Source organism: Actinia tenebrosa, unplaced genomic scaffold (genome assembly GCF_029948245.1).
Source record: "Actinia tenebrosa isolate PJP-AT-01 unplaced genomic scaffold, QUT_ActTen_1.0 PGA_scaffold5__44_contigs__length_20552954, whole genome shotgun sequence".
Lineage (NCBI taxonomy): Eukaryota > Metazoa > Cnidaria > Anthozoa > Actiniaria > Actiniidae > Actinia > Actinia tenebrosa.
The window spans coordinates 17,982,132-18,052,568 of record NW_028292582.1 but is presented as its reverse complement, the minus strand read 5'-3'; the positions used below and the strand labels follow the sequence as shown (position 1 = coordinate 18,052,568).

At 39.1% G+C, this 70,437-nt stretch overlaps 7 protein-coding genes across 9 annotated transcripts; 5 read left to right on the top strand and 2 right to left on the bottom strand.

Annotated features, from left to right (window-relative positions):
• Positions 1-2,095: 2,095 nt before the first annotated feature.
• Positions 2,096-7,461, top strand: LOC116287431 (uncharacterized). The gene is made up of 13 exons (XM_031694112.2): positions 2,096-3,377; positions 3,474-3,586; positions 3,674-4,125; positions 4,195-4,236; positions 4,369-4,471; positions 4,566-4,729; positions 4,806-4,885; positions 4,999-5,209; positions 5,289-5,381; positions 5,520-5,660; positions 5,809-5,883; positions 6,052-6,199; positions 6,419-7,461. The coding sequence occupies exons 1-13, from the start codon at positions 2,749-2,751 to the stop codon at positions 6,832-6,834; spliced, it is 2,667 nt and encodes an 888-aa protein (XP_031549972.2). The 5' UTR covers positions 2,096-2,748; the 3' UTR covers positions 6,835-7,461.
• On the bottom strand, positions 5,494-8,071 carry LOC116287432 (uncharacterized). The gene is made up of 3 exons (XM_031694113.2): positions 7,777-8,071; positions 7,453-7,550; positions 5,494-7,311 (listed from the first exon to the last, which is right to left on the bottom strand). Exons 1-3 carry the CDS (start codon positions 7,939-7,941, stop codon positions 6,918-6,920), a joined length of 657 nt encoding a protein of 218 aa, XP_031549973.1. The 5' UTR covers positions 7,942-8,071; the 3' UTR covers positions 5,494-6,917.
• Positions 8,072-10,471: 2,400 nt separating this feature from the next.
• On the top strand, positions 10,472-25,789 carry LOC116303924 (utrophin). Of its 3 annotated transcripts, none has more exons than XM_031713548.2 (16): positions 10,472-10,588; positions 13,468-13,529; positions 14,129-14,224; positions 14,800-14,877; positions 15,319-15,411; positions 16,656-16,756; positions 17,335-17,412; positions 17,687-17,900; positions 18,504-18,598; positions 18,845-19,001; positions 20,157-20,338; positions 21,307-21,451; positions 22,315-22,626; positions 23,131-23,313; positions 24,043-24,189; positions 24,262-25,789. In XM_031713548.2, exons 1-16 carry the CDS (start codon positions 10,498-10,500, stop codon positions 24,511-24,513), a joined length of 2,286 nt encoding a protein of 761 aa, XP_031569408.2. In that variant the 5' UTR covers positions 10,472-10,497; the 3' UTR covers positions 24,514-25,789. The 3 variants fall into 3 exon arrangements, with proteins under 3 accessions (XP_031569408.2, XP_088893695.1, XP_031569409.2); XM_089037569.1 differs by lacking the exon at positions 10,472-10,588 and adding an exon at positions 11,716-11,827; XM_031713549.2 differs by lacking the exon at positions 10,472-10,588 and adding an exon at positions 11,716-11,827 and having other exon boundaries at positions 18,501-18,598.
• Positions 25,790-27,317: 1,528 nt separating this feature from the next.
• On the bottom strand, positions 27,318-31,764 carry LOC148906777 (uncharacterized). The gene is made up of 5 exons (XM_089037582.1): positions 31,671-31,764; positions 30,698-30,868; positions 29,892-29,990; positions 28,042-28,146; positions 27,318-27,526 (listed from the first exon to the last, which is right to left on the bottom strand). Exons 2-5 carry the CDS (start codon positions 30,839-30,841, stop codon positions 27,425-27,427), a joined length of 450 nt encoding a protein of 149 aa, XP_088893708.1. The 5' UTR covers positions 30,842-30,868; positions 31,671-31,764; the 3' UTR covers positions 27,318-27,424.
• A 1,444-nt stretch (positions 31,765-33,208) lies between these two features.
• LOC148906776 (uncharacterized) lies at positions 33,209-35,013 on the top strand. Its single transcript, XM_089037583.1, has 3 exons — positions 33,209-33,498; positions 34,184-34,282; positions 34,776-35,013. Exons 1-3 carry the CDS (start codon positions 33,286-33,288, stop codon positions 34,890-34,892), a joined length of 429 nt encoding a protein of 142 aa, XP_088893709.1. The 5' UTR covers positions 33,209-33,285; the 3' UTR covers positions 34,893-35,013.
• A 6,009-nt stretch (positions 35,014-41,022) lies between these two features.
• Positions 41,023-47,937, top strand: LOC148906775 (uncharacterized). The gene is made up of 3 exons (XM_089038123.1): positions 41,023-41,338; positions 42,243-42,347; positions 47,842-47,937. Exons 1-3 carry the CDS (start codon positions 41,072-41,074, stop codon positions 47,935-47,937), a joined length of 468 nt encoding a protein of 155 aa, XP_088894249.1. The 5' UTR covers positions 41,023-41,071.
• A 4,491-nt stretch (positions 47,938-52,428) lies between these two features.
• LOC148906774 (uncharacterized) lies at positions 52,429-56,220 on the top strand. The gene is made up of 7 exons (XM_089037571.1): positions 52,429-52,605; positions 53,168-53,284; positions 53,653-53,817; positions 54,226-54,342; positions 54,863-55,051; positions 55,673-55,789; positions 56,012-56,220. The coding sequence occupies exons 1-7, from the start codon at positions 52,483-52,485 to the stop codon at positions 56,123-56,125; spliced, it is 942 nt and encodes a 313-aa protein (XP_088893697.1). The 5' UTR covers positions 52,429-52,482; the 3' UTR covers positions 56,126-56,220.
• The last annotated feature ends 14,217 nt before the right edge of the window (positions 56,221-70,437 follow it).

The window sequence follows — 70,437 nt, the reverse complement described above, 5'->3', positions numbered from 1 at the left end:
CGGTAACGTTTTAACGATGGAGTCTATATGCTATTTATATATCGACCAGCTACAAAGCTGGCCGCAGACTACTTTATTCGCTGTAATCCCTTTAGAAGGCACTCCATCAGTGAATATCATACCCTGTTCCAGAGTAAGATCGCTGAAAATCAAATCCTGTTCCGGTATTGCGAAAATGGATACCCTGTTCCAGAGAGGAGAGAGCGTGATTTCACATACCCTGTCCTAGAGCGAACGCGATTTTATATACCCTGTTCGAGAGTATAATCGCTGAAAACCATATCCTCTTTGGCGGCACGCACCCGTATAGCGAATTTGTTTGTCACAATATAAACACATACCTTTTATAAAACTTGAGACATACAAATTTTGTGTCTGGCGAAGAAAACAGAACTTTCGTCCCAATTGATATTCCCTCTCCATACAATTTACATACAGTACAAACATGATTAACATTAAAATTGACGAGGAAAAAATATTAATAAAAAGAAAAACTTAAAAATTTATCAAAATTCAAATTCAAAAGATTTTAAGGTTGTAAGTAATGGTCACAAGTTGATTTCGTGCGATTAGTAGCGGGCTCGCAGATTATTTTATTCATCTCTGTTTCGATGAAAGTCAAATCTCAAACTGCGCAGTGGCTGTACGTAGTGGTGTCGTACACATACTGGGCACACTTGGTTGTTGACGGTAAGAGATATCGCTTATGTAGGCCGGAGACATATAAGGTAAAAAGCAGTGGTCCCAGTATAGAGCCATGCAGGAGGATGACTTGTGGTCTATTTGCACAATAGCTAAGTAGCCACTTTAGAAAGGATCGTTTTAAAGCACATTTAGTGTTAAAAGCTATGCTGAAGCTCGCAATTTCCGTTTCGTAAAGCGGTCGTTGCCATGAAAAACGGTCGTTGCCTTTGTTAAGAACAGTCGATGCCATCAAGAACAGTCTTTGCCAATAAACCTTCTCAATGAACCGTGGGTAATAATGCGTTTACGCGAAAGGTCGTTAATTATTTGTATGGTTTTGCTGACGGGTTTCCTGTGGATCGTTTGTGCCTAGGTCCTAACGTGAATGAAAATGGCCGACGAAGGTATTGCAAGTCTGATGAGGAAATCAATCCATGAAATATCGAATCGTTTTGACAACTTTATAGATAATTCATAAAATTTAGAATCGTTTGAAATTAATAAACTTCCCGAAGATGTCAATTGTAAATTTAAAATGCTATTTGGCAATGAAAAAAATGGAAGGCTGCGTTTGATGTCGATCATGATGGCCTGAATTATGAAAATTGGCTGCGAGAGTTTGAGGAGATAAATGATATTGCTCTCAGAATGAAGACCAAAAAAAACCAACAAGAGGATGCAAGATTCAGAATTATTTCAGGTGCCAACAGCACAGCACAAGAAACTGGAGTCCTACAAAATATTTGACAGTTATAAACGGCACTACCTTGAAAAAAACTGCCTCAATTACCAACTACTTTGGAAATTATGCCACATACTTTGATTTCTGTTAACCCTGTATTGAGGGAGCTTATTGCAGTTCTTTGGTTTATCTACAAATATTGGAACAAATTTAGAAATGATAAATTTATGGCAAGAATTTTTTAACATTTTAATTAAGAAACTGTAGTAACAATGTACATATTGCAAAATTAAAGAGACTCGGTAAGGTTCATCTGCTGCAGCATCTCGTCCGCTATGTTGATGAATTTTCCCGCAAAACGATCCAAAGAAAACCCGTCAACAAAACCATACAAATAACGACCTTTCGCGTAAACGCGTTATTATCCACGATTCATTGAGAAGGTTTATTGGCAACGACTGTTCCTGATGGCATCGACCGTTTTTCATGGCAACGACCGTTTACGAAACGGAAATTTGCCTCGCCGCATCGCGTACAATTCGGGGTCACTTCCGGCGACTTTTACTCATTTGCATATTTTTGTCGGAGCGGCTATCACATTTCATGCGTATTTACATCGAGGGATTACAGAGAACAATGTTAAATTCGTACTTTCAACTCTCGTTGGCAATAAGGAAGAAGCATCAATAAAAAATGTAACATCGAAAAATAAAAGTAATACAACGATAGTTTGCTTTGCTTTATTCTTACCTCTTAGCTACTGATCGATCTAACGATTTTCTTTGAGTGAATTCAGTCCCGAAATGGCGTCCTCTTGTATGGAAAGTAGGACATTGAATGAAGAAACGTAATGCTGTGTCTTAGTAGTGCCTTTCATAACAAATGTAACATCGGAAATTTGATGTACATTCACTGCCTTAAATAAATTCTGCATTTGTTCCTTTCTCCTTTTAATGTGATATACGATTTCTTGAAGTATTTGTTTAGTCATCTGGGAGGCTAGTTCTACGTTGAGAGTCCAGAATCGCTCGAGAATCGCGTTAAATTTACAATCGTTTTTCTCCTTCTTCGTCCGCCATATTGAAAAAATTGACTAGCCAGGTCCCTCGTTGCTTTGGAAACAATGTTCTTAGTCACCAGTTTCTATTCAAGACTCATCTTTTTTTTACCGAGAGAACAGAGATTTCGAGGTTTGGAGTCAAGGAATCAAACCGCGCAAAGCCTGGGTCCAAAATTGTTCGCGGGAAATCTTGAAATTTATTGTCAGCGCGGGTAATCATGGCATATTCAATAAGGGGACAAAGAATGATGAAAACGTTTGTAAAAGCTTACAGAGTAACGATTCCGGACTTGTAAAAAGACGAACAAAAGGTTAACAAGGTATGGCAGAAAAAGCCTGTTTCAATTTGAGTGATGGCGAGGATAGCGTGCCACCGTGGGCAGTCATAGCGCCACAATACATCAATGTAATAAGACCATGTGTTAACACAACAAGCCGTCATTATATTTTGGAGTACAACGGAGAAGCACCTTGGCAATGGAGAAAATTACAGCCGTCTTATCCAGCTATATACCTAAATGCCATGAATGAAAGCCTGAGACCCCTGGGATATACAATTTCTTCTAAGGCACACAGAGTGGGGACTCAATTAAAAACCACAACACATCGATTCAACAAAAGAGTTGGAAAAATGAATTCAAAGTCAAGAAAAATGACAATATCATCATCTTGGTTCCAAATGGTTATTCAAGAGGATGAGATCAAAACTGTACCTGAAAATGTTATCAAAGAAAAAGAGGAGGAAATGAAAAAATTACAAGAGGAGCTAGTGGAGGTGAATAGGCATTTGACACATCAAAGTGCAAAAGTGCTAGAACTGTTGAAGGAATCTTTGAGTTTCAACGAAGGAAATGACAGTTTAAAGAAATATAAGAAAGAATTAATAAACAAAGGGAAACAAATACAAGACGTGCAGTGTCGTCAGAAGAATAGGAAGATCAAACAAATTAGGTGAGTTGCAAATCATACACACAGATGTAAATTATTTACTGCTACAGTGTTAATTTACTATTCATTGCACTTATTTATTTCTTTATTTTATTATAGGGACCAAGCAAGTTCAGTGTTGTGGTTTGCAGAAACATTTGGGTTGACACCTAAGAGTTTGACTGTTAAGGAGCAATGTACTGGCACAGAACATAAAATTACTCTTTGTAGTGGTAGGTTGTCAGGCTTTGTAAAATTGAACTCAAAGTGAAAAAGATATATTTATTTAAACTCATACATGCTCCAATATATTTATTTAGGAACAACACCTTTGCCAAATAATCAACCAGAGCAACCCTCTGTGGTAACAGATCAAGGTGCTCCACCTCAGACTCCACCTCAAACTCCACCTCAGACTCCAACTCAGACTCCAACTCAGACTCCAACTCAGATCCCACCTCAACAAACACAACCAACAGACAACATCTCACCAACAAGAAAGTACAGGATAGAGAAATTTCTTGCTCTAGAAGAAGAGGAGAGAGAAAAAGTGATGGAGCTTACCTCCATTCTCAATAAATTTGGGGTGTCCTTCGAGGCATATCATGAAATCACCCAAATACCAGGAAACAGTTCCATGACAAGATCTTACCTTCTTGAGGGATGCCAGGGCCAACTTGACTCCAAATGGAACATTACTAAGACACCAGGAAATACTGCAGGGGCTGAGCTCAACTTCCATGAGCTATTGCAAGAGCAACTTAGACAGCATGTAAGTCTTGAAATGTAAATCTAACCATGCCCATGCACGTGATTAATTGCTTACAAATTTGAATTTCAGCTTGAAGGAAAACCAAATGATAAAGAAGAAATGACTTTCAAGGTATTGTCTAAAATTTTTCATTCCATTTTTAAATAGGGGTATTATGTTAAAAAGATGACTTCACTGCATGTGATGTAGACTAATTTGTAGATCAATATATATTGCCAATGAAGTACATTTTTGTCCTCCAAGGTAAAGATAAGTGGAGATGGTGCCGCACTTACTAGGAAAAGTAACCTCATGGTGTGTTCATTTTCCATCATTGATGACAATAAAAACATGATGTCAAGCTCAGGTAATATTTGACTTCTGTTTTTTTTGTCTATAATCAGTGCACTAGCTGTTAATATCAATATGAATCCTTATGTGCAAATGTTTCTCATTTGTAGGGAATCACACTATTGCAGTGGTTCAAACTGCTGAGAGCTATGACAACCTTCAAGTTTCCCTGTCAAATGTCATTAGAGATGTGAATAAGACACAGGAACAAGGGTATATAGAGGTTGATAACCATAAAGTCAAAATAGAATTATTTCTTGGAGGTGACTACAAGGTAAATGTAATTACATTATCATATTCACATTGACTGTATAATCTAAATATACAAAACCTTCTCTTTAACTCCATAGTTTCTCTTATTGTGTCTTGGAATGAAGGCGGCCAATTCCTCACATGCCTGTATTTATTGCAAAGTCAGTACAGAAGAAAGGTAGTACAGCTGCTTCTAGTACTTAGAACATACTACATGTATAAAAGTATTGATATTGTAGATATGCATGCATCTAAAAACTAAAATCAAGATTACTAATATATGATTGACAGGCAGGACATGTCAAAGCCAGAGAATTATTACCATTCCATGAATGTCAAAAGAAAACTTCATGACAAATGGCACAAAGACCCTGGTTGCCAGAAATCACCTTTGTTTAATATCCCTCTGGACCACTGCATGGTTGACGAGCTACATGCCTTATTGCGAATAACCGACAGACTGGAGCATGCATTAATACATGATGCAGTTGACTGGGATGAGGTTAGATCCAAACAAACTGTAACTAGGATTTATATTAAGTAAGTTTAAAGATTTCACATTTTACCTCTCAAATTCACAGGAAGACAACTTTGGGGTACCCAAAAAAGACCAAAAAAAATCACACCTCAACAACCTATTGCATGCTATACATACCTGTGGAGTAGGATTTCAGGTAGGTATTCTTTTTAAGCTTTCAATGATATTAATCTCCATTAATATTAAACTCCGAAATGATTTAATAAGCTAACTACCACAATTCCCCCCAAAAAACACATAACACAATGTAAAATGTATTGCTACTTTACTTTAGATATGGTATGACAAAGACAATAAGCTGGATTGGACTTCGCTAATGGGTGATGACAAAAAGAAATTGTTGAGGAATCTGCCCTCAAAGTTTTCTTCATTTGTGCACCCAAAAATATTAACATCAGTCACAAAGCTTTGGAAGGTACTTATCATTTAGTTGTAATAGGTCTTTCTTTTAAGAAAAAATAAGGTAAAGCATGTATATTAAAAAACACGAGTGTGAAGTATGTGGATACATTAAATAGCCATATTAATGATTTTGAGCTTAAATCTACCACATTTTGTTACAGGATTTTGCCGCACTTTATGATGTGATGACTAACCTATCTCCCACTACAGAAGACATCAATACCTTTCACACAAAGGTAAAAGAATATTTAGTTATATTATTCTCATTTTTTAAAATGGCCACAATACTTTAAAGTACTGTCAACCACTGTATATCAGTTTTCTCAATGGTTGTATCTCTATTAGACCTACATGTATTGCTACAAGCAATCTTACAGTATATTATATAAAATTTTCATTGTCAGGCAAATGAATGGGCCAAGCTTCTCCTTAGCATGAAAAGTGAAGGCTATAACTGGATGAACCCCATCACACCTTATATACATATCATGGTGTACCACATGCCGAAACTACTTGAGGAGTATTGTAGTCTTAAAATTTTTACAGGGCAAGGTATGGTAAACAAATGAATAATTAATTATTTAAAATTATTTAATTACAATTATTCATATTGGATTTCTACATTTTATATACTGTAAATTTGTGTGAAATAACAAAAAGTAATGTGTGCAAAAGATGTACACATTTTATTTTATTACTCCTGCTTCCATAGAAACAACAATGCAGCCCACACTAGTTTAACCCAAGTTATCATCTCTTTATAAATTTAAGGTGTAGAGAAAAAAAATGATGTAATGAGGAAAGCATTCCATAGGTCTATCAACAGATGGGATGCTTGCAAGTCCCTTTTGCTTATTGATAAGAGACAAGAAAGTCTGCAAACAAGCACAAGACAAAAGAGGCCTTACCAAAAGCTCGATAACAAGTTTTGGGATCAAGGTGGCAAACTGTTAGTAGCAGGAAAATACAAAAGAATTTCTCAACCAGTGCTGGCAGAAGTTGAAACAGAGAATATAACTCCAACCATTTCCACAACTGCAGAAGTACATACTGAAGATTCTTTTAAAAAAATGCTAAACTCACAGCTTAGAGATGTAGTGTGTCAGCTAACTGGGGAGAGACTGAACAAGAGAACACGCAGAAATATTCTTATTGACACAATTTTAACAAAACAATCCCAACAGTAACTGAACATTTTATAAACAAATTATGTTGAAATTGAGTACAAACACTACATATTTATTACTCTGTCCTGCAGAGTTTATAACATCTACATGTTATGTTTTCTAAAACTTATTGTTATCTTCTGTATCCATCTTCTTTCTTTTTTTGAACCATCCTTGTTGTACATTTGGCGTGATCGTGAAAGGAAAGGATGAAGTTGAATAGGATAAGTAATTTTTCGAACTGTCCCACGTCTTCTATAAGTCATATCCCATCCTAGGGGAAAGTATCTCCTTGGAAAGTCTTGAGCACTTAGTGCATATGTCTCTTTTGAACAGACTTTCCCCCTTCCACCAAAAATGTGCCTGAAAACAGCATGGTTGAAAATGATGGTGGTATCGGACTGAAGAGAGTCTGTCAAGCCACCATCAATTGCATTTCTTATCAACTCGACATGGGCTAGCACAGTTTTAGGTTCAGGGTTTGGTTTTTCAAATGTTCTGCAATTAAGAAACATTATCTTAGCATATTTATAGGTACTCTTTGTTCATCATGTATACAACCAGTAATTACATGACATTTGTACAAAATCGTTAGGAATATAAGAATATAAGCCAATGAAGATGTTAGTCAGAACTTACTCAATGACAGACTTGTCTAATATGTGTGATTCTATTTCCCACGAATTGTACTCGGAACCCCACGAGTCCCATTTAATTAGAAATTCTCTCTCGCTATCCTGCATCAAAGAACATACGCGCATTATTAAACGGCTCATAGCTAGGAGGAAACGTGGAAAATCCCGATAGAGGAAACGACTTACAGCTTACTAAATTAGCTCATAAATTATATATATAAGGAAGTAAAAAAATTGTTTATTTTGTTATAGTCTAGAAATGATGGGCCTTCCCTTTGCTGGACAAAATAAATGTAGATGTAGAAAATGTAATCGCTGTAAAACTCACCTTTTTCTGCCTGACGGCCAATATTTCCTCCACCTTATAAACCCCCTGCGTTTTAAGCTTTTTTCTAGCCTTTAACTGTTTTTCGCTCCATTCGTCCGCCGTTGAAAACGAATGGAGTCGTTTATAAAATCCTTCTTCACGTTTAGCCAACTTAGCCGCCATCATGAATTTTGAGACACACTAGATATAACCGGAAGTTTTGGGATTTCAACCAATCATGTCGCGATTAAAACAATTACATTGTTTGGAGCTCGTACTCATTCTTCCACACGGTCATGACCTATTTTTGAGGGCAATTGTACGCGATGGAATATACTCTCTTATACCCAACAGAGCAGTGGTGGTTGAGTGTCCTTTGCGAAAACTGCAAACGTGGTTATGATGAAGTAGTGAAGCTTTCTTGGCAAGATCAGAGATCTGAGTAACCGCAAGCTTTTTGGTGAAAACTTTCGAAAGCTCGGGAATTATTGATAAAAGGCGAAACTGGTCGCTTGCGACTTGGATGTCCACCTTAGGAATGGGTGAAGTCTTGCGGTTTTCCACAATCTCGAATAATATGAGTTCCTAATGTAGTTGATAATACTAGTAATGCCCGTGAATGGATGGCCATGGATTATAGCGAGGTACTCAGCGACCAACTTGACGAATCTAGCTAGTATGCTGTCGGGGCCTGTTGAGCAAACTGAACTGGTCTCAGGCTGAAAGGACCGGCGTCAGACGTGCTTAATATAAGGCAGACTGTTGATGATACACTTGAGATCATCTAAGAGCCTATCGATTGGAAATGAGATTTATTTTGATCACTCGGTGTATTTAACAATTATTCGCAGAAGGCGAAGTGAATATCGGGGATTATTACATGGCAAGGTAATTTCACGCGCTTTGATTGGTCAATTTGCGGTCCATAACTTACGGTACGGACCGAAAAATGAAATGGTTCACTGAGTGTACGTACTTATGATCTTTTGAAACATTCAAATCTTTATCAAGAAAATATATTTCTGGATGAAAATCGTCGGAAAACCTTCAATAAATAATTAAAGATAACTGAAAGTCACTGGCATTTAATGTAAAACTTATCAAACAAGCGACAACTCTTTCATACAAGCGAAACTCTTTCGATCAAGGCTCTACACGGCACTAGTTGAGCGATTTTGTACGACTAGAAAAAACTAGAAAAACTAACTATGCTAAAGCTAAAACTATGTCAAACTACGAACTAAAGGGTGGTGAACAGCGGCTAATTCAGTATATGAAATAAAGATAGGTTTACCGTAGAATTAACGTAAATTTGTTATTTCAGTGAGCTAACAACGTCCAGTTTGAACTTATCTGAATCCATCGGGTGAAGAAGCCAGTAGTTTCTTTCGTAAACGTTTTAAGCAGTTTTCTAGGCTCATCCGCTCTTGAAGTTTGTCCATATTTCAATAATATTTTACCCCCACTTGAATTTGAATGTATTTTTAGACAGGAGAGTTGGCAGTACCTTTTTTAATTGAGTCGAAAGTGTGCCTTCTTCCTGACTTCAGCCATTGTACATATGGCGGCCTGCTTCAAACAGTCAAAACGTTGAAAATTGACGAAAACTATCCATGTTCAGCCAGCCGTAATTTTTCAAAGCTTCTCATCCATTTCTGGAGACAGTTTTTGAGTTTTTTTCTCAATAAAAGGCAGGAAAACAAGCGGAAGGCTGTAGTATTTTTCATCTTGGTTGTGAATATCCTGAAGTTTGAAGTACGACAGTTTTCTTCTCAATCTCATGTTGAGTTCTTGAGGTCTTCTTTTGATGCCTTTTTTGCTTTACATTTATATGTTTTGCAAAATAAAGCCTCACTTTTGTTAACTAGTATTTCAGAAAACTTTGAACTTTAGCTAAATTCTTTCAAAGTAAACTAAAACTTCGCCTTTTGAACGCCTCAAACACTACCTGACTTTTGGCACGCACAGGAAGCCCTTCCAATGCAGATCTCGCTTGACATGCGCTGTCAACTTTACTTTTTGTTGCTTCGCCTCTTTTTGATCTCAATGCCTTGCCATATAATAAATATCTTATTAACCTCGTTTGCTCGGTCCGTACCGCAAGTTATGGATCCTCGTTTTTTCCACTTTTTTATGGCCCGCGCGCTACGCGCTTGGGCCATAAGGCAGTGGGAAAAACTCGGTCCATAACTTACGGTACGGACCTCGCACTCGGTTAATAAGAGCTATATATTACCGAGACACGAGTCTTCGATGCTTGGATTCCATATACAGTTTATAACGGTTTTATGCCATAGAGTTACTTTTTTTTCTAGTTATTTTTTTTATATTTTAGCTCATTCTATATATTCTATACATTCATAGAAATATCTTATTTAAAATTTCTAATATTATCTTCTCTTATTTAAAATTTCAAAAAGAAAGACATTTAAAGGCACTAAGCAGAATAATGCTGATTCCGTCTGGACAACTCTCGACTTCTTTGTAAGATACAACTATTTTTTAACTTTCGTATAATCATTATCATTCACTGGTCAGGAAATTTATTTTTAGCTACGGTCTCATGACTATTTGTATTCATCATTATCATAGACTATTCTAGCTCCTGGTGATTTTTATTCTTAGTATCTAGAGAACCGCTTGCCTTCTGCGGAATTCTGCATCTTGTTAGAATAATTTCTTTTTCGCTTTGAACTATCGTCGCACCTAATATATACTAATTCTATCGCTTCGTGTCAGGGAATGGCGAGCAAACGACCTGCAAAACCGCTTCAGAACTTCCGTACCGCAGCTATTGTTGCCAAACAAACTCAGAGATTTTCTTCAGGTCAAGGTATGGATCATGTTAGGCTGTTTGGTTGGGTTAACAACCTTAAACTGAGTAAAAAGGGGGCACAGCTCTTTATTCATGAACAACAGCTGTCGTTAAACACTGTCCACGTTTGCTGACTTTTTCATTCAGAGTGTAGCTAAAAATTGCGTATAGTATAGAACGCTCTAAGTCAGTTTTTGGATCTTTATGTTCGCTTATCTAAGACAAATGACAGTAAAATCAAATCCGAAAAAGACATATTTATTTGTAATTTATAAGTTGTTCAAATTGTGTGTATTTTTCAAATGGTCAGCCAACACTTTCTTTATTATTATCATTTTCTCTTTCGCGAGCGCTTCGCTATTAAATACTTCATTTATATTTACACGACATGGTAAGCTTGTTTTATGGACTTATGCTACCAAAACAGCAAGATAGTATCAGATTTGTCAGATTTTTTATGAGCCTTTAAACCTTCGATTATAGAGTTGATTGTATACTGAAAAAGCTCCATTTATTCTGAGTTGAAGATAGAAAAATATATTATTCCTAATATTATATCCAACCTCCCGCCAACCGACAAACATATATTTATATTTTTTCCCCAAAAATAACGGAAATGAGTATTTTGCTAGTCAGCACAGCAAATATTTGAAATAAAATATTGAAACTAACAGAGGTTTTGTAGGACGTCTGGTTGCCATGACAACGATAGCCAATTGACAAAAATGGAAATTTCTAAATGCTAAAGCTATGATTGAATGTTTTCTATTAGTAAACCTGATATAATGTCTATTTTGCCATTTCAATGCAATAAGAAGTTATCCTATTTTTTTCAAAGCTGAAATTCGAGAATGGGTTGCCTGTGGAGCTGTCACGTTTTGTCGTTCTTGCGTTACATTCATTTATCATACCTACGATTATTTTCTTTTCACTTTTTAATGTTTTTGAACGGTAATAAATATTTTTATCATAGTCATGACATGATGATGACGACAACAAATCCAGTCAAACGCTTAGAGGATCCAGAGGATTAGTGTAGTCCGTATTCTCTGTCAAGCTTGTAATTTCCACGGGTCACTATTGTTATTCAAATATTTTCAACATTCCACTGCTATTGTACATATAAAAATCGTTCATGTAAAAAAATATCTCGAGTTCTTTCAACTTGAAAATTCGTCATGGATGGAGAATTAGAAGAAGGAGAGATGGCTCGACAAGAATCTATTAGGCTTAAGAAAAATGTCTTGGAAAAGGAAGGTAAATGTTGTTATTTTCGCTACAACTTTGCCAACACTTGACTTTTCTTTATTTACCGAACTTTTCTAATATAAGCACCACACTAATAAGTTATATTTTGTACGTTTGATAGTTAGGTTTCTTTTTGCCACGCTTCGTTATACTTCAAATGCATTTTACTTCTCTGTCAGCTTTGCACCCAAATCCAGTCTTATAATTTCTTCCATAAATATTGTTGAAGTTTCAGTAGTTTTTACTAGTGAAAGTTGTAGCACCATGATCACACAACAACAGACAACCATGTATCGTTAGTGTCGTATATATTTCCATAGTTTGTATACAAGTAACAGTGAAAATTATCCAACCGATTTAAGACTTCTCCCTGTGCTAAAAAATATCGAACAAAAGATGTTATTTTAAAACACAAGTACTTTTGTCGTCTTTTTTTTTAACTTTACAACGGCTTATAAAGGCTGATATGTCGATGACAAAATAAAGTATCAAATGCATGTGATTGAATATTCTAATATTTAACAGGTTAGTCGACCGTGATATTTCGTTGTTTCACTATCAAAAATGTTTAATATTTGACGTATTTTGATTATTAAGAAATATTATCAAAGTATGAGTTTGAGTTTTAAACGAAGTCCAGCTGAAGGTAGCTGTTGACAAGTATTGAATGCTCTTTTCTTTGTGGCTACCACATTCTGTATAAAATGCAAAACACACGTCTGCTTATCTCGGATAATTGAAGACTTACTAAAGTCGAAAAAAAGACCACAAAAACATACAGATAACCTCAATTCAGAAGGTTTGTTTTAGTTGCATTTTTAAAAGGAAACGTTATTTTAACGAAAGACATAAAAGATAGGAATACAAGACTCTTAACTATTAATAAGAGAGCAATATATTGACAGGACTCGACTCTCTTTCATGGGATGTTTGTTTGTTCTCATTATTCACGTCAACCAGGGTCAAAACATAATTCATCTTTTTTGTCAAAGCCAATAAGACACCTTGTTCAATGAACCAGTATTGTTATTTATCTCTAACGGCACGTTCTGGGTAAACACTGTTCATAAATAATCAATTCTTGTTCATGGCTATTAATCATCATTATATTATTAGCCTACAAGTCTTTCGCGTGATCTACATTGACGTACGTCATCAGAAAATACTTGAGTATATGCCTCTTGCCGGTCAATATTTATTCATCGATTTTATTAATCATATGTATATATTTATCATTAATTATTAGTTAATTTATAACATTTGTAGCTTTGCATAGCTTTTTCATAAACATTAGAGGGGTTATATCGTGGTAGCTAGCGTGACTTGTAAAAACAGGTTTTTATCACGCAATGTGCTGGTTCCCCATGACATGAAAGAGGGAGGTTCGAAGAGTTTGAGGCTCCATACGTATCCCCGATATATTTCTAAACTGATTTCTTTCCTTCTTGAGTAGCTCACGGTTAGTTAAACGTTTCTGTGTTACGCCAAGTGAACGTAGTGCCTTCTGGGCTACCTGGGGGATAATATACAATATAAAATATAAAAAACTCAATTTAAATTTTTAACTGCCAACAAATACCAAAATAGACCAGGTTCGAGAGGTACGTATCCAAAATGATTGAATCGTAGAATAATCTTGTATTCCCTAGGTGAAAGAGAGGCCGCACACAAGAAGGCGTTTACAAAATGGGTCAACTCCAAGCTCGCTCAGGTAACGTTCCCAGTATTGTACTGCGGCGAGATGTGATATCTATAGAGGCTTTCCATCACGTGATAGCAGCCAGCGGGAAGGAACAATTGATTCTGGTCTAATCTTATTTCTATTAGAAAGGATTCAGGTTCCCAGGGGGAAAATAATCTATTGTTATGCCTCCTGTCATGGCTGCCATCACGTGATGGTGCAAAGCCTCTATAAGTAAGATAGCTCTAAATAATAGGCCTTTTGCAACAAACAGTCACGTGCTGATATATCACTTTGATAACGAATCAATCCAGCTCAAGGTTCCTTGGGGAAGGCTCTGCTGGATGGGGTAAGAGGGGAGTCAGCTGTCCCGTACATTGTTTGCATGGAACCCGAAATCTGCGCTTCTTTTAGTCTGGTTAGCCATTTTCAGCGTTGAAGGAAACAAATTGGTCAAGTTGGCATTGCTGTACATTGTGACTCTATTTTAGGGGATATATTTGCATGCAATATAGCGCCTATTTCGTCCCTAAATTAAAACAGCCCAAAAATGCACTGCAATGCCAAATAGACCCAGTTCTTTCTCGACGTCAGAATGTATAATATAAATGGTTGTTGTTTACTTACAGAGATCACCACCCATGCATATCAGCAATGTGGTCACTGACTTACAAGATGGAAGAGCACTCCTCTGCCTGCTGGAAGTCCTGACTAACAGAAAACTGGTAAAATAATGTTATTCAATGAGAAGTTCGCCACGCGAAGGAGGATGGAAAATTATCTATCCATGCTATGCATTCCATCCCTCCTCCCATCCGTCCCTCCTCCCATCCGTCCCTCCTCCCATCCGTCCCTCCTCCCATCCGTCCCTCCTCCCATCCGTCCATCAATTCACTCACTCACTCACCCACGCACTCCTTCCTTCATTTCATTTCAAGAAGTGTGCTTCTCCTTACACTTCTTTAGTGCTTACGGCGCTTCCTAAGTGCTTTATTACTGACGAACGGTGCACGGAAAAAGCTGTTTTATTCGTTTTATTATGTAGTTATTAATTTTATTTCGATATTGAATTTATTTACGCAGAAAGAAAGACGGTCGCAGGATCTACCAGCCCTTTGCGCGCAGATGGCGTCAGCACTATTCTCCTTTCACTAATAAAGCACAGTTTTCGACCAATCAACGCGCGCGTACTATCCCAACTACATAATAAACATTTATACATTTTGTTCATCTTTTCTTGTTCTTCGTTTGGGCGTGCTTTTGTACTTTTTATTATTTATTTATATCTTCCTTTTTTTAGAAAAAAGAAAAGGGCAACCTCCGTGTTCACAAGATCAACAATGTCGAACAAGCACTAATTGTCCTTGATGAATGCAAAGTAAGTGAGAAAAGAAAAAAGAAATTTTACCACAAATCGTTAATTTCTCGCTCGCTGATTTACTATTTTTATAATTGATATTAAAGAGGACAGACCAATAAGCTGATGTCAACGAACGCGCACTCTTTCCGATAGTTTTTTAGATCACTAAAAAATGTCGAAAAAATTCGTGTCAGTGTTGAATTTTTTGTGGTAAAAAAAAAAAACAAATCGAGGTCCCTTCTCTATGGTCTGTATTCTTATCGAACATGGAGTGGGACCGGCATATGTTCCAAACTTTGCTTGTGTTTCCACTTGTGTCTGGATCATGTGCTGAGGCCATTCCACGTTCGATAAGAGTACATAGAGAAGGGACCTCGATTTGCTAAATTGCATTAAGGTTTTTTCATTAATTCATTTATTCTTAATTTATTCACTAATATATTGTTGGTTTTACTTCAGGTAAAGCTTGTGGGCATCAATGGGTTCGATATCGTGGATGGTAAAACTCGTGTCATTCTTGGTTTGATGTGGAGCATTATCTTGAAGTTCCAGGTAACCAATGAACAAGTAGAAAACTCGAGCGCGTGCTTTGTATTCGTATTAGGTACGCTCCCCCAACCAATCAGAGCGCGAGATTTATAACAGTTATATGATAAGAAAGGTTTACAACATGAGCGGCAGTTCAGCAGTGTTATTGTTCGGGCATGCGTACAATGTTTTCTGACGTCACGCATTGTTTGGTACGATCATCCCACATTGATTGTTGTCTTAACAAAGCAAGATGCGGGGTTTTTGATCTAGTTGGTGGGACTAGCTTTTGAAAGCCATACCTATACAGGTTTATTAGTATTCTGTATCAGACACAGTGTACTAATTAGTTGATCTGTGGGGTTTAAGGTGTTCTCATGTGACCCCATTCGTGTAATTTCATTGGATATTTCCCTAATAATAGTGGTAATGAATATGATAAAACAGGATAGAAGCTGCAGTACTGTCGTATAAAGGCTTTGTACCGTCATGTGATTGCACCAATGAGAGAAAGCAGGAACAATTTAATCTGGTTTACAATTATATGATTTACAAGAAAAATAATCTAAGTTTCTCTAGATCTTTTGTACCTCCTGAAATGGCTGTCATCACGTTATGGTGCACAGCTTTTATTCTATATATCTTTTATGAACCCGAGAAAACAAAGAAAGAAAAATACACCTTGAAGTACATGATATTTTAGAGAATGCAGCGGTTGCTGATATAAAACTAGTTTGATGCGTTTGTTGGTTCAATCGACTAAGTCAGCCGCTGCGCCCATAACAGGTGCCACATAATATTGATAAATCCATTATCCCTTGGCAAAATGTTTTCCCATATCAGAACACGTGTCATTCTCTTAAGATAAAGTCTTTTTTTAGATGTATCCATATTCACATTTTTTCTCCAAAATATGTTAAACAAAGAAATGATACTCTAGAGAATGAAGCATGGTTTTAAATGGGAAAATACTACGCCTACTCGCCCAATGTAAAAGTTGTTTTACTTGCGTCTTAAGAAAATACAAAGTACAACAAATAGAACTTAATAGAACTTTAATAGAACTCTAATTTCAACTTTGTTTTTAAATTCGATCAAAGTACACGATGGCGGTTAAACAAACAAGATCAAACAATTCATTTTGCTGAACCTACCCGACGGACCGTTCACTTGAGAATGATTACTAACGAAGGAGCTCTGCAACCACCAACTGAAATGTGGACATTGGCACTGTGTTAACAAATAATGGGAGTGTTTTGTTCGTTTAGGTTCAAGGAGTTATGCAGCAGACTGGTTCTGAGGAAGAGTCATCGAGGAGCTTTGCTGTTGAAAAACAACTTCTGGAATGGTGCAAAGAGAGACTGAAGGGGTAAGCAAGACAACACTGCAAATCCAATACAGCTATTCGAAAAAAAGGATGGCGACGGTTTTGTTGCGCGTTACATATTGCATGCTGCATGGGCATATTGCACGGGGCATACTAAGCCCGAACTGTACGGTGGATCATATATATATGTAACATATACTGGAAAAACTTGCTCACAAAGTTTTAAAAAATCCATATCATTGTGACCTTTCGCTGAGTGCATTCACAATACCCATAGTGCATTTCGGGCTTCATGTGTAACAACACGACCTTCACTAACCTTTTTTTGAAATAGCTGTATACACAAGAAAATTCTGAACCTAATTACATCGTTTTTTAAGGAAAATTAAAATTTTATTATTTTATTAAACATTGATCGACGAGCCTGGTTTTTGCGGTAACACGTGCTTAGTGTGCACTCATTGAATATCGAAAGTAGAGTTAAATGATGACATGTACTACAGTGCGAGGGAGAGAAATAGAAAGAAACAGAAAACGGGAGAGAGAAAAGATGAACTAAGAAACATACGCATCATTTTTAAAATAATATTGTACATTTTTGAACGCGTTCTTGTTATTAGATATGACATCAAGGTATCAGATTTCACAAACAGCTGGCGCGATGGCTATGCGTTCAACGCCGTTTTACATTCCTACAGGTACGTTGTCATGGATATAAGATTTTCTTATTTTCCCGTAGTTGTAACGTAGTATGTATTGTAAGTGGATAATCAATTGGAAGGCGATAGGAAGCCATTACAAAGCTAAAGCATGTTGACGTGTATCTGAGGGAGAGAACACAACTCCAACTCTCTACCGACAATTCCGGCACACTGGCAACCCACAAGTTCTCCAACAATTTTTCTAAGCAATAGTCATTTGATAGGTAGCCGGTAAACAAGTCTAATTCTAACTTTGACTTGCCTTACACAGAAAAGACGCATTTGATTTCGACTCATTGTCCCGGATGGATGATAAAAAAAGGCTGGACCACGCCTTCAACCAGGGAGAGAAAACGTTCGGCATTCCACGCATTCTCGACTCTTCAGATGTTTATGTTGAACGCCCTGACAAGAAATTAATCATCCTCCATGTATCCAACATGTATGACTATCTGGAAGGCAGCAAGGCTAAGGAGAGATCAGAGGTAAGATAGTGGTGACGTGCGTGTGGGCGGAATAAGATTATGCTTACTCTCCCCACCCTCATCCCTCTCCTAAAAAAATCTCCTATAAAAAAAATTGAGAAAAGAAAAAATCAAAATCGAAAATTCACAATATGGTGATTAAGGATTATAATTATCTGAAAGTTTGCCAAGAAGAGGAGTAAATATAGCTAGAAAGGAGTTAGGACACTTCTACTAACAAGAACTATACTCCTAAATCCAAAATGGCGCACGACCGGTTGAAAACGAGGCATCCAGGGCCAGATTTACAGATTTACAGTATTCTCTTATGATTTTTTTCATGCTACAAAATTGTCGCGTCCCTGAATGTAAGGATTAAAAAAAGACCGAAGAAGTGAACAACTGTATACTGTATATTGACACCATATCATTTCTTTGCATTTGGCCCGTTTTCATGTAACACACTCTCGGCCGTTGCGCCATTTTGGACTTAACTGTATAGGACAATCCAACATTTAGAACGACAATTAACCTATTATTCAAATAATTAGCACATATGATTGTGTTCATTTACACACTTGATTCTTTTGTAAGAAATTACAATTCATTTGAATATTTCAGCAGGCTGATGTAGAGGAAGTAGTGGTTCAAGTTGATAATGACCAAGTTGAAGGCGCGCTTAAACCCTCATGGGACGAACTAGACTCAGCTTCAAGCAGGTAAACTACTCGCGTTTCTAAAGCTCAGACGAAGGTTGTTTACTTCCTCAGGAAACTTTTGGGACGGGTTTACACACCTCCATATTATGGTCCCCCTAAATCCTGTCATCGGCAATCAATGATAGCGCAGCATTTGTGCGCCGTCGCTTCTCGCCGGGTAGACTCGTGACCATTCTACCTTATTAGGTAAAGGGAATGAAATAGCTTGTTTCTCTATGGTTGATCAATAGTATTGTTCGTGTTTAGATCACCCGAAGAAAGAGCAAGAGCTCTAGAAGAGATTGAAAGAAAACTGGACGATCTCGATGCAGCAGTTGATGACGCCGAAGATCGTAAACCTGTTTCTAAAGACAGCAATTTAGTGGATCTGGAGACGAGTAAAACACATTTGGACAGACACAAGGTATGTGTCATTTATTGCTGATACTATAAGGGTGAATATATTGGTTGTCGTGATAAGGATGATGGTGATACAGTCAATTCAAAAAACGTTGTCGTCGATCGGCTCAAGCCTACGCGACTGGACCGAAAGGAATATGGGTAAAAATCACTGAAGCGGTTAAATATTCGTTCTGAATTAATTGTTCCCGCTAGTAATAAGATTATAATGGCGAGAAACAATCCATCAAATGCATGTCTTCAGGTTTAGGGAAAGAAAAACAAATTAAGTAGTTATTATTCATTTCACAATTTCGAAAATATGAGGGCATTAAAAAAATATCTCCTTCAACACTTCCCGCTCGCCTACGAAGGTTCGTGCTTTAAACCAGGCATAACTAGTCAGATAAAATTATGGAGTCAACTCGGCTTCAATGATCGCTACCCAGAGTTCCTTTCGGTCCAGTCGCGTAGGCTTGAGTTGGTTGACGACAACATTTTTTGAATTGACTGTATAGATCGCTGCCGCTTGCGAATAGAATTACTTGTAGGTTCTCACATATACAGCTATTTCAAAAAAGGTTGAATACTGAATGAATAGTGCATTCCAAGACCAAATTGTATTGTGGGTCTCGTTAACTGGAAATTAAAAGTAAATATACCGCAATAACTCCCTACATGAAGTTAGTATATTGTTTCAGATGGGATACTCTAAAAATAGAATAAATAATAGTTATTAATCCTACTTTAGACAATGTCACTATGACCCACAATGCCCTTTGGTCATGGAATGCACTATTCAGTATGCAGTATTCAGTATTCAACCTTCAGCATCGAGTCTTAATAGTAATGATGCTAATATTGATGTTGATACCGGCATTGATATTTGTGACCATGATGGTAATGATCATGAGCCAAATGATGGTGATGATATTTAATTTTAAAAAACCCACCCGAACAAACCCAAAGTATGTCACTGACTGAAAATGATGATGACAATAATAATGAATGATATTAGTTAATTATAGACTTATTTTTGTAACGATATATTAGAAAAAAGGGCAATGATGATGATGATACATCGTGATGGTGCAGGGACAATGATGATAATTGTTATGACAATATTGTTATTGAGTATTGATATTTGATTAAAGTGTCATCGTTTTTGTTTATTTTCCAGAAATACATGCGTACCCTGGAATCCCTTGACAGCTGCAAGTACGAGGTGTTCGCTGAGGTCGAGCAGACAATCGATGAAGGATACTGTGACGATAAAGAAAAAGATGCATACTACGGCAGAATGAGACAAATTGATGAGAAGATCAAGGCTCTACGAAATGAAGAAATAAAAGATTTAAACAAGTAAGTGTCCTTATCGTTTCAAAGTCAGCATAGCCCCCCGTCCTCCAAAGGGCATGTCCAAAGAGCCTGCTTACGTAGGCTAATGTCAACATGTTGAATCACTCAGTGCTAAATTGTGGGATTTTTATAGCTAGTATTTTTGGGTTTGATTGCGGTTGAAGGATATCGGGAGCTACGTAGTCCGCGCCCTGAAATTTACTATCACACATCCCTAGACATCCTGAGCCTACAAACTACTCTTATCCAGCCTTTGACCCTTAACACACCATCTTTTAGGCCCGCTATAATACTGCTATTCCTATACCCAATCAAGATTTACTATGAACCCTAAAACCACCCATCCTGGAATCCCTGAAAAGCCACCCATTATAAATAGACTTGCCTTGAACCCACTCAACCATCTATATCCTTAACTAGGATTATTAAAGTGCACATGAACCCTTCGACAATACTTTCAGTACTGATTCTACACGAAGTAAATAGTTGAATGGTAAAATATTTCTTGATTTGAGTGATGCGTTTCTAAGTTATGAAGGTTTATACTTCCAATATGCTAATGAGTGTGACGTCTATTAAGGCTTAATCAAATATACAAAATCGAACTGGTTCATAGAAACAGTATTTAAAAAGCATCATTATTTTACTCATGGTTTACATGAAAGCTATTTACAATTTTTATTTTCAAAATGGCCAGCATTTAGTATTACTAGTTACAACAAAAACACTCAAATACCTTACCTGACGTCATCATCATTAACATATTGGAAGTATAAACCTTCATAACTTAAAGACGCATCACTCAAATCAAGAAATATTTTACCAATCAACTATTTACTTTATGCAGAATCAGTACTGAAAGTATTGTCGAAGGGTTCATGTGCACTTTAACAACATAATGGTCAGTTGGGAGAAACCGTTTTAAAATGTATCTGCATGTCTTTTTCTGAATGCGTTTGTTTATCTTTCAGAGTCTCTTCGAGCTACAATCTCTTTTTAAGCGAAAACTTAAAGAAAATAGAAAAGTCTGTGGAAAACTCGGAAAAGAAAATCAAGTCAACTAAGGATGTCGCTAATGATTACGACACAGTGAACAAACAGCTGGAGGAGCACCAGGTAAATAGAGCACATTGTCTTGACCAGCGGTCTTCTTATTGTCTCGCGCTTTCAAGTTGGGAAAAAATCGGAAACTATCCATTACCATAATCCACTGATCTTATTGACATTATCAATAAGTAAGCAAGTAAGTAAATAGGTAAGGGATTTCAGACCACGTGTCATTCTTTAGATTGGCACTTCAATAACACATACAAAGAATATTATTCTCCTTTGAGACTGAATGAAATTAATTAATGAATTGCGAAGCTCCGAGGGCATATGTGTTATATTTTGAGGACCATTTCTCATCCAGTGACTATGACATTATCAGCCGATATTCCAGTGAGCCAGAAGAGGTTTATTTATTTCATAACCAAAGGGCTTCAACGAAATGGATTCTACTGATCGAGAACTTCGTTACGTTAATCATAAGCCAAAAGATTCAAAGCTGAAAATAAATCTAATAATTTTGTTAAATTAATTCATTCAGTGTTAGTCGTTTTTTAGTTTGTTTGTTCATTTTTAGAAGTTTATAAAACGAGTTAGAAAACAAACCAAGACATTCCTTCACATAACGATATGGCTGCTTACCTCAAAAGACGTTTACAGCATATTTTATTGATTTTTTGTGCTTGCTTCCGTATTTTTTTCAACCAGTCTTTTTTTACTCTCACTCATTCGTAAAACCGAATTTCATTGTTTTTCTTCATTTTTACGTATTTTATTTCCTTTTGAACGGATATCACTTCATCAGACGTGGAATATCGTCTGGTATCCGTCCTTCACGTGACCCATTTGAACCAATGACAGTGCGCGAAGATTCATAATTGCGGGTTAATTAATTATACGTACGAAATAACTATTTATTTTTGATTACTTAGGAATTCCAAGAGGAAATGGGTGACCCAACAGTCGTTAACACAATTTTAGAGATCGATGCATCTGATCCTAGCGTGGATAGTGCTACACGCAACAGACTGAAAGCCCTGAGTCAACGTTGGAAAGCCATCTGGGACTGGGCTGAAGACAGAAAGAAGAAGTTGATGAGTTCTTTGTCTGACTGGCAGAAGTTTAGAGATGAGGAATTGGTAGTACTAAATTGGCTTGGAGCAAAGGAAAAGGCTTTGAAAGAAATAAATAAAACTGATTTGATGGACGAGCAAGCCGCGAACAAAAGTGCCCAAGAACTTGAGGTTAGTGAAACCAGTAAAATATAACTACTTTAAAGTCTCGTTACGTGCAGTGGCTTCACTTCCATTTCGTTTCGAGAGGTCTATTTGTTGATTAAAACATTTCCTTGGGATGGGAATGAAGGTTTTGTCACTTTGCTAGCTAAGAACTTTCTGATTTTTGTACGATTAACGCCGAAGTTCATTTTTCCACTGCATTAAAGTGCTACTCTGACGAAAATCGCTCAAACTTGGATTCAGCTGAAACTTCTTAAGAATACTCTTTAAAGGTTCAATAATCACTGTATGAAGTGTTTTCTCGATACTCAGGACGAAAGTATGATATTTTTACGGTTATTGTTTTAAGTCTGTGACGTCATACACTCTGTATTCATTTTTCTATTCTGTCAATTATCTACTTTAAGTTTGCACTTAGTCCTTTCAGCGCGTGTTCAAGTCCCAGTAAAGGCGCCCGCTCGAACACATCAAACGCTTTTGCCTAACCGGTTACTTGTTTGGTATATTTAGAGAATTCAAAAGGAGCTTGTTGATGAAGAGCACAGACTGGATTATCTTCATGAATGTGGCGAGAAACTCAAACGAGAAGCTGGTGAAGACAAGGAAGCCATCAAGGACATTGACAAACAGCTGAAAGACTTTGATGATTGCTGGAATGATATCGTGAAGCAAGTGATCGATGGGAAAGAAAAGGTTGGTTAGATCAAGAGATTTTTATATTAAACTAAATCGTTTGCATGTTTTAAAACCTTGTCTCTCCGTTGTATAATATTTTTCTGTTTTAAGGTGGCTATCTACTATAGAAAAATAAATCTACTTCGCGCAGCCATGTTGGATGAATTAAACAAACGATTTTTCTTAAGTCTCTTTTGTTATAGTCTGCTTTACTATATGATCCAACATGGGCACCGTGTCTTTTGTTATTTCATTCTCTTGGGAATGATTGCAAACCAGCATTTTGGGGTTTAAAAATTGTGATTCAAAAACTTTGATATTTTTTGCTATAGTGCTGAGGCAGCCACCTTAAGACAATGCTTAGTGAATGTGTAACGTTTTTGATCTGTGGCAACTACAATAGAAAAATAAAGACATCTTGTTTAACGCAGACAGGGATTACCTCGACTGAATATCTAAAAATCCTACGTATTGAAATTGATGAAAAGTCTCCACATGCCGAATATCAGGTTGGAAATATTCTTTTGAACATAAAAGAATAAAAGACGTGGTAGATGAAGTGATAGTACCACAAAATTGAACCATAAAATTCTACACCATTTCATCAATAAATGTAATGTTATTCTATGTTATTCATGGTATACCACACAGGTCTATACTTGGTCCACTAATTTTGCATTTCAAACTAAATAACAATCACTCTCCGAAAACATATACGACCTTTTCAATGTGTTTTGTTGTTTTCAGGTCAATAATGCGAGCAATAAAATCAAAGAAATGAAAACCAAAATGAAGGAAGTGAATGAATGGATGGATGACGCCAGAAGCCTCATTGAGGACGTATCTGACGAAATGTCACCAGAAGACATGGACAAACTCAAGGACAAGGTCGAAGTAAGTAAACATTGTATCCTAACCATGTTAAAGATTCCAAACCAAAACAGAGTGTTTGCTTGTGTTTAACAGTTAAAATGCGACGAGCGCCCGCAGATTCAACTTCGTGTCCAGCGGGCTAAACGTCTATCCAACGATGTCATGCCATTGTTGAATCCCGAGTTTTCAAAAAAGCTGGAAAAAGAGGTGGAAGATTTCGAAGGAAAATGGAAAGACACCAATGCTGCTCTGGAGGGCTTTAGCGACAAGGGATACTCGGACGCAACGAGTGATTGCTGCCTTATGAGAGTCATCAAGAGAAAATTCAAATCAACTAATAACTAGGAATTATTTAAGAAAACTAGAAACTAATACACAAACATAAGGTTTAAAACCATTGTCTAAAAATATATATTAAATCAAGGTTATTTTTCGTTCTGGGGTCCCGAGAAAAGAATGGAAGGGAAGTTACTAGGCTGCATGGAATACAAGAACTGCCATTAAATTCAATTTGGGTTAAAGTCGCTATAGAAGATTTGCATCATCACGCGATGGCAGCCATCAAGGAGAAAAAACATTAAAGTATTATATTTTCCCAATGGGAAACTTACTTATTTCTCGTATAAACCAAATTATACCAGATTTAAATTTTCCCGACTCCTGTCATGGCTGCCGTGGTGCAAAGACTCTATGAAACTTTTTTTATGCACCTCGGGAAGAGAAACTGGATAATATCATTTACAAACTGAGTGTCGATGACTCTGCAGAGAACTGTGGGGGAAACAAATATGTGCATTGTTACCGCTCAAATAAATACTTGTATACGGTTTAAAACGTGTAACAAACATACCTTTCTTAAGTGCAATGCTCCGGAATATTCCATATCTTTCTTGATTAAATAAATCACATTCTCCTGCTGTAAAACCTCTCAAAACTAAACTTAAAGACAGTAATTCGAAATGTACGTACCATCAATAGATTCAGTAAATGTCCTCTAAGGCCACAGGTATCCGCAAATTTTTGTATCCACAAATTATTTTTTTGCGGATACGAAAATGTTTGCGTCCACACGCAGCGTTTTCGAATCGTTTGCGAATCGTTTTCACTGTCCACACGTATCCGCAAATTGATCCGCCCTGATGGCAGTCTAGTGCCTAGTCCCTTTGACGGATGGTTTTTCTTATTGGGCATGCGCAAAATCGTGTTTACGCCAGCGTATTCGAAAATTTGCGGATACGACCGTCCACACGTATCCGTATTCGTAGCGTTTTCGAAAATTTGCGGATACAGATACAAAAATTTCCGGTCACGTGTGGACGCAACCCGTATCCGCAAAAAAAAATTTGCGGATACAAAAATTTGCGGGTACGTATGTACGGGGCCTGAAAGCCAGTAAATCAGTTCACCAAAGAGTTTGATATGTGATAGCAAAGCGGCCATCTTGAAACAAAATTAAAATTCCAAAGTAGATCAAAACACCCCATATAGTAATTTGCATATCTAAATAGGCCGGAGCACACAGAGCATACGATATAACAATAATAATATTAACCCCTTAAAAGTTTCTGTTCCAAACTTGTAATCATGTTCAAAAGTCATTAAAACGTTGTTTTATATGCTATATATGCTACTAAAGGAAACCTAAGGGAGAGAATAGACCAGTTTCGAATTTCAAATTACCGCTGTGTTTCTTGATTACAGGCTCATTTACACAGGATCAGCCTCGATTTTGTGCAGAATATTCACGTGTTACAGTCAAGGCCCGTCAAGTTTCAAAGTATTCGTATTGTTGGAGTTGTGCATTCTTTACTTTACCGTTGGTATTTGTGAATATTTAAACACTGATGCGAGGCTAAGCCTGAGTAAATGAGTCTGTAATCAAGGAACACAGCGGTAATTTGGAACTCGAAAATGGTCTATTGATATACACTCGATAAGCATACTTTGCTTTTTATTACCGCTGGTAATGCATTCTATAAAGAATGGGCTCTTAACAGTAAAGATGCAGAAAAGGCGCCAAGGGACTTTCAAAGAATTATTCAAATTTGAACCTTGCAACCTCGACTGAATGCTTTGTGTTTGACCAATGAACCAATGTATGGAAAATGGTGAATGATAGAGACATGTCCAAAATGGCGCAGGGAACTGTGAAGAGGACTGTTTTATATACACGTCCATGTTTTAACGAGCGATGATCCTCTATTATAAGTGTTTAAATAAATTATCGTCTATTGTCTATTGTATATGGATGTCTTTGAAAAGCTTGGGGCCAATTGTTGAGAAATATTCATTAAATTAAAGCTAAGGCGTTTGATATTTAGGATTGATTGATCATAGTACTATCAAACTTTAATTCTTTAACAAAAGAAGAGGGGACGAGGGGACGAGGGGACGAGGGGACGAGGGGACGAGGGGACGAGGGGACGAGGGGACGAGGGGACGAGGGGACGAGGGGACGAGGGGACGAGGGGACGAGGGGACGAGGGGACGAGGGGACGAGGGGACGAGGGGACGAGGGGACGAGGGGACGAGGGGACGAGGGGACGAGGGGACGAGGGGACGAGGGGACGAGGGGACGAGGGGACGAGGGGACGAGGGGACGAGGGGACGAGGGGACATAGTGCAATAGTTGTAAGCTTTGAGTTTGACCACGTGTTTCCAGTTAGTGAGATGTCATGTTCAGCGTCCATCTGGTAATCAGATTCATGGCATTCAATCAGCTGATGGATACCAAGTCATATAATACTCTCTGGTTCATAGCGCATTGCCAAGTTTCATATCGTGGGAGGACTGTGTCAAATCCGGACAATCGTCATCAAGACGAAGCTTTGAATATCTTCATTTCCCGATGATTTTTTTTCATTTGATCACAATCTGGCAGCATTTGTCGAGCTCTATATGATATTATGCAACTACATATATTTTTTTAATGTTTATTTTATACCTTCACTAGATATGGAACTAGATATGGAACTTGCCAATGAAGGGCAATGTTTGCCTGTCATTATAGGCTGGTAACGAGATTCATCCAGCTGGTTGATACTGGTTGATATCATATGACGGGCAGTGTTTGCTTGTAATTGTATGTAGGCTGGTAACGAAATTCATTCGGCTGAATTATTCTAAGCATTTTTTTGAAAAATTCTCAGTTTTCGATTTTTGCTAGGTTTTTTATTCCCTTTTATTGTTTATAATTGTATCTTTTTATGTTACTTTTATATTCGTCCAATATGAAGTATCAGGCTATCTAGGACATCTAGGAGAGACAGTCATTAAACATCTTCATGCACTCGTATGTTCGGGTCTTGTCCATTGAAGATCTCTTCAGACACTTCATCAGACTTCTTCTGCACTTGCTCTGAAATTGATAACGGGATGGGACACAAAAAAGTTACATTAAACACTTACTGACTCGGACCAAGGGAAACAGTGTGTTTTGTGGTCCCGATACGGAGATTTTTCCCGAGGCGAAGCCGAGAGCCACATTGCCGTCTATGGACCACAAAACTCACTGCTTTCCCGAGGTTCCCGTCAATAAGCGTTTTGTTATATATATCTTATCGCATATGACACGGACATGGTGTTAACCAAACATGATAAGCTAACCAAAAAAAAAAAAAAAAAAATCGTTTCGCCTTACATGAACATAATATAAACAAAACAAGCCTTTAATGTTTTAATGAGATGGCTTAGATATTTCATTGCCGGTAATGTTTTAGTTAGGTGGCTCAGGTAAATTTCTTTGCCCGTAATGTCAGGTTTTAGTGAAATGGCTAAGAAATTTCTTTCTGACGATCTATGTAATGAGCTGCCCAAAAAAAAATATTCGAACTTTGTGTGTATAAATAAGTGCCGATCATCTATTTGCCATACCTCTTTCTTAGGTTCAGAGCGACAAGCAGCAGAAGACTTGAAGCAGATATCATTGAAAGAACACCAAGAATTGGATCCACAGCTTTTGAAGTATGCTTGGCACACCTAGAATGAAATGCAAAATACGGTTTGACATGTATGACACTCCTTAGACTGAATACTAATCCTACACTTAGAAAACGCTATTGCAAAAAAAAAAAGAAGAAAAGAAAAAAAAGATAACAAACTTGCCTTTTCATCACATAAGGGAATGAGTAATGTATAAGTTTGTTTTTACACGAGTTGAAATGCCTGTTATGTTGGTGAGACATAATATAATATAAACACCTACTAAATAACTCAGAAGCATATGAGCGCGTATGCACTGTGGATTCGTTTGAAACAAATATCTCGAATTTTCTTTTCATAAAATTTGGATTGTATATGTTTCGAACAAGTTTTGTAAAAATTTTGGAAAACAGGACTGGGACGAGAGGCAATTTCAAGGCATAAAACAGTGTTCGCTTAGAAATTTTGTCAGGTGTGCACAACCAACCACAAACCACCCCAAAAGGGTAGGTTTTTTTCTCGAAAAGTTTCTCGAGTGTTTGTCCTGAAAAAGTACGGAAATATCAAACTGAATAGTCCTATTCACACTTCCCTCTGCCACTTTGAATCCTTCATGGAAGCGAGGCTGAGGCTTCTAAGAACTAGAAGTAAGTGATTTCAAAAAGATTTTGCAATTTTATTCAGAGTGTTGCTCTGGGCCCCGCCGGTTGTACGAAGCCTGGATAGCTCTATCCGACGGATAATTCCTATCCACGTGATAAATTTATTGGATAACAGAATCGACTTATCCACTGGATAAGGTCTTATCCTCCGGATAGCGCTATCCAAACTTTGTACAAACGGGCTCTGGTGTTTACATTCGATATCGCCTCCGATATATATCTCCATAATATCTATGGCTATTATTAATTTTTTTTCTTTTCGTCGATTATTGGTTTATTATCTTTAAATAAACCACGAATACATCAGATACTAGTATTTTACAAGATTTTTCTCGCGGAGGTTTTGCCTAGCATTGTGTGTTTTTTTATATTGACGAATATAGAAAAAAACATAGGTATTATGGAGATATCCCAGGCGAAATCGAATGTAAACACAAGAGCAACACTCTGAATAACATCGCAAGATCTGTGTTTAATTACTTACTTTAAGTTCTTAGATGTTTTCTAAAAAATTCCTAAATCTGCTGTATCTAAATCGTGTTGGCTTGATATTTATAAAACGACTTGTAAATTAGCGATAATAGTTCGACATGCATGATGAATACTTTCTCTTGTTGCTTATATAGATCTGATGGATAACTCAACACCAGCCTCGCTTCCAGGTATGTTTTCAAGATGGCGCTGGGAACTGTGAATAGGTCTAAAGAGGTTTTGTACCACCACGTGACGGCAGCCATGTTAGATGGCAGGAAACATACAATCGCTTTACATGAGAAAGATCTAGAAATCAATTCACGAGAGCAAAGGGATTTTATTGTTCTGCCATCTAACCACAGGCAGTCCAAGCAGTATTATGGGCGCCGACACGTGATGGCACAAAACCTCTATTGCACGTGAAAGACATAAACGGTAAATTTAACTGTACCTGATATTGTGTTGCATTATATCATGCCTTAGTTGTTGTTGTTGTTGTTGTTTTGTTTGCTTGTTTTTGCTTTTTGTTGTTGCTTCTTTTGCACGCCCGTTGGCCAAATTTGAAAGGTTTATTTTTATCCTTTAAGATATCATCCTTCAGCAATGAGCTTGTCAGATGACAAATGATTATTCTCACTTCATACTTAGAAAATAAGTTTAACTTACGTTTTTCCTGCAGTCGCAAAACCCCATCCTGCAAGACTGTTCGTCAGCTAAACCTCCAATCCCACTGCTTACACATTCTTTGAAACCTTTCACGCATTCCTGACGATGGCCAACAAACAGTTAATTAATAAATTGAAAAAATTTCTACTGACTAATGAATAAGGGTCCTCCTGGTGGGGGAGTAGGTATAATCAGTATTAATGTTTGGGATCCCTATCCATTACAAATAATGAGAGAGACTAGGGACGAGAAAGAAGGTTAATTTAGTATATTATCTTTCTTACGAGATCAACACAGGAGTCATTAGAGCAAGTGTACAGTTCTCTGAACTACGAACACAAATAAATGAGATAAACAGATCAGAAAGGAAATTTAATAAATAAATTAAAAGTTCTGTTGTCTTTCATTGCACCATTCATGCCATATTTCAACTCTTTCTTAGGCCCCGTCCACACGTATCCGCAAATTTTTGTATCCGCAGTTTTTTTTTTACGGATACGGGTTGCGTCCACACGTGTCCGCAATTTTTTGTGTCCGTATCCACAAATTTTACGAAAACGGATACGTGTGGACGGTGAAAACGATTCGAATACGCTGCGTGTGGACGCAAACATTTTCGTATCCGCAAAAAATAATTTGCGGATACAACAATTTCCGGATACGTGTGGACGGGGCCTTAGCTTCCTGATTCTCTGTTACAATAAGGCAGTCGAGGTATATAACTAGCGCCACTAATTAAACAATAGACAGAGAACAATAGACAGTGCACTGCTTCGTATTTTAAGGTATAGTGAATTACAACCTACTTTGAAAGGCCCTTTATCGCGGTGCCCATGATGTTCATTAAGCCCCCACACCTTTATTAACCTTATGACGTCATTCTGGTCATCTGGTTGGGATGATGTCACTAATACAGCTAAAGAACCCAGCAAAAGAAAGAGTAGTTTCATATCGAGGCAGGTACTCTCCAATGTTGCCTGGAAACCAAGAAAAATCGGTCTTATTTTTTATTTCAATTTTGGGCAAAAAAGTTGATCAAGTCCAAATCCAAATTTATCGCTATCTATCTAGGTTAACTTTTCTTGTAGTTATTGTACATAGCTAGGCATGCATTATACTGACTGTAATTCCTATTGGTGCATAATTATGCTAACCGTTTACTATTTATATAAAATCCAATGAAATATCAGGTATCACTCGCTCGAAAAATTGATATCTTCACACGTGAAGGTATAGCATGTTATTTTTACGTGTGAAGATATCACCATTGCGTCCATGTCTATTCAAAAATGCACGGAAAGAATTGCCTGAAAAAGCCAAAACATACTTCATTGATAATTATATGATAAACAGAATATTATATGGCCGCTTGGAGATATGAATTTTATCTTCTCGTGTTAAAGACCTTTCCAACACTCGAAGATAAATTTCGTATCTCCACGCGCCCATGTAATATCCTCTATTTCTTTAGCAATGATGATAATACTAAGCCACACATGTGAAATTAAAAATACAAAAAAATCGCTGGAATCCGGTAAGCCGAATGATCTATGCATAAATAGATCATGTACCAAAACGCCACCATAAATCCAAGAGAAAAAATAAGAATGCAACTGAAAAGTGAAAAACGAGCTCAAATAAAGACGTTTGAGATCGAAAATAAAGTTGTTCTTTTCGTGCTCGTTTCAATACAACTGCGTGTGTGAGCTATTCAGCAACACAATATCACGAGGACTGTTTTGAAAAGTGAGCAAAAGTGAAAAATAGATGGCACTTTACCTTGGTTGGTTTAAGTCCGTGCTGCGAATCCTGGACTACACTATAGTGGTTTATCGCATCGTTTCGATTCTTGGTTACAATTTGTTTGCATTGGTATAATTAGTATAAATGAAGTATTGACAATGCAATAGTTATCTGCTTATTTTACACGACATTCATAACGCATAATCTTTAAAGTACACAACGACTATGGTAACAAGCTAGTTTTAAAGCTAAATGCTATTAATATCATTTAACTTTCCATGAAGATTAACCGAGAAAAAAAAAAAACACACTCAAATTTAAGATGGCACATAATGTCGAAAGAATCTGCTTCTAGACCTCTATGGCAAAACATTGAAAAAAATGTCTTTTTGGCATCCAATTTCAGTGTTATCAGTATTGATCGATTTGTAATTTTTTAGTGTTTACATGAAATGATTCTAACAAATCAGTTTTCATGACTCTTGATTACTTAACATCATCATGTTTCCTAAAAGTTCCTACAAGTTCATTGGATAATCACAAGCCATTACGAACAAATATTGATTCGTTTATACGGGACTTTATGACAACCCTGTTTTTAGAGCTTCGTTTCCAAGCAACCAAGATAAATTGTTTTGATTGGCTGACAGCCTCCCGTCAACAGGAAATTGTCAAAGGATAGCAAGTAATATGGTGATCACATGTCTTTTTTAGACAACTGGAAGGGGGATAAGGCAAATATCGACAGGCATCAAAGGGGTGATCACTTCACTCAGTAGCAAACACTACTAAGGGGAGTGATGGTGGGTCATGGAAAAAATATAGAGCCTGTTGGGGTGGGTTAGAAGGATCACTTTATTCGTGGGCCATTGGCCTTGGCTATTAAATGCCAGACTACTAAAGTCTGTATTATTACTATCGTCATCATTATTTATCACTCGTCATTATCATTATTATTATTACTAGTATCTTGTTAGTAGTTTGTTTGAATTTAAATTATAAAGTTTCGCATTCTATTTATTTGTCGAACTAAGCAACTCTTAGGACTATTATTGGCCTTATTTTGAAAAAAAAAGTTGCTGAAATAATAAAATTGAAATTATTTCTCTTGTCACTCATTCTAAATTCTTTTAACATGTCTATTTCGTAGCGTTGGCCAGGTTGATAGGATGGACTCAAGTTTTCTTCGTAACCTTCCATTCATATAGGTTGAGTTAGCTAAAACATATCAAGTTGAAACAAAACCTTTAAGCAGCTGCTTGGCAGCTTTGCGGACACCAAGAAACCTGAATATATGGCTTATGACACTTCTCATAAAGTGTGATGAGGTTTCGACATATAAGTGTTCTCGTTTTAATACAATCTCATCCAAACTAACTTTCGTTGAAAAAGAACACCTACGGTCATTCTTGAATTCTTCGTCTCATACTTGTTCAACCTTTCTTTTTCATCGACTTCATGAAAACATTTGTAAGTTGATTGAAAACTTATATCAGCTTTACAGCTTTACTAACAACACAAGACATTTCTGCGTGTGTTTTTGTAAGTCATAACGACATTTTGGGTACAAAAGCCTTGCATCCCTGAAGGCTAGATAATTTCTTTCCAAGTTGAGCAGCGTCACGTACTTGATCGATCTTCTTCGTTCGCGATGAAGACCTTGTTGTTACTCCTTGCATTAATGTTTCTTGCTGTTCACAGCGAGACAAAGATAGAGGACGAAGCCCTTGGGAATGCCGATGAAAATAACTTGAAAGAAATCGTTATGGATGATGATGATAATTATGGTGGTGGGGATGATGATGACGACGACGACGACGACGATGATGACGACAATGGGTCTGGTCCTATTCCGCCTTCACGAGTAAGTCATATGTTTATAAGCTATATTTACAAAGAGAGGTTCTTTTCCACACGTTAGGCAACAGTGTTGGACGATTTAAACAAGGGAAAATCCAAAACAATATTGAATTTTGATGAGTAGGTAAACAGGGAAGAGGGAGGGGGCTGGCGAACAGGAGTTTTAGCCAGGGAGAAAACCATTTATTTGTGTAAGGCTTTCCTGTTGTCACGATTAGAAACAGCATATAATTTTTGCTTTAATTTTAGCAAGTGTTTTCCCAATCCCCCGCCCATTCTCACCGCCCTTCCTCCCTATGCCTCTGTACTTGGAATTCGACATCGAATTCATAATAGGTTTATCAGAGTTAACCTGGCTAGGTTTCGTTGAAGAAAAAAACAGCTTTTACTCGGCATTTGAAAAATAGTCGTCTTTGGACCACATTGTTTCCCTCCATCCCAGTAATCCTTGAATTTGTTAATTTTACACACACACACAAAACAACTTTAAGAAAATATATTGACTACAGAATCACTCAAAAAATACAAAAATAGTTTAAGAGTATGAGAATATTTATAGTCTATTCCTTTTTTTTCTTTTTTTTTTTTTTTTTTTTTTTTTCTTTTTTTTTTTTCGTTTTTGTTTTTGTTTGTATGTTTGTTTGTATTTTTATTTTATTTTATCTTATTTATTTTTTATTATCCTCCAGAAATGCCAACAAAAATACATGCAGTGTATGAAGAATGCGAACGGATTGACGGATCGTCAACAGTGCAAACAAGATTACCGACAATGCGTCAGCAGACGGGTAAACACACTCACCAATCTCATTCGTTTTTCTTTTTCTTTTCTTTGTCCTTTATCTTCTGTCTTATGAGCAGTTGAATTAACAGCTAACTTTATTCCCCCCAAAAAGTGGAGTAAGTTAAATTATATCATACTACTCACGGCTGTTACACTAGATTCTTAACTATTAATTCATATTAGTAATTCTGCGTATATTTAGTAGTACTACCGCTACAGTGCTGATTCTCACCGGACCCTCGCTCCAAAACACCTAAGTCCAATACTGTTATTGGGACAAGACAACTACGCAGGCCAAAAAAATAAATAAATAAAGGGATTGGGTTAGACTGCGCAGCAGGTTATCCTTACGGGATGGTGGGTGGGTGGGTGGAAGGATAAAAATTCAAAAATATATCCGACTGTTCAGCGGTATACTCTACTGGTTGCCAATGTCTACTGGTTTCATCTCGCTTGCATTTCACATTGACTCATGATACAAACTATTCTCGTTTCAGCCTTGTCGACTCCAACGTTATATATGCCTAAGGAATGCTGGATGGGATTACTACAAGAGGTACTTATGTCACTTGAGGTACAAACAGTGCCGTGCAGGAGGAAAGAAACCTCAGTGAACAGAGTAATAAAGCAAGACATTCAACTATAGATCATGTGACAACCAAACAACCAATCAGCTTTTAATCAACTTAATTATATGAAGAGTTATAGTTCACAATTAAATAGTAGTGTGTATGATCCCTCATTGCCATGGTATTACTTATAATGATACCATGATCACCTCGGATTCTTTTGGCTGCTTTACAAAACCGAATTTCCCGCATGCATAGAACATGAGGTAAATTTAGAAGAAAAAGAAATCCTTTGTCTTTTACTAAATTTCCCTGTCGCATATATTAAAAGTAGGGAAGTTTAGTAAAAGACAAAGGATTTAATTTAATTGTCCAATAAGTGTTTGTAAGCCGAGTTAAGATTCATGATAGTTATGATTCATCAGCTTTTTAATAAATTTTTTTTTTTTCATTGTCTTCTAAATTTCCCTCATGTCCTATGCATGAGGGAAATTTAGGCCCCGTCCACACGTATCCGGAAATTTTTGTATCCGCAAATTTTTTTTACGGATACGGGTTGCGTCCACACGTGTCCGCAATTTTTTGTGTCCGTATCCGCAAATTTTACGAAAACAGATACGTGTGGACGGTGAAAACGATTCGAATACGCTTCGTGTGGACGCAAACATTTTCGTATCCGCAAAAAATAATTTGCGGATACAAAACTTTTTCGGATACGTGTGGACGGGGCCTTAGGGAAATTTAGAATACAATGCTTCGTCTCCCTCAGGGACAGCTCAATGCCCCTGCAACTGAATCGATTACAACGTATCCTACTTATGATATTACTGCACGGTTTCCATGTGGGACGCGTTCTCAAATCTGCGCATGCTCAGTCATAAGATAAATTGAAAATGACATCTTGTTTTTAGATTATATTTTTGTTTTATTTAATTATTTAAGCTTCTCTCCGCTTAATGCGGTACATAAATGATTATTTCAGCTAAACTTTCTAAACTTTATTGCATCAAACTGAATATACAACTAATCTTTGTTAAAGTGCTAGTCTTACGAAAATTACACCATCCCTGGAAATTGTACCTTATAAAACTAGATATGTAATATAGCTTACTGTTCTTTTTCGATACGAGACTGGGGAGATGTTGCATTTAGCCGGTAAAGTTTGGCCGTTTGAGTCCGCCATTAAGCGATTGCGTTCCTGGCAATTAACTTTTAGTGATTCGAAGGAAGTGACGTCATACGCGCCACCCTTCAAAATTCGCGGCTTTTCAAAATGCGTAATTGCAACCAAATTTCGACTATTTTTGATTTAAAAACAAGTCTTAAACCAAGTCATGTCTTCTTACAGAGAATGCTGTAGAGTAAGTGTGGATAAAAAGGATGCCAGTTGCGCATATGACGTCACACATAAATTAAAATGCAACGACAAAATCGCTGCTCATAGAAATGGCGGACGAGCTTTTAACAATTTTCGGAAGTAGAATTCAGACGGGAAAAGTTTCTTTTTCGAACCAATTATTGTTTATTGGTGAACATTATAACCTATTTGAGCATATACAAAAACGGGGATTCTTTTGCGTCATTAATATTTTCGTAAGACTAGCACTTTAATTTTAAACACGTTTTGACCATTTTCTGTGTTTTTTGGTATTTGTCGGTACTCTATCTTCTCGAACTTTCTGTTCATCTCTATACGTAGCAAAGGAAAAACGTTGCGCCATGTTTGTCTACAGCATAGAGTGTTGCGAATGTATAATGCTTTTATCTGTGTGCACAGAGATTTCAAAATTGACATAAATAACAGGCACCAATTCAGAGCCATACAAAAGTAGGTTTTATTAAATAAGTGAATGCCGATTTTAGGGTATGTTGTACTATAAAATAATCCTTTTGTTTTCTAAAGTTTTAGTCCGATTATCAAAAAAGAACACAGTTTTGTAGGGTGACTAGAAACACACAAAGTAATGTTCATATACGCCCTTTCTAGATCGAATTAGAATTTAGAAGTTGATTTTTTGCGGAGTGGAGAAAAACCGGAGAGCCCGAAGAAAAATCCTCGAAGCACGGGAGAGAACCAACAAACAATTCTACTCACATATCCACATAAAACGACTGAGTTCGAGAATCGCGCATTGGTAAGAGGCGAGCGCTCTCACCACTACTCCACCCATGCTTTCCTTATCTATAAGCTATATATGATGAGATATATCTCAGCCTAATTTCAATCAAAATCAAACAAATTTAGTAGTATCAGCACTCTAGCTGCATCCTCCTCAAAATTAACTATTGCTGGTTTTCAATCATTCGCAAGAGAATGTAATAACAAAAGACACGGCGGCATGTTGGATGATATACCAAATGAGACTTATGACGAATCTTTTTTTAAATTCATCCAACATGGCGGCCGTGCAAAACATCAATAGAGGTAAGTTGTTAGGGTCACTGGCACCAGTGTGATGCCATAGCATTTTTTCATGTTCCATATTTTGAGTAGGAGTATACTGCAAAGGCCTTGAATTACATTCACCAATACTCTCAGAGATATACCTGTTTCAAAAAACTTTGTCGGTCGGACATCCGAAATTAAACTGAGACCGAGCAGAATTATGGGGACTAAGTGTTAAAAAAAATCAAAATACACTTAGTCAGACAACTCGTTAGCACAGGTTATCTTCAAAGTAGGTATATTGATATATGACTTGTTTCAAACTACTAATTCAAATCACAAAACAATTAATTATTTACCAGCTTACAATCCACAATTCATTTCGGTCACAGATTTCAGATCTCGCCAACAACGTTTATTGAAATAGGTGTATTATGGATGGTGGGTACAAAACGAAGATCGAAGACCAAAGACCCTCGAGTCATCGACATACGACTCGACTTTATAAGTCTTGCAGACTAATGGCAGACCGTCGAGTCATAAGTTGAAGAGCATGGGTTCAAGGATGGACCCTTGTGGAACACCGTGCTTCAGAAAAAAGCGTTATTTCTTTCTTCTAAATCACAATAGCAAACCAATAAGAATATACTGCCTACTAATGTTGTCATGTATTTTTGTCAAGAAAACGTGAGCAAAAAACAAAAACAAAACAAAAAAAACAACAAAAACAAAACAAAACAAAACAAAACAAAACAAAACAAAACAAAACAAAACAAAACAAAACAAAACAAAACAAAACAAAACAAAACAAAACAAAACAAAACAAAACAAAACAAAACAAAACAAAACAAAACAAAACAAAACAAAACAAAACAAAACAAAACAAAACAAAACAAAACAAAACAAAACAAAACAAAACAAAACAAAACAAAACAAAACAAACAAAACAAAACAAAACAAAACAAAACAAAACAAAACAAAACAAAACAAAACAAAACAAAACAAAACAAACAAAACAAAACAAAACAAAACAAAACAAAACAAACAAAACAAAACAAAACAAAACAAAACAAAACAAAACAAAACAAAACAAAACAAACAAAACAAAACAAAACAAAACAAAACAAAACAAAACAAAACAAAACAAAACAAAACAAAACAAAACAAAACAAAACAAAACAAAACAAAACAAAACAAAACAAAACAAAACAAAACAAAACAAAACAAAACAAAACAAAACAAAACAAAACAAAACAAAACAAAACAAAACAAAACAAAACAAAGCAAAGCAAAGCAAAGCAAAGCAAAACAAAACAAAACAAAAAACGCACAAACAAACGACCAATTGAATAATTCTAAAATTGGCAAAAATGTGACTCTGATAAAAGCATCAATCGGTTCTTATGATGGCTAAAATCATGAATTTTAGAGCTTTATTCTCTAGTTCATTTTTTCTCGTCTCTATGTATTAAACTAGTGACTGTTTCCTAACCTTTGATTCAGTATCAAGACTTACTCAACTGACCAACTACGACATTCCGATTTGTTGATGAATCTATGAATTATTAATAAGTTTGACAACTGCAGTTCTTGATTTTTTAACAATTCGATTATTATTTAGTAATTTTGGGGTCATATTTCAATGGTAGTTTTATTTGTCAATCTGTTGTGAATTTATGCAAACACTGTCACATTTATTTGTATTTGAGAGACCCGCTGATCAAACAAAATTCAATTTAATTTTTCTCTGTTTTTCTCCAGGTTCTCCGATCGTTAACCTCCCTCCACAAACACCGACTTGTGAGTTGAGAGTTGTGCCATGTTTAGAACATTACGTTTAGTGGTAGTGAGTGTGGAGTGGGTTGTATACTAAAACAATTAACCTCTGACTATGGAGAATCGGTAACGCCTCTCCGATCGAATCAAAACGTAAAATAAAAGATGTATTTGTTTTATTCATAGTCTTTTTTTTTTCTTTTTTTTCTTTTTTTTTTTTTTGCTATTACGAGTGTAACGACCCTCCTGCAACACTATAAATATCATTCTCCAACACAATTTTGTGATAAATAACACTAAGTTAGCTGAACGAAAACGTTGAAGCGCCTAAATGAAAGTCTCCAGCAATAGTTGTCGCAGATACACTTATTTCAATAAAGTTAGTCACACCTGAAAAGCTATAAAGCTGAGACCGACAAGGATTATGGATAGATACATTTTACATGTTTCAACCGCTTGATAACTGTTGATGAACTTGAGATCTTCTACCAGTTACAAGTTAACCTCCTTCGGTTTATGTCAAAAGTATTACTTGTTGGATATAAAATATTTCCCATTATTCTCAGCGACCACAGCTTTCTAGGTTTTTGGTGACTAACTTTATTGAAATAAGTATACACCTGGAAAATAAATATATGTTATCTATCGGCCAGGAGGCCCGCATAGGGAAAGACTGTGCCCGAGGTCATGAATGTACGGAATGTTTTTTTTTTTCTTAAAAAAGAAAAAAAATTAAAATAGCGCTAGCCCCTTTTCCCATACGTTAACGAACATGCTTTAAAATTTAATGATTAACTATCGGTTACTAGTTGCGACTGCGTTTGTGTGTTGAACAAGTGATTAAGAGGAAAACTTAAACTAAGTGTAAAAAAATTGAGCTATTTACAAATATCATAAAACCACTTTCCGGTTAGTTCGGTCGTTTGGGCAACGGGCAGGTACTTCGATTCAGTTATTTTAGTAGAAGATGCTCTAAAAAATCTGCAAATGGTTAGACCTTCGCCGTGGCTTGACCACGTTAAATATAGGTATAAAGGGCCAGAAGTGCTAAGTTGCCAACTGTCACGTGTCACTGTCTCTAAACAAATAAAAACGCATCTTTAATCATTATTTATACTGATGTCTTTTGTATTACATAAAACAAATAATCTATTTAATAAACCCTATCGGTGCATTGGGTTCCTCTAACGATGCTGCAATCAATCCTTTGATCTAACTGCATTATTGATCATACATTCGTTATATGTAAAGTTTCAATTCATGTGAGATTCTTTTTTATATTGCCGTTTGAAAAATTACTGACTAGTTGAAGAAAAAGTTTCCGGGAAAGCTAAATTTAAAGGTATTGGTTTCTAGGTCAAATTAATTATAATTTAAGTTCAAATCTTCTGAGGAAATTTTAAACTCAGGGGTGATACTTATCTTACGGTCATTCGTTCAGGGTTCAGAGTTGGGTGAAGCGATCGATGGTGTCAGAAGCAGAAATATTAAGAGTGTTAGGTTTTGCTGAGAGAGTAAAACCGGAGACCCTGAAGAAAAACCCACCAATCAAGAAAGAGACGTAGCAAACTCTACTCACGTTGATTGATGCCGACGCCATAATGCTGAGTCCAGGGATCGAACCACAGACCCCAGCGAGGGAAGAGGCGAGTGTTCTACGAACACATAACCTTTAATTCCGTACTAGATCCTGGTTGCGTAATTATGACAGCAATTTTAATTTAAACTTTCATACATGGCTATTTATTTTTAATTACCGTTTAATTTCCACAACAAATGCAACACTTAAGTCAGATTGACAGCTTGGTTTCATTCTTTTCTTCCACCATTTCTATTCACATCAATAAGACTGATTAAAACATTTCACTGGAATCCAAACGCTTTAATCAGCCTTACAGCTTTACTAACAACACGTACCCTGCATCATGTGCTCAATATAAAATAACAGGTCTTTAATAAATGCCGCGGAGCCTCTGTATTTAAAAGGCCAACTTCTTTGACATCTCAACCACTTCTTCCAAAGTTGCTAAAGGGTTTACTCAAGTTGAGGGTTTCGTTCAAAATGAAGGCATTTTTGTGGCTTCTAGTCTTAATAGTTGTTGTGCATGCTGAGACGCGCATAGAAGACGAAAACTTTGAGTCGATAGGCAAAGATAGCCTAAAAGGAGTTGTCCAAGGAGATGATGATGATGATAATTTTGGGAGTATCGGAGGTGGTGGCATTGGCGGTGGAGGGATCGGAGGTGGTGGTATAGGTGGCGGCGGTATAGGAGGAGGAGGTGACGACGACGATGATGATAATGGCTCTGGAACAGCCCCACCTCCACAGGTAAGCGAAATAGAAATTCGAAATTGCCTCATTTCGTTGCGTACGAAAGAAAAACGAGGCTTACCTCAGATCTCAAACAGCTTTTACGTCATCTGACATATGATTGAGTTGATGGTCAGGGTCCTTCCCTCCGCTGGTATATAACTTCCAATTTTATCTGTGAGTTCGCTGCGTGCCGTCCTATAAGTAGTATAATATAGTAGATAAGGGGTGGGTATGAAGTTGAGAACGAATTGGGAGGAAAGGGATTCCCACTGATCTTGATTGGCATGGAAGGTATATAAGATACGGTATTGTCTCTCATCGCTGTGTGGCCTTTTGTTGTGTGTTTAACTGAATAACATATATAGTTTGTTTGATGCGTTTTAGTTTTGTACACATAGTATTGAATGTAGTGGTAGAGTGTGTTTGAGCTCGATAGAAAGCGGACCAAATTGAAAGCAAGTATTGATACTGATTTTGGTTTATCTAGTATATGTAAAAAGGGAAGGTATGTATATGATATGCATATATACGTGGAATTGTGCTCAGAGAATTGGGGGTGTACTTATTTCATCCCTTCTTTTTTACTCTCTTAAGCTTTCTAAATTAAGCTTTCTGCATAGTTGCAAACATGGTTTTTTGCTATTGTGTAATTTGCAACGCTTTATGTTAAGTTATTCTATTACTGTTTTACTTATAGTCTTATAACTTATAGCTCTTGGCCCGGCTGTGCGAAGCCTGGATAACGCTATCCGCAGACAAATTCCAGACCCTTACTTGTAATTACTTGCACCGATGATTCTAGCACGGCTGACCAAATATGTGTGTGAACTTAAAAAACTATCGTAATCTGTCTTATAAACTTCTGTTGAATTTTCACTTCCAAATGTCACTAATGTTGATTACTGTTTCTATTATTTAGTACTGTGTCGTGAGGTACAGACAGTGTATGATGTTTGCTTTTACCTGGTACGCCAAACAAGTCTGTACAAACCAGTATTATCAGTGTGTGAGGATCATGACGCATGTAAGTACAGTAAAGTTGGCGATGGACAGACAGACTTAAGGGTAGCGAAGGACTAACCATAGGCGCCCTTGACAGAAAAAAGATGGGGATGTAGTGTTTAACACTAGGCGTAGCCGTAGGGTCTTAGACCTGATAAAATTAAGACGTTCTGCGAGTTAAACTCAAGCATAATTCATGCCTATTTAGAGCTAATATACACGTCGCGAACATGGACTTTTATGCTTCGATAGAGGCTTGTAAGTTATGCTGTAATGCGCAATCAGTCCAAAAAGGTTCCCACGAGTTCAAGATAGCATGTCAAACTCAAGACAGGAGCGCTAGTGGAAGAGATGTTGAAAGTTAACGGTGATCGTAGATGACTGACCTTGATGAGGTTCTAAGTTCTCGTCTAAGTTTGGATTTTTTAGTTTTCAAACTCATTAATATTTCATGATATCAATGACCAATGGCGACTTAAAGTGAGATTGGTCATATTTATACTGCCAAGATAACAATAGCTTAATTACCTGGATTTGCGTAATTGGCGGCATCGGTCTAATGAGTGGGAGTCGCTGTTTCGTTGTTGTGGGTGGAGTTATTGTTACCGGGCTGAAATTAGCAGCCAACTCGGCAGCCAACTCAATATTTCGAAATATTGCCTCGAATGCTATAAATTATGAATGGTATATCCAAAGAAAACCTTTTTATAAAAATTTTAAAAGTCACAACTATCAAAATAATATTAATATCTTTAATATATTACTTATTAAGTTTTAAACCTGGGTCTTTCTCTCTGTCACACACTGAATAAACTCAAAAAATAAAAATAAAAAACACGTCACAGCATTTATTAATGAAAAAACCTTTCAACTAACAATGTCCAATACAGAAATCTCTAACGAAGTTAATTATTAACATTTGCAATTGCAACTGTGACATTTATAAACAAACAAAGTTACGAAACTCAATAAACTCGTAATAATCAAGCTTTGTAGATGGACTAGCAGACACCTTTACAGTGACTATCGAGCTTTGTAGATGGAGTAGTAACCATAGTTACTGTGACAATCGAGCTTTTTAGATGGACTAGCAGCCATTTTAACTGTGACTATCGAGCTTTGTAGATGGACAAACGGCCATCGTTAGTGTGACTATCGAGCTTTGTAGATGGACTAGCAGACACCTTTACTGTGATAATCGAGCTTTGTAGATGGAGTAGCATCCATCGTTACTGTGACTATTGAGCTTTGTAGATGGACTAGCAGCCATGGTAACAGTGACAATCGAGCTTTGTAGATGGACTAGCAGCCATCGTTACTATGACAATCGAGCTTTGTAGATGGACTAGCAGACACCTTTACTGTGACTATCGAGCTTTGTAGATGGAGTAGTAACCATGGTTACTGTGACTATCGAGCTTTGTAGATGGACAAACGGCTATCGTTACTGTGACAATCGAGCTTTGTAGATGGACAAATGGCTATCGTTACTGTGACAATCGAGCTTTGTAGATGGACAAACGGCTATCGTTACTGTGACAATCGAGCTTTGTAGATGGACTAGCAGACACCTTTACTGTGACTATCGAGCCTTGTAGATGGAGTAGTAACCATGGTTACTGTGACTATCGAGCTTTGTAGATGGACAAACGGCTATCGTTACTGTGACAATCGAGCTTTGTAGATGGACAAACGGCCATCGTTACTGTGACTATCGAGCTTTGTAGATGGACTAGCAGACACCTTTACTGTGATAATCGAGCTTTGTAGATGGACTAGCAGACACCTTTACTGTGACTATCGAGCCTTGTAGATGGAGTAGTAACCATGGTTACTGTGACTATCGAGCTTTGTAGATGGACTAGCAGACACCAATACTGTGATAATCGAGCTTTGTAGATGGAGTAGCATCCATCGTTACTGTGACTATCGAGCTTTGTAGATGGACTAGCAGCCATGTTAACAGTGACTATCGAGCTTTGTAGATGGACTAGCAGCCATGGTAACAGTGACAATCGAGCTTTGTAGATGGACTAGCAGACACCTTTACTGTGACTATCGAGCTTTGTAGATGGACTAGCAGACACCTTTACTGTGACTATCGAGCCTTGTAGATGGAGTAGTAACCATGGTTACTGTGACTATCGAGCTTTGTAGATGGACAAACGGCAATCGTTACTGTGACAATCGAGCTTTGTAGATGGACAAACGGCTATCGTTACTGTGACAATCGAGCTTTGTAGATGGACAAACTGCTATCGTTACTGTGGCAATCGAGCTTTGCAGATGGACTAGCAGCCATGGTAACAGTGACAATCGAGCTTTGTAGATGGACTAGCAGACACCTTTACTGTGACAATCGAGCTTTGTAGATGGGCTAGCAGCCATGGTAACAGTGACAATCGAGCTTTGTAGATGGACTAGCAGCCATCGTTACTATGACAATCGAGCTTTGTAGATGGACTAGCAGCCATGGTAACAGTGACAATCGAGCTTTGTAGATGGACTAGCAGACACCTTTACTGTGACTATCGAGCTTTGTAGATGGACAAACGGCCATCGTTACTGTGACTATCGAGCTTTGTAGATGGACTAGCAGACACCTTTACTGTGATAATCGAGCTTTGTAGATGGACTAGCAGACACCTTTACTGTGACTATCGAGCCTTGTAGATGGAGTAGTAACCATGGTTACTGTGACTATCGAGCTTTGTAGATGGACAAACGGCTATCGTTACTGTGACAATCGAGCTTTGTAGATGGACTAGCAGACACCTTTACTGTGACTATCGAGCTTTGTAGATGGACTAGCAGACACCTTTACTGTGACTATCGAGCTTTGTAGATGGAGTAGTAACCATGGTTACTGTGACTATCGAGCTTTGTAGATGGACAAACGGCTATCGTTACTGTGACAATCGAGCTTTGTAGATGGACAAACGGCTATCGTTACTGTGACAATCGAGCTTTGTAGATGGACTAGCAGCCATGGTAACAGTGACACTCGAGCTTTGTAGATGGACTAGCAGACACCTTTACTGTGACTATCGAGCTTTGTAGATGGGCTAGCAGCCATGGTAACAGTGACAATCGAGCTTTGTAGATGGACTAGCAGCCATGTTAATAGTGACAATCGAGCTTTGTAGATGGACTAGCAGCCATCGTTACTGTGACTATCGAGCTTTGTAGATGGACTAGCAGACACCTTTACTGTGACTATCGAGCTTTGTAGATGGACTAGCAGACAACTTTAGTGTGACAATTGAGCTTTGTAGATGGACTAGCAGTCATGGTAACAGTGACAATCGAGCTTTGTAGATGGACTAGCAGCCATCGTTACTATGACAATCGAGCTTTGTAGATGGACTAGCAGACACCTTTACTGTGACTATCGAGCTTTGTAGATGGAGTAGTAACCATGGTTACTGTGACTATCGAGCTTTGTAGATGGCCAAACGGCTATCGTTACTGTGACAATCGAGCTTTGTAGATGGACAAACGGCTATCGTAACTGTGACTATCGAGCTTTGTAGATGGACTAGCAGCCATGGTAACAGTGACAATCGAGCTTTGTAGATGGACTAGCATCCATCGTTACTACGACAATCGAGCTTTGTAGATGGACTAGCAGACAACTTTACTGTGACTATCGAGCTTTGTAGATGGGCTAGCAGCCATGGTAACAGTGACAATCGAGCTTTGTAGATGGACTAGCAGCCATCGTTACTATGACAATCGAGCTTTGTAGATGGACTAGCAGACACCTTTACTGTGACTATCGAGCCTTGTAGATGGAGTAGTAACCATGGTTTCTGTGACTATCGAGCTTTGTAGATGGACTAGTAGCCATGTTAACATGGGATGGAGTTCAAAGTCCAATCGGGCATAAAGTTTATGCTAATTGCAACAGGTTGACATATGAATTTTGCCCGGAGAATTGCTTTACGACTTTTAAGCTCGTACTTTAGTACTTTACCTCAAGGTGACAGGTAAAAACAAGAATTGGTTGCTCGAGTATTTGCGGTAAGTGTCGTATGTTGAATTTAAAGTTGATTGGAATTTTCATATCTTCGTTTTCGACGTTGTAAATTTCAACTGAATAATAAAATCAAAATTCGAAAATTCAAATCATTAATCGACTCTAGGAGTCAACGCGTGAACGTGTTTGACTGTAACAATGCTCAGTCTAACAATACATGCAGCAAATCAGCAGAGAATTTAATATTATGATTTTTCGCTGGATTGTTTTCACCTAATGTTTTGGGTTTACTGTGTTAGTGTTCAGATGGTTGGCTACATGTCACATGAAATACTTGAAGGGACAGAAGCAGTCCATGGCCGCTATAACTTTACAGTCAAACAAGCTCACGCGTTGACCCCTTTTTTACCTGTCACCTTGAGGTTTCTCTTCCTGAGGAATTCTTTCAAGGCTTCGACTCTCCACATAGCAACTTCATCAAAAGATGGATGATCATTCTCGATGTTTTTGTCATTTTCATCCATTATCAGTTAAAAAAAACAACTAAAGCACGAGCTTAAAGTCGTAAAGCAATTCTCCGGGCAAGATTTATATGTTAAGCTGTTGCAATTAGCATAAACTCATGCCCGATTGGACTTTGAACTCTATCCCACGATGCAACGCGAACTCACATTCGCGTTCCATGTATGGGTGAGTGGGTTAAGATCATATATGCGGATGGGAATTCGAAGAGACTGGGAACTGGGGGGGGGGGGGGATATGGGGGGGGGGGGGAGTTGGCTTCTTTTTAACTCGTGGATACGCGAAGCGTAGAAAAGAGTTATTGTAAGGGGTCTGAATATGCAAATTTGTCACTCACTCACTCACTAAGATTTTAGCAGATCGATAATTTCAATTAACGTTTAAAACTGCTTATCAATCCTCCTGCGTTATCAACCTACAAACGTTACTCGAAACTTACTTTCGGACTTCATACAAACCGACGCACGAACTTCTTATCCACTAAAGGGTAGACAAGCCATTGTATTTATATCACGAGCTGGATATTCCATTTTTTGATGTTGGATGATGTCTGGCATCAGGGCAAGCTAGCACTGAGCATGCTCATACTCGCAAATAGCTTGACCTTTGGATTATTTGATCAAAAGAATCAAGGAAAGATTGATGCATGTTGCATCAGATAAAAGGAAATATAAAATAGGCTCCTAAACTGGATAAGATTTACATAAAATGAACAAAAAAGCATAAAAATAATTCGTTTACGACATTCAAGATAATTCTTCGGATTTACGTAAAAAAATCTACGAAGAACAACAAAACAAGGAAATATGCCAGGCTTATCCTACAGCCTTGAATGAAAACAAGTTGAATAATTAATATTTCTAAACGAATTTGTAAAGATTATCATAATAATAATGATCCCGGCGCTTATTTCACAATGTAAGGAAATAGTATCGCATCATGTGAAAAAGGCGGACGACACTAGAAGGTCACAAATAATTTACTACGCATAACTTGTTCGCAACTTTCTTCTCAGGGTTACGTTTCAGGAGCACAGCTAGGGGAACCAACATCAAGAGTGCAAGTAGGATTCAGAGGATGGTATCCACGAGTTTGCGATGCGGCAGTTTGATTTCCCTTTTGCATATTATTAGGCTTTGGTCAAAGTCGAACTTCACATATATGAGCTGTATCAAAGCTAGTGTATTTAGGATCGACTGATATAATTAAGTTCGACCGGCCAAGTCTTCAGTCAAACTTTTTTAAGGTCGATCTTCAAACAAACCATGTTTATGTGCAGTAAAATGGTCAACATTCACACCATCGTAAATGGCGACCATAATGGAATAAAATACGTCCGTGTTCTCATACGAATGTGGGGCATGCACTTTAGGATGCAATTAGGCACGACTCATGGTCATTTGAAGTTCGACGTTTGACCTTAGTCTTATCTTTTATAATTTTAATTTTAAATGAGAGGATGTTGAGTGACATAGAAACACATCTAGCACACAGGGATTCCATGCAAATACAGGAAAGCATTTTAAAAGATTTTAAAACTTATTGTCGCTGCTCGCCAAATCGCAGCAAACGTAAATGAAGAAAAACACGATAAAAATCACCCAGCCAAAGTCTCGACCTCATTTGTAATTAACTTTAATATGTTTTTGTTACTTGGTAATCTCAAAAATGATAGCAGAACATCAAATTATACACCGAGACATTTGCGTCTACTGATCAGGGCCTACGGCAACGAGAAAAACTAAAAACAGGAAAATACTGACATATATATCAAAAACTGATACGAGCAGCAGGTAATATTTTATGAACAGTATGTCTTCCAGGTTCTAGTTCTGTCAACGTAAAATGTAGCGTCAAGTTTGGGAAAGTAGTGTTTGAAAGTTCGTAGAGTAGCAGTTACGGATTGAGCCGGATGTCCAATGAAAAACCATGCGGTTGAAAAAGAGTTCCTGAAAAGTGTAGTTTCATTGCAATGCAATGGCTGGGCTGTCAAAGTATCTTAGCAGAAGTCGATCACTAAGGGATCTAGAGCGTGCAGTGAAACTTGTTACAAAGTTTGAAATGCCTAGCTCATACTGACCGAAATAACATTGGTAGGGAAAATGATCCTTGATTTCAAGCCAGTACGAAAGAGGAAAGAGGAAATAAGTTGAGACTCTTTAAATGGACGCTGTAAGAAAAGTCACAATCTTACAGTATGAACTTGGTGGATCTTCTCTGGACACACTCTCCGAGCGAATAAGATCACCGACAACTTTGAAATAGGTGTATCCTGATATATCAATCTTCAGAACCAACTCAAGATCAATCAATCAGAATTGAGGATTTGTTATGGTATTTTGATTAGCATTTCCCATGATCCTACGCGCCACTTACAGACCTAAAAAATGGAGGACAAATCTTTGTGTAATGGTCGCTATACAAAAGAAACGAAGAATTACGAGCCATTATAAAATTTGTATTTCTTCAAAAATGCTATGTAAAAGCAAAAATAAAATAGTTGACCCACAATTTCTTTCAGGGGACAAGATCAACTCGGCTGATCTGGGTTAGCTGGGTTAGTTTATGGAAAGCATGGGTGGCGTAGCGGTGAGAGCGCTCGCCTCTTACCAATGCGACCCGGGTTCGAGTCCCTACGAGCTAGGTGTTGTATGTGGGTTGAGTTGTTTGTTGGTTCTCTCCTGTGCTTCGAGGGTTTTTCTCCGGGTTCTCCGGTTTTCCTCCCTCCGCAAAAACCAACTTCTAAATTCCAATTCGATCTTGGGCTTTCACCTAGCATGGATCTGAGGGTTCCGTTCGTGATTGTCCCATTCTGTGATTACAGAGAAAACTGATAGATTTTTTGATAGCGAAATAATAGTTTTACGGAAGCTAGGTTTTAGCCAGTCTGCGAAATTTGAAAAACAAAACTTGCAACCTTTATCAAATATGGGTCTGTGATGGGTCTAAGAGTCGTAAAACTTAGGTCTGTGACTAAGGAATATAAATAACCTCAATCTGTCCCAGTTCACCTGGCAGGTGTTTCCACACTCGATATAATGAAACAAGACAAAAACATGTGTATTTTTTGCAAATTTTTTACTTTAGTGCGTCATCGTGGATGCTCAACAAAGCTCATATTGCTTGAACAGACACCTTAGTTCTTTCAACTCCTCTCAACGACTACTTGGCAGTTGTCATTCTTCTCAGTGTTGTTTTCTTTTATTGTTTTCTATTGTTACATTTATTAGCCGGTATGCTTGCATCAAACAGTAGAAATAAAAGCGGTGATGGGTTTGTTACAATACATATTTGTCAATCGCTTGGCAAAGCCTCTATATTTGAACAGCTAACCCAACCCTAAACTCCATGACACCCTGAGGATGGTTAATCCTAGCTAGGTCTTAGAAACCAATAAGTAATATGGTAAAGAAATTTTAGGCGCAGGGTGTTACACGTAACCCCGACTAAGCTAACCTCCTGTTCTATATTCGAATTCGATTTTTGAGCTAGCCATGATGCCCCGACTTAGAATCGCCCAGAGGCTCTTTCGTGGTTCGATCTGTGAGTTGGCAGTTTACGTGCCCTGACGTACATTAGCCCAGAGGTTCTTTCAGGGTTCGAACTGTAAGTTAGCTGTACCCTGACTTAGAACACCCCAGAGGTTGTTTCAGGGTTCGATATATAAGTTAGCCGTTCCGTGACCTAGAACAGCCCAGAGTTTTGATTCATCAGCTTTTTAATAATAAATCAAGCCAAGCTTTCAAGCATCTTGCTCTTCATCAGGGTAAACGGTTGTGACAGTTTTACAAGGAACACGCAACATAACAATGTGCGCGTGCTATAGTTAAATGTATCAGTTGCTAGGAGAATTAATTGCGCGCTCAGAGGTTGTTTCAGGGATCGAACTGTGATGAGTTAACCATGCCCTGACTTAGAACTGCGCTCTAGGTCCGATGACGTAGAACTTGCAAAAGGAAAATTTTGTCCTCAAAAATGTTAATGTTCAAACTGAAAAAAAGTAAAAACTCTATGGTGAAATTTCTTCAAATTTTGCATATGGCTTTGGTTTATGTTTTCGGAAACTTGAGGCCCGTTTACAAAGGCGAATTTTTTTCGGCGACTTGCAGCGTGATTTCCACCATTCTTGCGGCGAATCACGTGCGGTCATAAATGGCTCGTGTAAACTACCGGCGATTTTGAAGCGATTTGATAAATTCACGTCGCCAATGCATCCCCACTATTTTAAACATGTTCGAATTAAGTGCGCTTTTTCGGTGATTTTCTCTGTTTCAAGAGATGAAAATACCCTCAGGGCACCCTACACGGTAGAATTGTTAGATGTCAACAAAGGCGGAAAAATTAGTAAAGACGGGAAAAAGGGCATCAAAGAGTGTAACAGTTGGAAGCAGTCAGTTCAAGAGTAATTATTAAGTAACATATTGGCCAAGTAGGATGAGTGCCTTTATATGACTAGTTCTCCATATTGCAAGAGACAAGACAAGAAACAAGTAGCAAGAGAAAAAATCAGTAAAACACTTGAACAAGAATTTGAAAATTTCAAGATCGTCGCTTTCCATGACAAAAGAAATTGAGAAAGATTAAAACTGAATACTGCTTGTTGCAGTCAGCCATACATGTTTACATGCCTCAGAAATAGCATTTTTTACAAAATCGCAGCAGATCGCGCAAAAATCGCAACTCAAATCGCCTCAAAATCGGTTGTTTACACTCGCGATTTATGATCACACGTGAATCTGTGTAAACGGGCCTTTAAGGAAAAATTCAAAAATTTATGTAAGAGAGGGAACTATTCCAAACAAATTGTATTGATTTTCACGAATTCCCTCTTACATAATTTTTTTCTGTTTTCGTCGAAAAGGAGATTACGATACAAAGTTTAAATATTCCGGTTTTTAAAAAAAATCACGTTTTGGTTCTTGAGTTATGACTTTACTTTTAAGACATAACGAGGTTTCTAATGTTTTAGCAACTTCTCAAGTCATTTTTTCATGTTCATTGTGATCTTTGGTTTATGGTCTTTGGCCTTCAGGGCGGATGACTTGCTGTCATATTAATGCCATTTCTTTTTAAAGTTAATAACTGTGAGTGTATGTGATAAGGCACAAAACCCTTTCCAGCCTCTTTTAAACTGATAAAACTCAAAATTTTTGATAAATATAAAAATGAGTGATGAAGTCTCTGATTAGTTTTTCACCGTTGCTATTATATCTAAAATGTAAATCAGAATAAAATAGCCATCGTGCTTCTGTACAAATACTATTCCACACTATTCTTTTATTCCAGTCTTCAGCAGTCTTTGCCTATTGTAGCCTATTATTCTACCAGCTGAATGTTATTTCTGAACTCTGTCAAAATCTTGTCTCACCATTAACTTTTTTCTTAAGAGTGGTTCAGGATACTAAATAGTTCATGACATGATAACATAATACCTTCAGCGTTGTCGCTTCTGCTTTCATTTAACAATAAATAATGTACATAAGAAACCGTACAATACGCTGACACAATCCAAGACTAACACAGATTTTTCAATATTTGCTGAAAAACACGTTTGCAAAAGGATTCCATTGTCTGAAATACTATAAAAAGAGTTCAGAATTTTAGAGCTGATACATCTTTAAAGTTGTAGCTTGAAGGTACAAGTCTTGAATCAAACATGAAGCAATCTATTGCGGTTATTTTGCTGTTCGCCTTCGTGGCTCAGATCTATGCCACTAATGAACTGGATGCTTATCTGACGGAAGATATGGAAGATGATTCGGACAGACATCCATATGTGGTAGGGGATTCATGTAAATATAGATGCATAAACGAATTAATTTAATTTTAGCCAATTAAAAAATTTTTTTTTGAACTTGAAAACCGCAATGTTCGCTTTTCAGTAACTTGACAAAACAAGTATACAAGTATAAAATCATTTTTACATTTTTTTGTTTCAAATCATTTTTCAATCGAAAACACCGACATTTTTTTCTAGCTCGTTTGTAAGGCTTTTTTTTTTCATTTAAAAGTAGACAGCATTAATTTTTCCAAATAACCTTTGAATACGTTCCAGTCAATTTTCCGATGTTATATCTATATTCGAGGTAGTTTGTCTCTGGCTTTTTCTTTAGTTTTTGACGTTTCAGCTGTGGTTACCAGCCTTTATTAGATCTTAACGAATTAAACTATATCCAATTAAATTAAGTAATACTAGCATGACAAAGGTAGACGCTAAAGCACTGTTGTCAGACGTAGGAAAACACTGTCTTTCCCTATTAGCTCTAACATTATAAAATATAATCATAATTGCAATTAAGGTAAACTACAGGTCAGGGTATCCTTTTACTAATTTCTTTTAGCAATGCAAGATTGATTTGTACGACTGCATGAGGAAGGGAGCTCAGTCCAAAACAGAATGCCTCAAGGCCTACTACAACTGCATGAAGCAACTTGTCCCTACCGTACCCCCCTTCGTGGTAAGTACATGTTACAAAGTTTAGTTTTATTCTCTCTGTAATATCAATTCTCAATACCAATACACCAAATGGTGGCTCATTTTAGGTAAATTAGCGCTGATCGAGCAAAAAGTAAAAAAAAAAAAAAAAATGTGAAAGAAATTTGAAAAAATAACATGAAAAACCCTGAGTGATTAAATCCCTGTAAATTTCAAGAAACTTTTGTCTCCAAAATGTTGCCCAACCGAATGTTGCCAACTCGTCCTCTCCAAACTCCAATACAACGCAGGTGGAGTGCTACGCCACAGTTTGAAGCATGCCTCAAACTTAAGACACTAAATAGCAAAACTCCATCCATTTGTTACATTTTCTCCAATTGTTGTTCAAAGGTCCAGTGTAAAGACGAGCTCAAGAATTGCGTGGCTACAGCAACTGGTTTTGTGAACAAAGGCAAATGCTTTGTTGAATTCGCCAAGTGTTTGAAAAATGGAGGACCATCCTCGCCATCTACGTTCCTGATGGACGACGTTGTGCCAGACAGACACCCATACGTGGTGAGTGTCTTTTCCTATCCATGAGATAAGTCAAATATCCTCGTACAAAATAAGTAAGCTTTATTATTAGTCACTTTATGAGGTGAATGAGACTTCACATCAAGGTATCACACTGAGAATTTGACCATCCTCCTTTTTTTAAATTCCCAAAAAATCTCGTTATAATTTGGCTGCTTGCGAGGGAAAAAATAATAGTTTACTACACAGCACAAGATGATCAACTAGGCATCAGGAGGTTTCCGTTTTTTCTGTTTCTTCCAACAATAGTTGATTGCGGGCTGCGCTGCCTACGCGGTGCATTAGAATAAATCAATCAATATAGAAGTGGATTCAACTGTTTTTATGATGTACTGATAGATTATAAGCGATCTTTATATCTTGTTATTAAATATATCTCGTTATTAATAGCAATGCAAGATTGATCTGTACGACTGCATTAGACTGAAGAAGAAAAGCAGAATGGAATGTCTTAAGGACTACAAGAGCTGCATGTCGGTACTCATCCCCACCGTCCCTCCCTTCGTGGTGAGTTACTTTTTCTATATCTGCATGTCAGTACTAATCCCCACCGTCCCTCCCTTCGTGGTGAGTTTTTCTATATCTGCATGTCAGTACTAATCCCCACCGTCCCTCCCTTCGTGGTGAGTTTTTCTATATCTGCATGTCGGTACTCATCCCCACCGTCCCTCCCTTCGTGGTGAGTTAATGTTTCTATATCTGCATGTCAGTACTAATCCCCACCGTCCCTCCCTTCGTGGTGAGTTTTTCTATATCTGCATGTCGGTCCTCATCCCCACCGTCCCTCCCTTCGTGGTGAGTTAATGTTTCTATATCTGCATGTCGGTACTAATCCCCACCGTCCCTCCCTTCGTGGTGAGTTTTTCTATATCTGCATGTGAGTCTTTCTCCAGTAATGGTCAATGGTCTGTTGAGTAGTACATCATGACTTATTTCCATTTATAAATATCTTCCAGACCTTTTCATTCCATGAAAATTGAGAACATGTACATTTATACAAAACTGAATATTTCTATTCCTCCAAAAGATCGCTTGCAAAGATGAACTCAAGAGCTGTGTATCAGGAGCCAGCAGCATTCTTGATAAGGCTGTTTGCTTCAGGGATTTTGGAAAATGTTTGATCAACAAGGGACCCAGTCCCACAGCATTCGATGCAGGCGAGTTCGTTCTGAACGCCATGGAAGATGGTCCAGCCCCCACCCGGCATCCATATTTCGTAAGAATATATTTATTGTATATCCAAGAACATCATTAAGACCATGCTTCATTCTCATTAGTATTATTTCTTTTCTTCGATCATTTTTATATTGATGCTTTTTTTCATGCGTTACTGATGAACAACATCACTATTCAAGTGACAAATAACACGTGATCTCAACATGGAAAACCGTGGATTCAATTCATGACCGACTTGAACATAAAATCTCATTAAAATTTCATCAAGCATCTTTTCCCCTCACGATCAGTTTCCGGTCTTCAGGCGGGAATCGAACCCGTGCCCTTCTGTTTGCTAGAGACGCTCAAACCAGCTGCAAAATATGCTCGATGGAACATAATACACATCTTTGATAACTATATCTAAGCACAAGAAAATACATTAATACTCACATTAATACTCATATGCATGTCATTTCTTGAATTCAAGATCATTCACAATCAATTTCCACTTAGGTTATGGAACAGCGTTGTTTCTAAGTGATCAGGCTTAAATGCCATCTACACCTCAGTTTCAGTAGCTCAGTTGGTCACGCAACAGAAAAATCTTATTCCCTCAACTAACAATTGCCCAAAAATACTTTTGACTTTGTTGGTTCTAACCGTTCTCTTTTTCTTCCAGCAATGCAAGATCGATCTTTATAAATGCATTAAGGAAGGACAGAAAGGAAAACTTCAATGTTTGAAAGACTACAAGAGCTGCATGGCCCAACTCATCCCCACAGTACCCCCCTTCTTGGTAAGTTTACTCTCTGGACTTTGATCAGCCCAGAGGTTGTTTCATGGGTCGATATGTGAGTTAGCTGTGCTTTGTCCAAAATCAGTCGACAGGTTGTTTTGCAGGGTATCTATAAATTTGAAGGTTCGAGAATGAGCTGGACAACGCTCATAAGCTAGTGCATCGCAACCTAAAATGGAACGAAAACATTTACTTATCTATGACTTATTTATTTATTTACAGGTCAAGTGCCGAGATGATCTGAAGACGTGTTTAAGCAGCTCAGATGGATGGAAAGCCAAAGCACAGTGTTTCGTTGATTTTGGAAAATGCATCAAGAATAAAGGAAGCGCATAAATATACGTGAACGTCTCTTGAAACAGGAATATCAGACCAAAAACATGTGTTAGAAGTAGAATTATAGAACAATAAAACATTGAAAAAGTTTAAAATGCTTCCATTGTCATTTCTCAGTAGTGGATCGAAATAGCGAGCCCGTACCTCCCGGCTAATTATATTTAAAACTGAGACAAAGTTTACTACAAAAAGCGACAGGCATTGCAAGTGCCACTGAATAACAGGGTCTCGGAGTTTGATTCAGGAGGCGTTATTTTGGGGAAAGTTCCTGCCATATACACATACACGAACTAACTGTTAGTATATAAAAGTCCGGGAGATTGAAAAAAAATTAATCGCGTAGAGCTATTTTGACTTTACTTCGGCCCAGGATTAAAACAACTCTAAAGCTGGGACAGGTCGATTCACTTTTACTTGAATACTATTCACGCGGGTTAAAATACTAAAGGGTGTGACTAAGGGGTACGAGCACTAGAGGAGGAGTATATAGTCTTACCATATATACGCTTAGTTAAAGTTTCGATTTATGCTGAAATGGTATACTAACATTCATATATAAATGAATTGGGTAAATAGAAGATAAAGACTGTTGTTAAAAATGAAGAAAACACCTCTCAGCTTTACTTCATTTTGCATCTTCAAGAATTCAATTAATCACGGAACGGAAATGGATTACACCGTCATACTTGGCTGCCGGCACAAGACTGTACACCTATCAAAGTTATTAAAAAGAAAGTAAATGAAGACACTGAACTCAATATCGAATATGAATTGCTCACTTTCCATATTGGTTCACTCATCAGTCCATTTATCGGTTCACAAAGTAATCATTCGAGGCTGTAGTGTAGTTTTAAAAAATATTTTTGTCTTATACCTTGCAGCCTCGACTGAATGCTTGTGCGAGTTTGACCGCTGGTCCATGGCCAAATCAATAAATTGAACAGGCAAGTGTCCCGGTAAACGATCTTAGATACTAGACAGATTAAGCATCAGTTTCCCCCTAGCAATCCATAAGACAAAATAACGTTATCATCCTTCATTTTCCTATATTTCGCTTCACTTGTCACCGCGTATCTGTTTACATGAAGGTTTAATTTTCTTTTTCTTTAAATATGAAGAATTTTTTGCTCTGCTTAACTCATGTTTCACAATTGATAAACGAGCAGCTTTAAATTCAGGGGGGTCAGAGTTACAAAAATATTATATCTTTAAGAGGCTTCCTACCCAAACTTGTTTCAACACTCACATTCCAAACAGCCCTGTCCTCCCCTTTCAACCCATAAATCAGGAACGCTCGGTGTCCGCTCAGTTCAACGCTCAGTTCAAATGTGTATCATACCCAGACCGCCGAATCTTTATCCTTAGATATCATTCCACGTGTTTTGTTGCTCTCCTTTCCTCCATAGAATATTGTGGACCGAGAAACACAAGGATCCCAAAACGACGTCAAAGTCCTAAAACTACAGAGCCAGCTCATTAATAGTCGCAGGCTCATGACAGGTCAAAGCCTTGTTTATAATTATATTCATAGATAAAATAGATGTCTTGCTGTTTATCAAATAACTTAATTTTAAGTGATATAACGTCGCGTGTAGATTTGTATGGCTATGATAGCCCACTTTTACCCTGATCCATGACTAACGTCATTACCTAAATGACTACTGACCAAAGTTTAGTGTAACTTTGTAATTAATCGACACAAACATTTTTGTTGAGTAAATATCAACAGTATATTAGAATACGTTTCACGTGTTGTCGTAATTTCAGCAGCATTTCCGTCATTTTCTAATCGAAAGGGCGACCATCTTCAATGTCCTTATTCGGGCTTCTCGACAGAAAAATGCCTTTCTTGTATGTTATACATGCTTTGTCACGACAACGATCATTCACGTCAGTCAGTTAAAGCAGCAGGTAGGGGGACTCGCGAAGGGGGTACCGGGAACGCCGGGGATTACCTGCCTTAAGTGGCATGCGTCCCCGCGGGAATTACTCGTAGGCAGGTATTTTGGTAGCGCAAACGGTGGTTAAAATATTCCTTAGATATAGATGGACACCATCAAAAGCATTCAGAACAAAACTGTGCGCAAGCTTAGGACCCGCGCGTTGGACAACTTGGACGCCGACTTTGCCTTCACGACATTTATGGAGGGAAATACAGATGAAACTATGGACGAGGAAAGAGCAGAAAGGATAATCGACTTGATGCCCGAAGGCGACTACCGTTTGGAGTTGACGTTTATAAAGTATTTAGACGGCGAGTGGATAATAGAAAAAGGGCGTAATCCGATACGGGCGTCGGATAGGAAGGACCTGTTCGTTTTAAACAAGGACACGCGTCCTGGAGCACTGGTGGGCATCGACATGCTGTTCTACGAGGTTGCTTACCCGGTTACCGTAGTTATCTACGCTGCTTATAAGATCAAAAAGCCGGACGTTAAGAAGCTCAAGCCAATGCGGCATCCTGGCAACTGCGTGGGTAAGTTGGTGAGGGAGTTCTTTGAGGATTCCTCTCGCGGTGGTAAGTTAACTTTGAAGAGAAGAGAAGCCATCAGGAAATGGGAGCATGTCACCCGCAGGGCCGGAGCAACGATAGACAACATCAAGAAGTTGGAAACCGCGTTAGAAAGGCGTATACACGTGAAAGATATCACGGACGGTTTTATCTACTCCGGAACGCACAAGTACGGCGGCCGTGGTGCGCCCATAGTTATTTACCAGCACAACGGGCATGCGTGGAGGGAGTTAAGGTTCCCAAAGAAGAAAGAAACGCGCGTTTACAAGGAGTCGCCGCTTGCAGAACTAATGCACGAGAATTCTATTTGGTTGATGGACGCGGAGGGAAGTCAATTTATGACCCAAGACGGCACCTTGTATCGTCCTGAAGTGGAACAGCTGCGCATTCAAAGTGCGTGCGAGACTTTAGGAGAAGACTTCTCCGACGAAGTGCTTAGCTCCCGTAGCTTGGATTTCTTAGCCGCGAAGAAGAGAAACGGCTGGAAACCCACGCCGGAGGAGTTCAAAGACATAGCCAAAGCGTGCGTAGAACACGGCCACGGCGGCTTGTGGAACATGGAGTACGACGAAGACGAATACGTGTCGCTGGACATGAAACATTGTTACCCCGCAAGCTTCAAAGGTCTAGGAGATTGTAAGGAATATTATGACCGTTACGGACATCCAGACTCGCAGTTCTTCCGCGTTGCGTTGGATGGTCATTACGACGCACCAGCAACGGGATTTGTCAGGTTAACCAGCTGGAAGCTCGCAAAAGGCTTACATCCGATAATTTACGCGTGGTATGGAAAGCATCTGCAGGAGAAAGAATGGTTGCCCGTGCCTCTACTGAAGTTCTTCGAAGAGCGTAAGCTTTTAACCTACACGGCGCACGAAGCCATACTTTGTCACAGCGCCTTTACCAAATGGTTACCGGAGCATAACCCCACGGCGCGGGTGGTAATAGGAAAGTTCACCCAGGGCGCAAAGGAAGGCGAGAAACATATGCAAAGGCGCTTGATAACGGACGAAGGCGAGCTAAGCTTCCTCATCAAGCGCGCGCATGACAAAGGAACGATGGTATCTGTGGAGAAATGGGATTACATGATCGACGATAAACTACACGAATGGAATGCGTTATGCTACTACCAGGACCATCGACCGCAGTATTACCATCTGCGTGCCAGCATGTTAGCCTACGCGCACATTAACCTATTAGCGATGCTCCTGCGGTTTGACAAAGAAGATATCCCCCGCGTAGCTACGGATTCTTTGTACGTTAAGCCGAGCGTATTGGAAAAGATGAAGGAATTCTACACTGCCGATGAACTTGCAGAAAGTGGCCAATGGCGCGTCAAAGATGAGGAGATAAAAGCCTGGAGAGCACGTGTGGAGTATCACGGCGAGCATACTAAAGGCGCCGTAACGCCAACTGAGGAGCCTCTACCTTCAGTTGCCTACCCAATCTCTTACCAACGCTTCTCTTACCTCTACGGCACGGGCGGCAGTGGCAAAACGACGCGTGTGTTAGAACTCTTTCCTAAGATAAAGGTGCTAACGCCAACGCACCGTTTGGAAAGAGAACTCTGCGAAATGGGCCACGACGCTCAAACGTACCACAGCTTCTTTCGTTGGAATGGCCAAAAGTGGGTACCAGAAGCCATCCACGACATACCTCCGGTGATACTTTGGGATGAGATTTGCACCGTACCTTTAGAAATCCTCAAAGAATTCGTAGAATTCCTCCGTGGAAAGTGTCAAGTAATATTCGCCGGAGATCCCTGCCAGCCTCCTCCAATAGCCGGAGAGATGCCCCACGAATGGCTGAAAGATTTCGTAGACCATGCGGAGGAAATCAACACAGATTACCGCAGTAAGGATCAAGTAAGATACCTGAAAGCGGAATTAAGGGGCCTTAGTGATGCCGAGCAATGCAAGACACTGCGCAAACGCGTACGAGCGAAGTCCTACGAGGACTTCCTTTACACATGGCATCCAAAGGATCTGGTGCTGAGCAGCAAACGCGCAGCACAGTCTCGCATACAAAAGGATTTGCTAAATATACACCGAGAGCGCTTCCCTACGCATCCCGTACCTGTTTGCTACAAACCCCACGACACCCGCATGCAAAAAAGAGACGTCTCGGTACCTGGTACCGACATCCAACTGCAGAACGCAGTAACGCACGATAAAGCCTGGGTACCCATAGAAAAGGTGGAAAAAATAACCTCCCATCCAGATTGGCGCTTGGGCTATTGCATGACAGTCCACAGCGCGCAAGGGCTTACCATAAAAGAAACCTTATGGATCATAGACCAGCGGCTGTGTTGGAGCAACCTTATCTACACCGCCGTAAGCCGCGTGGAGTATGCCAAACAGTTAAAAAGAGCCTGGGGTCCGCAATTGCGCTACGATAAGACGCCAGAGGACGTAGCCAAAGAGAATATCGCCAAGAAACTCCTTCGCTACAAGCGGCACGACGAAGAAAAAAATATGACGTTCGACCTATGCGTGGACGACGTCTATAAGAAAGGGGCAAGGTGTGCCAAATGTAACATACCTCTACTATGGAGGTTTGACCCAAATGACGATCAGCAGTTCTCCGTGGATCGTATAAATAACAAACGCGGCCATTGCAGAGGTAACGTAAGACTGACATGCCTAGAGTGTAATCGGGCGCGTGGAGCAGCACTACTCTGAGTCTTTGGGAAGCAGCAGTAAGGCGGACTCGCGGTCAATGTCAAAGATTTACGGGTTTTACAGGCGGTTTAAGGAAGGCGCCGGCAGCGGGAATAAGCCGTGCGATAAGTCCTTACTGCTGCTGTGTTGGGAATCAAAGATAAGTGTTTATAAAAATGTACGATATATATACGATGCATGAATGTAAAAAGTTCACCAATGACTTCTGTATAATTTGCCTAAGATCCAAAGTTAACATACCTAAGCCCAGGGGTTTCTGGTGTTGTGGTAAGAAAATGCAAATAGAAGACGACACGTCAGCACAGTGTTACGAGTGTGGTAAGAATATTCGTAATGCCGTACCAAATGCTACCAGAGAGCAGTATTACGCCAATGGAGGTCGTAAGAAAACGCCATATAAGAGAATAAAATACTTCAGGGACTGGATGAGTCATATCCAAGGTTTACATCCGATATATTTAAACAACGAAGTAAGGAAGAAAATCATAGACCATTTAGAAGAGCCAACCCCACAAAGCCTACGGAAGACATTGAAAAAATTAAAACTAGGGAAATATTACAAAGCTATTCCCTATCTTTTGTCTGAAATTACCGGTAAGTCTATTCCTGAGGTTTCTGATATGAGCAGAGCCGAGTGGATGTTTTGTCGGTTGGATAAGGATATTCCTTATTACCCTGACGTAATCTATGAAATATTTTACAAAATAGACCCCAGCCACCCCCTATTAGAATGGATTCCGAGAAGATAGTGGAATTAGCATAAATCTTATGGCATAAGATTACGCGTAATTTCTAGACTGACGTTCGATATGTAAATAGAATCCCGTCACGATATTTACTGAGCAAGCTTTCTTTGAAGCTCTTCTTTTGCCTCCTGATAGATCTTTTTGCGAGATTCCTCGGAAAGATCTTTTACGACTGTTTTTTTATTCCTTATGTCCGTCTTTAGTTTCTCGTATTTGTCTTCTTCGGTCAGAATAAGCGAGAATTCTACGTCGTCTATCTTTCTGTCACGCAAAGCCTTTGAGACAAGGTCGGTAATAGTATTTACTTTAGCCCTAGACAGAGCTATTGTCGTGTCATGCTTGGATATTTTCGTGGATAGCTTTTTCATAATACCCGTAGCAACAGCAGAAATAATACCACAGGTTGCTCCAACGCCGGCCAAAGGAACTCCAACGATTATTCCCGGTCCAGTAAGCGAAGTAGCAACGCCAGAGCCCGTCAACACAACGGATATGGATCCTGAAGTTATCGCAATCTTATGTAGCGTACTCCGGGCTCTGACGTATTTCTTCCTAACTTTTTCATAGTGTTTTGTTTGCCCTTCCAAGTAAGCCAAGATTAAGTTCGCTTTATTCAGACGAAAGTTTTCGGCGTTTAGTTCGTTAGGTGTAGTATAGGGAACATCTGGGTACAACTTAGGTGCTGAAGGTATAACATCCATTATATATACTAATGTACGACGCTTTTGGGAATAATATACAGGAGCAGCCACATCACAACAACCGGGATTACTGGAACTGGAGGGCCTTTAGGAAGATGTTTCCGCACGCGGATGCTAGTAAGTTCGAAAGAAGACCCGATGGGATTTACTATAACGGCTCTAGGATGTACAGCAATGCGGACTTGGAGCCAAAGCATCCTACGATTTTACAACCAAAACCCGAGCATAAAGAAAGGCAACCTAATTTTCCAGAGAATCTATTGCCGGCAACCCAGAATTACCCATTTTACGACAACAAAGGTGGAGCGAATGACTTTGCTAAGATGGTTACCTCCTTAGAAATCCCCGTGGGTCCTACGACTTTCAAGACAAAAGTCAGAGACATCTTTAGAGAAACTGCCATGAAACATACCTCAGGGAAAGAATCCAGAGAATGGTTATCAGGTCCCAACATGCGGTATTGGCCGCAGCAGTTAAACTTTGCCGTCTGGGCTGCTACTAAAGGATGCGGTATAGCCGCGGATATGTTCCATATTCCTTTCCTGCGATTTCATGTTGCTTTTACTATTCGTAGGATATTGTTTGAGTTAGGAGCGCCGCTTCCTAGTGACACTATCTTTAACCCGAAGGATAACAAATATGACAAAGTCGTATGGGAGCGATTAAGGAATGAGTTTAAGCTTACCAACCCCGATTTTCGTAACAAAGAGGGTATCGCCCATGGTTTAGGAGAGACTTACACCTATGCTTCGTATGTTGGTGCCAGCATAGAAACGCCGGGCATGGGGTATCCTAGCTCTTACGAATTCTCGGACTTAGGAGGCAGCGGAACGAAGGGTAATTTAATTTACTACATAGAAAGCAAAGAAAAGTATCCTTGGGCGCCTTTCTTTGCCGCAAAGGGCATTGGACTGAAAAACCTAGCAAGGATTAATCGAAGCATCGAAGCCTTTGTTTACTGCATTCTAGGGGCCCAGGTTAGCACTCGCAGCCCCATCGTAGATGCCTCCGGTGCGTCACAGGAAACGCAACAAGTATTCCTTGTCCTCTTCGAAAGCGCTGTTATCGAGAATGAGATCTCTAAGTCGGTGCAGAGATATCAACTTGCAGTGCAGCAGTCTAAAGTGCGACTGGATTACGCTTTGTCGCCGGGTTGTTGGTTGATGCCAAGTAATTTGGTTATCAACACCAATTCCGTCGTGGGTTACAACAATAAGCTGCAGCGAGCTACCAAGGACATGAAGTTTGGGGTGAACGACGTGAACTCTGACACTCTTAGAAGCATCCCCCATTTCGTGGAGAAGCCTAAGAAGGAGCACGTAGAAAAGCCCGCACCAAAGAACGTAAAGAAGAAGCCCAAAAAGAAGGTCCTGCCTGCGATACCTGAGGAATATGACCATAACTTACTAAAAGCCGGCTTAGCCGCCGCAGGCGTTGGTCTGAGCTATTATATATGGCGATGAACAACCCCTACGTAGCTGGAGTAGATTGTGTCTATACGACTTACACAGGCGAGAAAAAATACACCCAGGCATCTTGGGTTGATGTCATGGGCATGTCCGTGAATTTGAACTACTCGGGAAAGAAGTTAATCCTTTGTAGTATTTGCATTGGCACGAGTAGTCACGCCAACGTCGGCTTTAGGTTCCTGGATGAGAATGGCATACTGCAGCCTATGCGCGCGAAGACGAACAACAGGGAGCCTGCGCATTTCTCCGTAGAGCCCAACCCCGGCAGCGCCGAAAATCTATCGGTTTGGACTTTCCACATGGTCGCCGATTGCCATGGGAAGGTAAAGCTGCAAATGCGCGTAGATGACACCGGGAGCGTTTGCATAAATAGCATAGAAAATCAGAGAGATACAGCCTATAATCACAAGACCATTAGCACCCTTACGTTAATGAGTCTCTAGAAGGAAATTTATTTCCTGAAATATATGAACCCACACGTAAAGGAAGAAGGCTTTCATTACTATTTAGGGGAGATTTATTACCAAGGGGATGAGTGGTTTGATACCGGAATTTGGGTAAAGGTTGGGGGTTTAGGATTACTAATATGCACCCTTGACGTTAACCTACGCAATAGCTGTAATCTTGGGTTTAGGATAGTAGATGAGACCAACACTCCACTATTTCCATATAGAAAAAAAGTAAATAACAGGCACCCATCACACTTTACGTATGAGGCTTCAAGTAGTAGGGAAAATCAGTCGCCGGTGACTTTTCATATGATAGTTAATTGTCAATACGCGAAGCTTCAACTTCGCCCCAGCGACACCGCAGGAGGTGATAAGTATAAAGGCTTCGTCGTATTTAATGCCGCGACGTTTAAGGGTGACGTGGTGGACGCTGTTTGGAATCATAAGACCATTAGCACCATGAGTGTGCTGCCGCTAGTTCCGCATTATCAAGGCGGTGCGAATACTATCTCTACTTATCCCAAGTCGAGAACACCCCGGATGCCTGACGACGATAAGCCCCCAGTAACGTACCCAGATAAGATTAACCCTGAATCTTCTTCAGGAGTACCACCCCAATAGCGACGACCAAGATCCAAATGTTGTTGCCCACGAACTTCAACAGTTCACCGCCCGTCTTCAGTACCAAACCTAAGGTGCTACCAAGCAAGCCTGGAATGCTTGCTACCATTTTTTTACCCAGCGCCGTTAACCCTGCCGCAAGTCCCGTAGTTACCTTAGCCAGCCCTGCACCCATTTCCTTACCCACCTTGGCTAGGTCGCCGCCTATTTTCTTACCCAGCGCCTTTGCCTTCGCACCTACGGCGCTAATTGCATCCATAATAGCAACCACCGCACCAGCAATACCGCCCGCAAATGCCAACGGCACGCCAATTTTTAAGAGGTACTTCATTACCGTCTTTACTTTTTGCTTAGTGGTGGTAGCCCCTCGCTCCCGCTCTGCGGTAGCAAGCCTCGTCCTTGCCTCCTCAAGCCTTTCCAGTGTTTCCTCCAATTCCCTTTGCGCAGCTACCCGCTCTTCTTCGGGGCGCGGTTGCTCAGCTATTATTTCCCGTTGTGTGTTGGCGTGGTGCCCTAAGTCTTCGACGGCGCCACTTAATTGTCGGATTTGCTCATCTTTATGGGCGACTTCATCCAACAACTGCATTCTGTGTTGCTCGACTCTAAGCAAGGTGTTGGAGGACTCCATAAGTTCCTCCTCCCTTTCGTCCAAGCCTCTCATGGCGTCCTGAAGGGCTTGAAACGTCCCCCTTCGGTCTGCCTTAGCTTCGTCGAGCCTTTCCATGAGGGCCGCATATCTTCCATTCATTACATCTCTTTCCTCTTTTACAGCTTGTAATTCCCTTGCTAATTCTTGTGGGTCTCCCCCGCGTTCATATGTTAAATCCTTGATCCTATCCACGAGCCTTGTTATTTCAGCGTCCTTTTCCCTCCTAAGGGAGGCTACTTCTGCTATTTTTCCCTGCTCCAGGTCGGATATTTCCTCATTTTGCCTTTCTATTTCCGCAGTTAGGTTTCTGATATCTTCCCTTGCATTTCGAAGTTGCATGACTTTTTGGTCTTCGCTCTTTCCACCTGCTTCAGGTGGTAGATTTGCAAGGGCGCCAAAGAATCTTTGCCTACCAATGTTTATCCGCTCCTCAGACATTTGCTCCTGTATTGCTAAGTTAGGACTTCCAATGGCCCGCCTTAACGTTTTAGGAATCTTGGGGTCGGGAAAGAAATTCCCCCGCTCATCTCTAATTAAATGAATCTTAGAGCCGCTTTTTGGGAGCCTACCAAGAATTATTTCTTTACCATATTCCTCATCTTCATCAAACACCATTATTGCTTTTTTAGGATCCCAATCGGGCAATAACTCCCTTAGCCTATCGAAGTCGTCCGGCTGGTCTTTGCCTATGGATTCGTCCATTTGTTCTTGGACTCTTTGAAGCCATTGGGCGTCGGGGGCTTCAGGGACCAAGTCGTCCATTTGTAGATATTCCGGAATAGGCTTGTATGGATTCTTGGACTTATACTTTTCCCTTAAGGAGCGCATAGCATCGCGGAATCTACTGCCATACCTGTCGAGTAACTTACTAAAGAGGCCTCGTTTATCCACGTTGTCATCAGGAAGCAAAGACTCATACTCATCGTCGTTAATGTCAACTTGACCTTCTTCGGTAAGGGGGTCAAAATCCGTTCCTTCTACTTCCATTATATATGATAAGCTCAAAGTTAAATCCCAACGTATTACCTAAGCAGGTTGGCGGACTGAAAGCAGAACGCACCTTTCATCGGGTCACATTCACGCCCAGCAGCGCTAAGCCAGGGGAAACCCTGTACGTAGGCGTGCCCCGTCTAACGGATAACCTAGTCTTAGTTCCTGGCACCTTGGCTTTGAGGTTTGACCTAGCGGTGCAGTCAAGCCCCACAGATGAAAGGATTATCGTTAACAACGTGGGTCGCAACATCGTTTCTAAGATGCGCGTAAAGTTCGCCGGGGAATCCTTGCTGGACTTAAATAGGTACGATCTGTATACCACGTACAAAGACTTATGGTTGACAGCCTTTGACCGCGCGCAAAGGATAGAACAAGGAATTGGTAGTGTCATTCTACGTAAGGTCCGCACACCTACGAAAACGCAACCTACTGACGGCAGCGGAGAAACCGCAGTGGCAGACGCAAAGCGAATAAAGACCGCCTATGGTAGCAAGTATGTCATACCACTGGACTTTGAAGTAATCACGAATCACGGCGCGTATTACCCAAGACAGTTATCCGAGCTACAGTTTGAAGTAACTTTAGCAGATGCTAATAACATTATTGGTGGGCTAAGCACTGCACTTACCACAACAACCCCATACTCTATTACCAACTTAGAGCTACAGTACGAAACGGTGTACAGCGAAGAGCTGGCCCGTAGCGCCGGCATGGAATACAGCTCCGGGAAGGCATTCTTATACGACCACGTAGTAATGTATAAGACGTTTAGCTTCTTGGATAAGACGGATGAGGTTATCAACCAAAGCATTAACCTCCCCCGAAGAAGTCTCACGGGGTTGATGCTGGTGTTTGCTAAGCCCTATGAGGCCGGCAAGCGTGACTCCGAAGCCTTTCATAACCCCAACATTACTAACGTCGGCGTGAATATCAACGGCGTTCCAAACAAGGTCTACTCCCAGGGAATAAAGCCCGCAGACGTGTACAGGGAGGCAATGCGCAAGTTTGGCGACCAAATTAGCCCCGAGGAATTCTTTAAGGATAAGTACGCGTTATGGATTGACATGCGCACCATTAACGACGAAGACCTACATGGTCAGGGTTTACGTCTAGTAAATACGCAGGATGGCATAACATTGGAGATCAAGCGCACCAAGAACGCCAGTGCAGGTGACAGCGACAAGATAAACTGCTACGTCTTCGTCGTCTCTGACGCGCAACTAAGCGTAGAAATGAACCAACTTAAAAGTGTTGCATATTAATGTTAAAATATTTCTTAGATATACAATGCTTCGCGTATTTGAAAACAACGACACCAAACTGCAATGCATAGTGCAAGGCGAAACTTTGTACTTCAAAGCAAAGGAGGTGGCTTTGGCGTTGGGCTATGAGCGCCCTAGAGATGCAATTAGAGCACACGTATCTGAGAAATACCAGAAAAGATGGGTTGATCTACAAGGGGCTGCGAATCACCGCTCCTTTACTACGCAACCAAATGCCGTGTTTATATCCGAACCTGGTTTGTACGAACTGATATTTAGCTCCAAACTACCCAAAGCTGTGGAGTTTCGTGATTGGGTCTTTGAGGAAGTCCTACCCGCGCTAAGGAAAACGGGTAAATATGCAATAGAAAGGCGGTTTGGCGGCCCAAATAAGTTAGTATTCAAGATCGAAAATGAAGCCGACCTACACGCGAAGGTCGTCGACTACACACGTAGGTTTTACCCCGATTTCATCATAGCGCCGGGTCTTGGCGAACTTTAAGATTCAGACAGCAAGCGAATAACCTGCTGGCGAAAAGGCTACCAAGCCGGTCAACCCGACCTTGTAATCCTAAATGCGCATAAGGAATACCGCGGGTTGTGTATTGAGTTGAAAACCCCAAAAGGAAACGGCGTCTTATCCGCGAAGCAATCTAAGAAAATCTCACAGCTTGACGTAAATGGTTACCTAACGATGGTTAGCAACGATTACGACATTATCTGCCGTGCCCTGATGGATTACGCGGATGGCATTCGTATTCCCTGTAAGGGCTGTGTAAAGCGGTTTTAAAGTCCTACGCCACTTTGAAAACGCACCTAAAGATATTCCATAGGTATAATGAAGCTCAGCTTGACTCACTGGCGTGATCTTGTCCACGGTAAAGCATACGAAATAAAAAATTACGTCGTCTTCGAAGACATCGACCGTTTACGGTTAGTCCTCAAAGACTTAGAAGGCAAGGAATATTCCCTTTGGGCGCCGGATTGCGTGCGGTACGTAATTCAGGGCGAGGAATTCACCCACTTACGCAGCCATGGTAAGGTAAATGGCCGATGGAAGTTTGACATTGAAAGAAGAGTCACCCCATCTCCTCTTTGTAGTTAAGCGCGTCTGCTAAGGTCCGCTGCGCTTTAGGATCCGCGGAGCACCAATGCCCCACAAAGGATCCTTCCAGGAATGCACTGCCGCAATGAAGGCAGGTGTATTTTTTACGCGGCGGCTTACGAGGGGTAATGCAATCGGCAGGTAGTTCGCAAGTAATACAGTCCATATATTGAAAGGGTGATTAGGAATCCTCCAAAGAATGCGGCTGCGTAGGCTAGCATATACCTTTTAAAAGGGGTCCTTATATTTATTAATGTTTCTTCTTTTCTTATTGAGTTCTGCATACCTTCTCCAAAACACGCTCTTATATTTATTAATGTTTCTTCTTTTATTCTTAATAAACAATCAAGGAATATTAATAAATATAAGAGTGTGTTTTGAGACTCTTTGCGCAAACCCTACTTTACTTACGGGCTTTCCTTACCTCCATGTTTTGGGCATGCCAATCATCAAAGCGATCCAAGTACTCCTTAAAACCACGGGGATGATGTTGCGGGCACAAACACTGCCAGATATGATCATCTCCTTTCCTTAAGCCGCCACACGCGTCACAGGGCGCACTCCAATACTCTGCGTTCTCCCAGCGGGTACCTTCGGCGCGGTCGAACTCCGTAAAGCGTTGGTCTATTTCTTTCTTACGAAGAGTTAACTTCCTTATGGTTTCCGCTGGGCAACATCTCGCAGCGATATCACCATGCTCCTCGCATACGACGTCCAAATCATAATTACCACGACATCTATGTTGATGCCATGCGTTGGTTAAGAGCTCCCCGCAGCGCGCACACACATCCTTTAAACACACCCTATTTTCTTGGTGGTATTGCAACATTTGGGGCGTGCTAAAGAGCCGATTGCAATCAGCACAGCGTCTTTCCTTAGACTTCAAACACACCCTTCCTTCCACGTGATATCGCAGCGCCTGTTTACTGCTAAACTGTCGGCTGCAAGTGCCCCAGGTGGTGCCGTTATCCACCTCTTTAAAACATACCTTCTTTTTTTGGTGATATTGCAAAGCCTGTTTGCTACTGAACTCCCTGTCGCAATCCTTACACTTCATTATATAATAAGAATTTATTAACCCTTATAAGGGATACCGCATGAAGTCCTTAACGGAATCTTTTGCC

Bases quoted from the DNA above. Each gene is read 5' to 3' on its own strand.
- LOC116287431 (XM_031694112.2), top strand. From the start codon at position 2,749: ATGGCAGAAAAAGCCTGTTTCAATTTGAGTGATGGCGAGGATAGCGTG. The intron at 4,886-4,998 runs GTAGTACAGCTG...TATGATTGACAG, and splicing joins AAAGTCAGTACAGAAGAAAG to GCAGGACATGTCAAAGCCAG. The intron at 5,661-5,808 runs GTACTTATCATT...ATTTTGTTACAG, and splicing joins CAGTCACAAAGCTTTGGAAG to GATTTTGCCGCACTTTATGA.
- LOC116287432 (XM_031694113.2), bottom strand. From the start codon at position 7,941: ATGATGGCGGCTAAGTTGGCTAAACGTGAAGAAGGATTTTATAAACGA. The intron at 7,551-7,776 runs GTGAGTTTTACA...TCTTTGATGCAG, and splicing joins TGGCCGTCAGGCAGAAAAAG to GATAGCGAGAGAGAATTTCT. The intron at 7,312-7,452 runs GTAAGTTCTGAC...TCTTAATTGCAG, and splicing joins TTAGACAAGTCTGTCATTGA to AACATTTGAAAAACCAAACC.
- LOC116303924 (XM_031713548.2), top strand. From the start codon at position 10,498: ATGGCGAGCAAACGACCTGCAAAACCGCTTCAGAACTTCCGTACCGCA. The intron at 17,413-17,686 runs GTACGTTGTCAT...TGCCTTACACAG, and splicing joins GCCGTTTTACATTCCTACAG to AAAAGACGCATTTGATTTCG. The intron at 21,452-22,314 runs GTAAATAGAGCA...TTGATTACTTAG, and splicing joins AACAGCTGGAGGAGCACCAG to GAATTCCAAGAGGAAATGGG.
- LOC148906777 (XM_089037582.1), bottom strand. From the start codon at position 30,841: ATGAAACTACTCTTTCTTTTGCTGGGTTCTTTAGCTGTATTAGTGACA. The intron at 29,991-30,697 runs GTAGGTTGTAAT...GGCCATCGTCAG, and splicing joins GCGATAAAGGGCCTTTCAAA to GAATGCGTGAAAGGTTTCAA. The intron at 27,527-28,041 runs GTATGGCAAATA...TATCAATTTCAG, and splicing joins GCTCTGAACCTAAGAAAGAG to AGCAAGTGCAGAAGAAGTCT.
- LOC148906776 (XM_089037583.1), top strand. From the start codon at position 33,286: ATGAAGACCTTGTTGTTACTCCTTGCATTAATGTTTCTTGCTGTTCAC. The intron at 33,499-34,183 runs GTAAGTCATATG...ATTATCCTCCAG, and splicing joins GTCCTATTCCGCCTTCACGA to AAATGCCAACAAAAATACAT. The intron at 34,283-34,775 runs GTAAACACACTC...TTCTCGTTTCAG, and splicing joins GACAATGCGTCAGCAGACGG to CCTTGTCGACTCCAACGTTA.
- LOC148906775 (XM_089038123.1), top strand. From the start codon at position 41,072: ATGAAGGCATTTTTGTGGCTTCTAGTCTTAATAGTTGTTGTGCATGCT. The intron at 41,339-42,242 runs GTAAGCGAAATA...TCTATTATTTAG, and splicing joins GAACAGCCCCACCTCCACAG to TACTGTGTCGTGAGGTACAG. The intron at 42,348-47,841 runs GTAAGTACAGTA...CTTTCTTCTCAG, and splicing joins GTGTGAGGATCATGACGCAT to GGTTACGTTTCAGGAGCACA.
- LOC148906774 (XM_089037571.1), top strand. From the start codon at position 52,483: ATGAAGCAATCTATTGCGGTTATTTTGCTGTTCGCCTTCGTGGCTCAG. The intron at 52,606-53,167 runs GTAGGGGATTCA...AATTTCTTTTAG, and splicing joins CGGACAGACATCCATATGTG to CAATGCAAGATTGATTTGTA. The intron at 53,285-53,652 runs GTAAGTACATGT...TGTTGTTCAAAG, and splicing joins CTACCGTACCCCCCTTCGTG to GTCCAGTGTAAAGACGAGCT.